This window comes from Cannabis sativa, chromosome 2 (genome assembly GCF_029168945.1).
Source record: "Cannabis sativa cultivar Pink pepper isolate KNU-18-1 chromosome 2, ASM2916894v1, whole genome shotgun sequence".
Lineage (NCBI taxonomy): Eukaryota > Viridiplantae > Streptophyta > Magnoliopsida > Rosales > Cannabaceae > Cannabis > Cannabis sativa.
In genome coordinates this window covers 18,651,733-18,723,821 of record NC_083602.1, presented here as the reverse complement: position 1 = coordinate 18,723,821, position 72,089 = coordinate 18,651,733, and the positions used below count along the sequence as shown (strand labels likewise).

At 33.4% G+C, this 72,089-nt stretch overlaps 2 protein-coding genes and 1 long non-coding RNA gene across 5 annotated transcripts; 2 read left to right on the top strand and 1 right to left on the bottom strand.

Moving 5' to 3' along the window:
* The first annotated feature begins 7,859 nt into the window (after window positions 1-7,859).
* LOC133034174 (secreted RxLR effector protein 161-like) lies at window positions 7,860-8,459 on the top strand. The gene has a single exon (XM_061109210.1). It carries the CDS (start codon window positions 7,860-7,862, stop codon window positions 8,457-8,459), a length of 600 nt encoding a protein of 199 aa, XP_060965193.1.
* A 42,429-nt stretch (window positions 8,460-50,888) lies between these two features.
* Window positions 50,889-58,574, top strand: LOC115718986 (uncharacterized). 3 transcript variants are annotated; one of them, XM_030647817.2, is made up of 19 exons: window positions 50,890-51,045; window positions 51,519-51,628; window positions 52,489-52,647; window positions 52,851-52,916; window positions 53,083-53,172; window positions 53,330-53,635; window positions 53,762-53,859; window positions 54,298-54,333; window positions 54,461-54,581; window positions 54,707-54,943; window positions 55,081-55,176; window positions 55,283-55,348; window positions 55,569-55,607; window positions 55,689-55,823; window positions 55,946-56,307; window positions 56,698-56,791; window positions 57,199-57,390; window positions 57,637-57,760; window positions 58,083-58,574. In XM_030647817.2, the coding sequence occupies exons 2-18, from the start codon at window positions 51,530-51,532 to the stop codon at window positions 57,733-57,735; spliced, it is 2,295 nt and encodes a 764-aa protein (XP_030503677.1). In that variant the 5' UTR covers window positions 50,890-51,045; window positions 51,519-51,529; the 3' UTR covers window positions 57,736-57,760; window positions 58,083-58,574. The 3 variants fall into 3 exon arrangements, with proteins under 3 accessions (XP_060966209.1, XP_030503677.1, XP_060966208.1); XM_061110225.1 differs by lacking the exon at window positions 58,083-58,574 and adding an exon at window positions 57,891-58,067; XM_061110226.1 differs by lacking the exons at window positions 57,637-57,760; window positions 58,083-58,574 and having other exon boundaries at window positions 50,889-51,045; window positions 56,717-56,791; window positions 57,199-57,338.
* A 3,511-nt stretch (window positions 58,575-62,085) lies between these two features.
* Window positions 62,086-62,900, bottom strand: LOC115718800 (uncharacterized). The gene is made up of 2 exons (XR_004012040.2): window positions 62,697-62,900; window positions 62,086-62,375 (listed from the first exon to the last, which is right to left on the bottom strand). It is a non-coding gene; the product is annotated as an uncharacterized LOC115718800 (long non-coding RNA).
* Window positions 62,901-72,089: the final 9,189 nt, after the last annotated feature.

Sequence of the window (72,089 nt, the reverse complement as noted above, 5' to 3'; positions counted from 1 at the left end):
GAGGTAGTGGTTCCGCCATGGACCAGAAGAGGAGAACATCCACTGCATCTGGTGGCTCGGGGCAGAACAAGAGGTTCCGGGGGAACCAGAGTAGAGGAAGCCGTCAGGGTGGTGCTGAGACCCGGTTTTCGTACCCAGAGTGCCTCAGTTGTAAAAGGCACCATCTGGGTGAGTGCAGAGGTCAGGGATGCTTTCAGTGTGGCATGCCCGGACACTACAAGAGGGATTGTCCCCAGCTCAGGTCAGAGGCACCTAGGGCTCCGGCGAGACCCACTCCAGCTAGGGTGTTCGCCATCACGCAGGCTGATGCAGATGCCAGCCCCTCTGTTATAACAGGTCAGCTCTCGGTTAATAACTCATTTTACTCAGTGTTGTTTGATTCTGGGGCCACACATTCTTATGTGGCAGCCAGAATCTTTAGTAAATTGGATAGACCGTGTGATAGTTATGAATCAGAATTTGGAACCCTATTACCTGGCGGAGAGTTAGTTATCTCCAAAAGGTGGATTAGGTCTATCCCGATCAGAATAGATGGTAGAGAGTTAAGTGCTGACTTGATAGAGATGAGCCTGGTAGATTTCAATATTATTTTAGGAATGGATTTCCTATCTAAATACTCAGCTAGTATTGATTGCAAGAAGAAGATGGTGATCTTCCAACTGGAAAGTGAAGAACCATTTGTGTTTGTTGGTTCGGTTCGGGGATCTCGAATCCCGGTGATTTCGGCAATGTCAGCTAGGGAGTTACTGCATGGCGGGTGTTTAGGGTTTCTGGCTGTGGTGGTGGACACCACTCGGCCAGATATCATTCGGCCAGAAGATATCAGAGTGGTTTGGGAATTTCTAGATGTTTTTCCCGAAGAACTTCCAGGGTTACCACCTCAGCGGGAGATTGATTTCGTTATAGATTTGGCACCAGGGGTGGAACTGGTTTCCAAGGCTCCGTATAGAATGGCTCCAGCTGAACTTAAGGAATTAAAGATTCAGCTTCAGGGGTTACTTGATTTAGGGTTTATTCGGCCTAATGTGTCACCCTGCGGAGCCCCGATTTTATTCGTCAAGAAGAAAGATGGAACTATGAGGATGTGTATCGATTACAGAGAATTAAACAAGCTAACAGTGAAGAATAAATATCCATTACCTAGGATCGATGATCTGTTCGATCAGCTTCAGGGGAAGACGGTCTTTTCCAAGATTGATCTCCGATCGGGTTATCATCAGTTGAAAATCCGAGAGGAGGACATTCCGAAGACGGCTTTCCGTACTCGGTATGGACATTACGAATTTTTAATTATGTCGTTTGGACTAACCAATGCTCCTACAGCATTTATGGATTTGATGAATAGAGTATTCAAGGTTTTCCTCGATATCTGTGTGATTGTATTTATCGACGACATCCTTGTGTACTCTCAATCAGAAAAGGAGCATGAGTTACATCTTCAGATGGTTTTGCAACGGCTTCGGGAACACAAGCTTTACGCCAAATTCAAGAAATGTGAGTTCTGGCTATCTCAGGTGTCCTTCTTGGGGCACATTGTTAGCAAAGATGGGATCAAGGTGGATCCCGGGAAGATAGAATCAGTTAGGGATTGGCCGAGATCAAAGACAGTGACAGAAATTAGAAGCTTCTTAGGTTTGGCCGGGTATTATCGTAGGTTCATGGAAGGGTTTTCTAAGATTTCAACACCCTTAACCGAACTTACAAAGAAGAATCAGCGGTTTGTCTGGTCAGATAAGTGCGAAGCTAGTTTCCAGGAGTTGAAATAGAGGTTGATTACAGCTCCAGTGCTAGCTTTGCCCTCGGACAACGAGAAATTCGTAGTTTATTGCGATGCATCCAAACAGGGTCTGGGGTGTGCTGATGCAAGCTGATCGGGTTATCGCTTATGCCTCCCGTCAGTTAAAGGATTATGAACAGCGATACCCGACTCATGATCTAGAGTTGGCCGCGGTGGTTTTTGCACTGAAGATCTGGCGGCATTACCTTTACGGAGAAGGGTGTGAAATCTATACCGACCATAAAAGTCTCAAGTATTTCTTTACTCAGAAGGATTTGAATATGAGACAGAGACGTTGGTTGGAATTAGTGAAAGATTACGACTGTGAGATTCTCTATCACCCTGGGAAGGCCAATGTAGTGGTCGATGCCCTGAGCAGGAAGGGTCCAGGGCAGGTAGCTAGCATGATTCAGATCTCACCTCAGTTAGCGGAGGACATGGTTAGATCCACCATTGAGTTTGTGGTAGGTCAGCTTCACAACTTAACGCTGCAATCTGATCTGTTGGAAAGAATTAAAGCCGCTCATATGACTGATCCAGAGTTAGTGAAAATCAGAGATGAGGTTTCGGCCGGTCAAGCCAGGGATTTCTCAGTGTCAGATAACGGTATGCTTCTGTATAAAGCTAGGGTTTGTGTTCCAAGTAGCGAGGAACTTAGGAACGAAATCTTTGAGGAGGCTCATTCTACCCCTTATTCTCTGCATCCCGACACCACCAAGATGTACCAGGATCTTAAACCGTACTTCTGGTGGAGCGGTATGAAGAAGAATTTGGTAGAATTCGTATCGAGATGCCTCACTTGTCAGCAAATAAAGGCTGAACATCAGAGACCAGCAGGATTGTTGCAGCCTTTAACCCTACCTGAATGGAAGTGGGAAGATATCACGATGGATTTCGTTGTTGGGTTACCTAGAACCACGGGTTTGTTCGATTTTATCTGGGTTGTGGTGAATCGATTCACGAAATCTGCTCATTTTCTGCCTGTTAGAACAACCTTTACAGTGGATCAGTTGGCAGAAATGTATGTTAGAGAGATTGTAAGACTTCACGGGGTACCGAAGTCTATAGTTTCGGATAGAGATCCGAAGTTCACCTCCAAGTTTTGGCAAAGTTTGCAACGAGCAATGGGTACAAAACTGAAATTCAGTACAACATTCCATCCCCAGACAGATGGTCAGTCTGAAAGGACAATTCAGATATTGGAGGACATGTTACGAGCCTGTGTTATGGATTTCGAAGGCTCTTGGAATAAGTATCTACCGTTGATAGAATTTTATTACAACAACAGTTATCAGAGTACGATAGGGATGGCTCCCTACGAACTGTTATACGGTAGGAAGTGTAGATCTCTCATCCACTGGGATGAGACAGGGGAGAGGAAATACCTAGGTCCGAAGTCAGTGCAGCGGACTAATGAGGCAATTGAGAAAATAAAAGCTAGAATGCTTGCCTCACAGAGTAGACAGAAAAGTTACGCAGATCCAAAACGCAGAGATGTTGAGTTCCGAGTAGGGGACCATGTGTTTTTACGAGTATCTCCAATGAAGGGGATCAAACGTTTCGGGAAAAGAGGCAAGTTGTGCCCTAGATTTACAGGACCTTTCGAGATTCTCGAGAAGATAGGTCAAGTGGAATACCGGTTAGCATTGCCTCCAGCTTTATCAGCAGTTCACAACGTATTCCATGTCTCTATGTTGAGAAAATACGTTTCAGATCCCTCTCATATACTCAGTTATGAGAGCCTTGAACTGCAGCCAGATATGTCTTACGAAGAACAACCAGTGCAGATCCTGGATAGAAAAGATAAAGTCCTTCGGAATAAGACCATAGCTTTGGTCAAAGTACTCTGGAGAAACAGCAAGGTGGAGGAAGCCACCTGGGAGCTAGAGTCAGATATGAGAGCTCAATATCCAGAGTTATTTAGGTTAGATTTCGGGGACGAAATCCTTATTAGGGGGGAATAGTTGTAAAGACCGCTTAGTTTAATTTGGAAATTAGCAGTTAATTATGTTTAACAATGAAAATTATTTATAGATATTTAAATAATTATTTATACTGTTATTTTTGAATTCTGAATGCATTTTTATGTCATATAGTGAAATTTCATAATTTTGCATTCTCGGTGCCCGGTAACATGGAACTCGGTGTTTGGCTCAGTAAAATCACAACTTAGTATGTTAGTATTAGGGGACGGTTATTTAGACATTGGGAATGTCGGGTTTTGGCCGAGAATTTAGAATTTCCCAAAAAATACCCCTTTAGTGCTCTTTATGCTATTTTGGTGTGAAGGGGCAAAATAATCATTTTGCCCCATTTATGTTTTGTCCTTTAGTGGACTTAGAAATTGGAGAATTAAATGTTATTTGATTTATTTTTGGCTGAAATAAAAGATTTAATGTTGCATGTTCTCTCATTTTTCATTCAAAGTTAAAAAGTTAGAAAAAAATTAGAATTTCAAAGCTCTTTCTCTCTCTCTCTTTTCGGCCAAGCTTGGGAGCTGCTAGGGCTGGGTTTCTTTGTTTGATTCTTGTAATTCTCAGCAAGTTCATAGTAATTCTAGTAGAGGTAATCTTTGTCTAGCTTCTCTTCTTTTAGTTTCTTTAATTTTTGATGAAAATATGATGTTTGCATGCTTGTTTGAGTTGTTCTTGCTGCTGTGTTTTTGATGTTGTTTCTGAAGTTAAAGCATGATTAATTGAGGATAATTAAGCTGCTTGTGATGCATGATAGTTAGGTTGTTTAGAGTTGTGGAATTTTTAGCTCAAAATTATAGTTTTCAAAGTGAAAGTTGAGAAATTGGTTGCTGTGATTGTTGCATGAGTTTGTGTATGTTTTCTGCAGTTTCTAAATGCATGTTTATGTAGTTTAAATCAAGTTTAGATGCTTGTAGGTGAGCTTTAGCCAAGTTTGAGTTTTAAACTCAAAGCTTGGAGCTCACATGGCATTTTTGGTATCTGAGGTTTCTGGATGGTTTTGTTGCTTTAGACTTGTTCTTTAGGGTATTGAGAACAGGTCTGGAAGTTTTGGTATGGTTTGAAATTGATTTGAGCAAAGTATGAATTTTTTGAAAGTTTTCTGTGAGGAACCGGAATTCCGGTTGTGCATCCGGAATTCCGGATGGGGTTCTAAAATTCCCAGAACCGGAATTCCGGATGGGCAACCGGTCTGCCGGTTGAGTGATTTTCAGAAACCTTAGATTTTCTCGTTTTTATATTATTTGGGGTATTGCCATGCTTTTTATCGATAGGGAAACTTTTAGTTTCTAGTTTAAGTCCCCGGGAAGTGATTTAGCGTATCACTTATAGTGTTGTGATTGTTATAGTTTAGGAGCCTGTAAATCGCCACGGAGTTCGTTTCAGTCAGGTTGACCGGCACACCTGAATTCAGAATTGAGGTAAGATTAGTATAACAGTATGCATATATATTACATGTTTAGCGTGCATGTTAGGAAGCCTGTTAGATTACATTAGATATGTATGTTGGCTTCGTACCACCCGACCATATCACATCGATTAGGCTAGAGTATGACTAGCAACTGGAGTATAACCAGTATACCGAGTATAGGCTGATAATAGGGTTGGTGGTACAGTGCTATGTGACCGTATCACATCGGTTAGGCTAGAGTATGACTAGCAGCTGGAGTATGACCAGTGAACCGAGTATAGGCTGATACTGTAACACATCGGTACAGGCTAGAGTATGACTAGTAGCTGGAGTATGACCAGTGTACCGAGTATAGGCTGTTACTTGTCAATAGTACCGTCTTATGAACGTTCGGGACTCAGTATCGTGTGGGGCACGGCAGTTAGGGTTATGGTCAGGGGTATGGGCGTCTGATCATAACCCGGGATTTATGTATATTTATGATTTATGCTTTTCTTACTGAGTCTGTCGACTCACAGTGCTATGTTTATGTGTAGGTAAGGGCAAGGCTAAGGCTGAGGAACCGTGAGAGCGAGCCGGTGAAGATTGTACATGTCGGGGCGGTTAGGCTTGGAGCGTACGATCCTCGGGACAGCAAGGCTTTTTGTAATTAGTCGCTAGGGGACAAGTATTTTGTTTAGTCAGTAAACTTTTGTTAAGTGTTTTTGTAATCGGGATCCCGAGTATTTTTGTATAGATATTTTATAAGTTTAATTAAAAAGCAAAAATTTTAATTAATCACGATTTCCATAAACCTCGTTGATTAGCAACGAGCTGCACAGTACGTTTAAAAATCACGTAATACGCCTATGCTAGTTAGGGTGTTACACTTTGGCATAAACGTTTGGGCCATATTTCTAGAGATAGAATGGAGAGATTGGTGAAAGATGGTGTACTTCAAGATCTCGATTTCTCTGAATTCATTGCCTGTGTTGATTGTATAAAAAGGAAAGTTAACTGATAAGGTTAGAAAGAGTAAGTCAGATAAGTGCACAGATGTATTGGAGCTTATTCACACTGACATTTGTGGGTCCTTTGTTCCACCTGCTATGGGCGGCTATAAATACTTCATTACCTTCATTGATGTTTTTTTCCCGATATGGTCATATTGGGCTCATTCGTGAGAAGTCTGAATCTTTAAATGCCTTAAGATTTTCAAGATGAATGTTGAGCTTCAAAAGAGAAAGAAGATTAAAGTTGTCAATTTCGATAGAGGTGAAGAGTATTATGGGCGTTATGATGAAACTGGAAGGAACCCCGAGCCGTTTGCCAGATAGTTGCAGAAACGTGGCATTGATGCAAGATATATATATTGCTAGGTACACCCCAGCAGAATGGAATTGCTGAAAGAAGAAATCACACACTTCTTGATATGGTACGTTGTATGTTAATTCATTCTAGCTTACCAGAGTTTTTTATGGGGTGAGGCATTAAGGACTGCTGCTTATATCTTGAATCAAGTGCCTAGCAAGTCGGTTCCAAAGACGCCATACAAGCTGTGGTCTGGCAAGAAATCGAGTTTGCATTACTTTCACATTTGGGGATGCAAGACTGAGGTAAGGCCTTATAACCCTATATCTAAGAAGTTGGATTTGAAGACTATCAGTGAGAGTTTTGTAAGCTAGACTATTGGTTCAAGAGGTTCTAAGTTCTATTGTCCCTCTCACACCACCAGGGTGATGGAATCAGACCGAGCTGTCTATTTTGAGGATGAATTTGGTTCAAGTCAAGGGTCAAGAGAAATTGTATTCAGGGAAGAATGTGTCTATGTCCCTGTACTTGTTACTTCCGTTTCCGCTGCTAATCCTACTAATGATCCTATGATTGAATAAGTTCCAATAGAAGCTCATGGTGAACCTTAAGATCCAGTACAAGATGAAAATCTTGATTTGGGGGACAATGAGGTTGTGGTGAGAAGATCACAAAGAGCCAGTAGGCCTGCTATTCCTGATGACTATCTTGTCTATATGCAGGAACATGAGTTTAATGTGGGAGATGATTTTGAGCCAGTCATTTACCAAGAAGCAGTGAATAGTCCTAAATCTGAATTGTGGGTGGATGCAATGAAAGAAGAATTGAGTTCTATGTCACAAAATAAAGTTTGGGAGTTGGTTGAACTACCCAAAGGTTGTAAACCCATCGGGTGCAAATGGGTGTATAAGATCAAACGTGACTCAAATGGGCAAGTAGAGAGGTGCAAGGCTCGTCTTGTGGCTAAAGGCTATAGTCAGAGAGAGGGCATTGATTTCAAAGAAACGTTTTCGCCTGTTTCCACCAAAGATTCGTTGCGAATCATTATGGCTATAGTTTCCCATTTTGATCTAGAACTCAAACAAATGGATGTAATGACTGCCTTCTTGAATGGTGACCTATCTGAGGATGTACATGACTCAACCTGTAGGTTTTGAGAAGTCTGGCGAAGAACACATGGTTTGCAAACTCATGAAGTAGATATATGAGCTTAAACAAGCATCAAGACAATGGTATCTCAAGTTTGATATGATTTTCAGTGGGAGAATATGGTGGATCAATGTAAATACATGAAGGACAATGGGAGCAGTTTCATTTTCTTGGTATTGTATGTTGATGACATCCTGATTGCATCTAATAATTCTAACCTGTTGGCTGAGACAAAACAACTCTTGTTTGACTTTTTGACATGGAAGACCTTGGCGATGCTTCTTATGTGCTTGGGATTCAAATCCTTCAAGATAGGGCCAATGGAATTCTTCTTTTGTCTCAGAAAACTTACATTGATCGGATCTTGAAAAGATTCAACATGCATTCATGTTCTTCTGGGAAGGCACCGATAGTGAAGGGTGACAAGTTCTCAAAGGCCCAATGTTCACAAAATGATAAAGAGAGAGATGAAATAAAAGTTGTTCCTTATGCGTCACTGTTTGGTAGCCTTATGTATGCTCAAGTATGCACACGCCCTGATATTGATGTTGTTGTTGGCGTGTTGGGTAGGTACTTGAGTGATCCCGGACTTAGCCATTGGAAAGCGACTAAGAAGGTCAAGCGGTATCTTCAGGGTACCAAAGATAATATGTTGACCTATTGGCGAGCTGACACTCTGGATATAGTTAGGTTCAGTGACGCTGATCATGCGAGATGCGTGGACGATAAAAGGTCCACTTCAGGCTACATTTATATGATGGTTGGAGGAGCTGTATCGTGGAAAAGTGTCAAGCAGACACTCACAGCTTCATCCACAATGGAGGCAGAGTATATGGCATGTTATGAGGCTACTTGTTAAGTAATATGGCTGCGAAATTTCATTTGAGCCCTAGATGTTGTAGACTTTATCACGAGGCCGCTGAAATTGTGTTATGATAATTCTGCAGCAGTAGATTTCTCTGAGAACACTAGAAGTACTTCTTGCTCAAAGCATATTGATATAAAGTACTATTTTGTTAAAGAGAAAGTCGTTGAGTCCCTCATTTCTATCGAGTACACGCCTACCACTAGCATGTTAGCAGACCCATTAACGAAAGGCTTACCTATATGTGTGTTTTTAGAACATGTTGCCCGAATGGGAGTGTTGGAAGCCTAGCTTGTTAAGCTCAGTGGGAGTTTATTATTTATGTATTGGACATGCTAGTATTTTGTACGGATTGCTTATGGCTTGTGTTTTGTTAAGAACATGCATTATGATAATGAAGTCACTTTTTATTGTTGTTACATATATGTTGTTGTTCAAGGAAGTGACAGGTACAAAGCGAGATGAATGCGCATAATCTCAATTTTGTTGTACCTCATGCATGTTTGGATTGATTATTGATGATTGTTTTGAATTGAATGTCTACAAGGTCAATTCATACATGATATATGTATCCTCTAGATATGATGTTATGTATGTTTTATTTGATTACCTTTATGTGAGATAATAGACATTATTATGGTGGCTTGATTGTATTGTCCAAGTGGGAGAATGTTAGAATTATTATAATGGACTAATACAATCATAGGTTTAATTCCATAATACACAATCATTAACTATGTGCCTAATGTTACTCATAACCATAATGGGATGGTTAGCAACTTAATTATGTGTTAGAGGCACATGAGAGCACCCTTAATGCTATAGTTGGCCCATTAAATTATAGTATACCATAAAAGACCTCAAAATCCATATTAGTTAATAACCCCTTAGGGTTATAAGGGTAATAACATGTGTATATATATGTGTGTGTGTTATGTGTGGTAAGAGGTTATTAGAGTTTGTATGGTAAAAGGCAAAGGGGTTAGCTCCACAAGTGCTCTCTCTAGTTTTTGCTCAAGGATTGGTGGTGATTCTCATTGAAGACATTGAAGGATAATGGCTCACATGGATGGTATGGGAGGTATGTGTTTTATTGTCTTTGATGCTCTAAATAAATGCTTGGATCTTGGATAGTTGTAAGAGCATTATTGGATTAGTAATTGATTGTAGTGATTACAATGCTCTTGCTTGATTATTTTTTAACAGTATTATGATTTTGTTTATTAACAAACTGCAGATATTTTAGTTGCTTTAAAATATTGTAACTGCTCATTCATATTAGTTTTAGATTAGAAATCAAAATTTGATGATGATGAACTTGATTACTTTACTTTGCATTGGCATGAGATATTATTTCTTTCTTATATTTTATTGTGAACTAGTTGATAGTGTCATACAAATTAAATTTATTAGCTAATTTTCTGAATAGGAAACTTCAAACTTTACGAGCAACTTAAGTATTGGTGTTGGAATAATCTAACATTGTTTATTCTTGCTTTTGAAAGGAACTCGTGCCCTCCTAAGTAGACGCTGTAACCTGAGGTAGAGCGTCTATCATCGATTAAACTCGCCCAGTCAACATCTGTATATGCTACAAGGTGTAAGGACTCAGCTGGTTTGAAGTTAGGTAAGATTGGTCAAAGGGGTTCCCATGGCAGCTGGGAGTTTGGTCCTAACATGTTGGTTTTAGATAGAAGATCAGCTGTATACTTAGCTTTAGTAAGGTAAATCCTAGTGGAGTTTTTGATGACTTCAAACCCGAGAAAGTAGTGAGCTTTGTCAATATATAATTGCAACAGTTGATACACAAGTATAAGGAAGATAACAATTGACATAATCTAATTGGTCCAACAGTTGTAATTGGCATAATCTGAACAAAGAAAAATTAAATGGAATTCTTCACAGAAATAAAATAAGTAAAAAATTCAAACAGAGAGAATCAATGAATTATCCTTTCTTTTCCTATATATATAATCTTGGGCATTTTACAATTTTGTGTACATTATTTTAATTAATTACAAAATATATGCAAAAAAACTTATTATCATTTTCTCATACATTTTTATATATAATTAAAAAAAAATTCAATTTCTTTTATAATAAATATATGGTAACAATTATTGATTATTATATATATGGTAATATTTGTTATGTTTATTTTTATGTTTACAATTATAATAAAAAAACATACCAATAATATAAAACATTTTATATATGTGTTTATTTTTGTTTCTATTAATTAAATATACTAATTTAATAAACAAAATAATAATATTCACATAAGTTTATTATATCATTCTATGTGTGTTATGTTTATTTTTTAGTAATTTTTTAGAAAATAAATAATATATATATATATATAAAAAAATTGTTTATCTTTTTCTTTGTTCATTGTGTCATGTTTATTTTTTTCTAATTAAATAATTTTTGGAGTTTATAAAGTTATGTTTATTTATTTATTTTTTGATGTAAGAATTATACTTTAATAGAAAATTCGTTCACTAATTCATTAGAAAATAATCAATATATAGAAACAATAGAAAAAGAATATACTTATTTTAGTATAATATAATTTGTCTATGTCTATTTTTATATTTACAATTATAATAAACATACTAATAATATAAGATACTTTGTATATATATGTTTATTTTGTTTTCTATTTATTAAACATACTAATTTAATAAACAAAATAATAATATTCATATTGTTTATTATATAACTCTAAGTGTCATGTTTATTTTTAGTAATTTTAAGTATTAATTTATATTTATATACATTAATGTTTATAATTTTGATATTGTATTTTATTAAAAAAAATCTTATTAAATTATAATAATTCATACTAAAATAGATAATAAACATTTATCTTTTAATAAAAAAAATTAACTTGTTTATTTTTATAAAACTGTTTAATTAATTTTACGAAATTGTTTATTTTGAGTTTTAATAAACATAGTTTATTATTTAATGATTAAAATGTATGGTTTCATGTAATAAATTTTTAAAATATATAAGTTTTTAAAATAATTTTTTTTTGCACATTTTTTGTAATTATGTTGTTTTTGTTGTACATTTATGAAAAAAGCCCTATAATCTTTATTAATTCATCTATCAATAAATACATAGAACAGAATTACCATTATTACAAATCTTTATTAGTTTTGACAATTATCACTTCTGGTTTTGATTGATTTGTAAATTATGAGATCAAATTGATTGTCTTTCACTAAATATTAAGAAAAAATTACCATTATTACAAATCTTTATTAGTTTTGACAATTATCACTTCTGGTTTGGTCCTTTTCTGTTGATTGATTTGTAAATTATGAGATCAAATTGATTGTCTTTCACTAAATATTAAGAAAAAATTACAATAACACAGTTATACTATTCACTATTACTATTTGTATATTCTTTTTACATTAATTTAAACATGACTTAGGAGCAGGAGGAGCTTCTTCTTCTGATTCTTCCAGAAAGGAAGAGGCTCTAGTCATTGTCGTCTGCCATGGATGATGGCTCTCTCTCACCACAAAAAGTAGGACATGGGCATGGCTTTTGTTCTTCTTTACCTGTTATGTTTATGTGTGTGAATGAACTTTGGATAAGAATAATGCCCTTTATATGAGAAGATCATAGGCTCTTTATTGATATGTTTGTCTATGATGAGTTTCATATCAATTTGGGGTGGCAGCAACAATTCTCAATTCTCATAACAACACCAGTAGTATGTACCACAAACACAAAGATCCAGCTTCAGGTTCATTCTCTTTTTCCTCAAAGAGAAATGAGAGTTGAGATTAGGCTACCATGTCCACCTTAAGCTTGCTTAGTTCCACATAGATTGTGAATGAATTTTGACCATTATTCAATGAGATAAAAAGGCCTCATTATCTTTTTCTAAAGGTACACCAAACAAAAAAACTCAAAGATAACATGATCATTTTGAATACACTATTATTTTAATTATTATAGATAAATAATAAATACATATTAAAATAGAGTAGAATAGAAAAGAAAAATTATCACATGGTTCATTGCTTCGCATGCTTCACTGAAATGAGTCAAGCACCGACAAATTCTATCAAAGTAAAAGAAATTGTATAAAAAAATTTATACAAAAACCAAATTATAAACTCACAAAAATGAAATTCGCAAGAAATTGGTTAATCAAGAAATTATTTTTTGTCATTACTCTTTTCACCATAGAATAAAAAATTTTACCACGTCGTTCATCTGTAAGAATGTTTCCTTGAATGTCCAATATTCAAGAGGGTTTGTCCAATGATCATCCTGAGACTGTGTAGATATGGGACTACACAATTAAAAAGGGCTTAAGAGTGACGTACTTGTGTATGAGAATCATCATTCTGTGGATTCTATGGGTGTAAGGACCTAATGAAAAGCGGGGCGTTAAAACTTTATTTTCTGGAGCTTCTTGTGATAAGACTCCCTCCTAAGTAGACGCTGTAACCTGAGGTAGAGCGTCTATCATTGATTGAACTCGTCCAATCAGCATCTGTATATGCTATATGGTGTAAGGACTCAACTGGTTTGAAGTTAGGGTAAGATTGGTCGAAGGGGTTCCCATGGCAGCTGAGAGTTTGGTCCTAACATGTTGGTTTTAGATAAAATATCAGCTGCATACTTAGCTTGAGTAAGGGAAATCCCAGTGGAGTTTCTCATGACTTCAAACCCCACGAAGTAGTAAGCTTTGTAAATATACTAAGATTTTCATTTTTTGTTAATTATTATTGTGTGATGAGTATAACACATTATTACATAACTACAACAACTTGATACACAAGTATAAAGAACTTGATACACAAGTATAAAGAAGATAACAATTGACATAATCTAATTGGTCCAACAGTTGTAATTGGCATAATCTGAACAAAAAAAAATTAAATGGAATTCTTCACAAAAATAAAATAAGTAAAAAATTCAAACAGAAAGAATCAATGAATTATCCTTTCTTTTCCTGTATATATAATCTTTATTAATTCATCTATCAATAAATACATACAACAGAATTACCATTATTACAAATCTTTATTAGTTTTGACAATTATCACTTGTGGTTTGGTCCTTTTCTGTTGATTGATTTGTAAAGTTTGAGATCAAATTGATTGTCTTTCACTAAATATTAAGAGAAAATTACAATAACACAGTTATACATGACTTAGGAGCAGGAGGAGCTTCTTCTTCTGATTCTTCAAGAAAGGAAGAGGCTCTAGTCATTGTCGTCTACCATGGATGATGGCTCCCTCTCACCACAAAAAGTAGGACATGGGCATGGCTTTTGTTCTTCTTTACCTGTTATGTTTATGTGTCTGAATGAACTTTGGATAAGAATAATGCCTCTTTATCTGAGAAGAGCATAGGCTCTTTATTGATATGTTTGTCTATGATGAGTTTCATATCGATTTGGGTTGGCAGCAACAATTCTCAATTCTCATAACAACACCAGTAGTATGTACCACAACCACAAAGATCCAACTTCAGGTTCATTCTCTTTTTCTTACAGAGAATTGAGAATTGAGATTAGGCCACCATGTCCACCTTAAGCTTGCTTAGTTCCACATGGACTCTGAATGAATTTTGGCCATCACTAAACGACATATAAAGGACCTTATTATCTTACCAAGCAAAAAGAAAAAAAAAACTTATTAAGTATTAACATCGTCATTCTGAATGATATCTCGGGTGTGCCACATTGTTCTTAAATATACAATGAAATAAAATAATAACATTAATTATTTTTTTTTTTTGAACAAGAAGGAGATTCTTTATTCAAACAAGCAAGAAAAAACACACAACAATCTCAGCACAGCAGCAGCCGAAACACTGCTGCCTACTACCAGTTGGAAATTACATCATGGATATAGCTTTCAAGCCTCCCTTTTCCCCCATTACAACCACTTAAATATCTAGTTTTTACACAAGCCTTAATTTCTTTACTCAAACTGCTAGCTGTCCTACAACTCAGGTCAAAAATACACTTGTTTCTATTAACCCAAACCATGTAAATTGTAGCTAAAATAACTGAGTTGATGATTTTTTCCTGCAATGTGTTAGCAGCCTCAGAAAACCAACCTTTGAAGTCATTTGGCCAATCAAAATGGCCACACCAATTAGTAATCTCACAGATCAGCCTACGAGTGAAGCTGCATTGACTGAACAAGTGTTGGTGCGACTCGTTTTCGCTGCAACAGACCGGGCACAAGGGGGAGGAGATCGGTAAAAACCTGCTGAGGTTGTCCCTGGTTAGCAGTTGGTTGTTCACCACTTGCCAACCTATGAACCTATGTTTGGGAAGGACCATTCTACTCCAAATATTTCTGGCATACTCAACCGGTTGAGCTTGGACATAAGAGAAATAAAAAGATTTGGTACTAAACTTACTTCTCACCGTGGCAGCTGCGAGCTTCGACTCATTGACATATGATCGAAGACGAAGGAGTTTTTTAAAATACCAACTAGCATCTTGCTTAAACTCAACTGTCCAAAAGCTCATACCTCTCAAGTAGATCGCGTCAATCCATTTAACCCAAAGATTATCTTGTTTGTTCGATATAGCCCAAATATATTTCGCCATGAGGGCTATGTTCCATTTCTTCCCTTCCCGAAATCCCAGACCACCAGAGTTTTTAGGGAGACAAACCTTCTCCCAAGAAGGGATATGCAACTTGCTTCTGTTCCCGTTGGAGCCCCAAAGAAAGTCCCTGCAACATTTGTCTATAGCCGCCGTGATTTTCTGAGGAAGCAAGAACAAACTCATCCAATAATTTCTGGTACCAAGAAGAACCGAGTGAATCAGCTGAGCCCTTCCCGCAAAGGAAAGATTTCTACTCGCCCAAGTGTGAAGGTGTCTATGAATCTTGTCTATAATCACACCACAATCATCAGATCGCCATTTGGTTGGTCTAAGCTTCACACCAAGATATTTCAACGGAAAAGAACCCTCTTCCATTTGAATAATATTCATGAGTCTCCTCTGACAAGTAATTGATATGCCCCCAAAGTACACTGAAGACTTAGAATTGTTGGCAACCAGACCTGTAGCATCGCTAAACAAGATAAAAGCCTTTTTCACAAGCTGAACTGAGTTCTCGTTACCCTTGCAAAAAATTAAGAGATCATCTGCAAAGCAAAGGTTGACAAGACCTAAGGATTTGCAAAGAGGGTGGAAACCAAACCCCTTCTTCTTAGACTCTTGGATAAGAAGTCTAGTCAAGTATTCCATAACTAGCACAAAGAGGAGGGGCGACATCGGATCACCTTGCCGCAAACCTTTTCTTCCTTTAAAAGAACCTTGAATCCTCCCATTAATTAGGAGGATATAAGAGGCACCTTGGAGGCAACTTAAGATCCAACTAATGAATTTAGAAGGGAAGCAGAGACCTTTTAAAAGATCAGCCACAAAACACCAGTCTACCGTATCGTATGCCTTGCTTAGGTCTATCTTCATAAGGCATCTAGAAGAAATGTTCTTCCTAGTATAACCTTTAAGAAGATCCTGCAAAATCAACACATTGTGAGCTAGCAGTCTCTTTTGAACAAAGGCACCCTGATTCTCATGAATTAACCAAGGGAGGACTTCTGCAAGTCTAGTGCAAATCATTTTAGAGATACATTTGTAAATTGTAGTACAGCAAGCAATCGGTCTATAGTCACTAGCTCCTTGGGGATTATCAATCTTAGGGATTAAGGAGATAGCAGTTTCATTGACTTCCGGAGGGAGCAACCCCGACTGAAAGAACCCCAACACCGCCTTAGAGACATCATCTCCAATATCATTCCAAATGTTTTTGAAGAAACCAGCACCAAACCCATCCGGTCCCGGGCTTTTGGAAGAATGAATCCCAAAAAGAGCATTTTTCACATCCTTTTTGCAAAAAGGACGAGTGAGACTCACTTGTTGCTGAATGTCAAGTTTGTTCCCAAACTCAAGACAGTCTTCATCTAGTCTCCTTGAGGCCGAACTCTGTCTCCCCATGAAGTTGCGAAAATGGCTAAGAAAATGCTCAATTACCTTGTCGTACTCATCAACTACATCCCCATCAACACTATAAGAACAAATCTTGTTTTCAGCTCTCCGCTTTTTCATAATTGAATGGAAATAACTGGTGTTTTCATCACCAAGTTTTAACCAACAAGCTTTGGAATTCTGGCGTAAATAACTGAAATATTGATCACGGGCAGTCTGAAATTGAGCAAAGGCAGCCCTTTCCTTGCTAGCAGCTGTTGAACTCTTCGGGTTTGAGGCCAAAAAATCTTGAGCTTCCATGAACTTCTCCCGGGCATCCTTGTACATCCCAGTAATACTCTCATTATTGTTCACATAGCAGTTTTTTAGAAGATGTTTGATTCTAAAGAGCTGCTGATGTAAACCTTTTAGATCTGAGACCAAGTGCGACTTCCAAGCCGTGAGAACCAACTCCTTATATCCCTCCTTAAGCATCCAGAAATTGCAAAACCGAAATGGTTTGATACCACATTTGCTAATCTTTAGAAGCTTTAGAAGACAGTAACTGTGATCTGAGATTGCACCCCATCTGAAGCTTGCTTCTGTGTTTGGGTAACAATCTAGCCAATCCTCATTGGTGAAAACTCTATCCAACTTAGAATAAACTCGACTCTTCTCATCATGGTTGTTAGACCAAGTAAAGAAGGAACCCGAAGTTTTCAGCTCATCAACCTGACCTTGTGCAAGCCAACCTTGACTATCTTGGATTTCTATATCTTTAACTCTTCTACCCCCAATTCTGTCTTTATGAGCAAACATAGCATTAAAATCTCCTAGAATGATCCAAGGGGAGTTTAAATGACCCAAGTTAGCAAGCTTATTCCATAACTCCCTTCTTTCAATCAAAGAATTGCTTCCATAGACCGCTGTAAGAAAGAATTCTTCTTTGTAACCCACCATTTTTATTTTACAATGAACAAATTGCTTATCTTCCATCAAAATATCCACCTTAACAAGTTTGTCAACCCAAACAAGCACAATTCTATACGAGATAACCTGGCTGGAGTGAAACTTCCAGTTCGGGTAGTTATTTACAAGACAACTAATTCTATCATGGTGAATTTTTGTCTCAAAAAGAGCCCCAAAACCCACATTATTTATCTTACAAAGATCAAGAACCTCACGCTGTTTATCTACATTGTTCAGCCCCCTAACATTCCAACCAAGAATATTGAGACTATCCATTAGGATGGATTGAAAGATCAGAAACCAAACCTCCCTCAACATCTACAAGAACATCATAACCATTGCTACAATCTGCTCTCGGCAATGGTTTAACAATAGATTTCGAACCCCTCTTTCTTGGAGTAACCCAAGTTTCACTACTGCTGGGGTTAGCTATCTCTTCTGCAACCTTATTTCCCTCATAACCATCAAGATTCCCCTCTGAAAGCCCCTTATCATCACCCTGAATTGCAGCCATAATCTCTGGTGGCTGCTGCTCTTTTTCTGCATTATTTTCGACTGGTTTGGCCTTGGATCCTTGCTGGTTTTTCCTCCAAACGACAGGCTTCCCTTTGTTACAATTCACCACCGTATGCCCAAGTAAATCACAAGCCGAGCATTTGGTGGGAAGCCACTCATAACATTAATTATTATGTTTTAGTTTTAAGCTTATTTTTTTTAAGGGTTGTTTTTGTATTTTTTCTATGTTTTTTTTTTTTTTTTTTTTTTGTGTGTGTGGTGAGTACTTCTAACTCAAAGACACACAATTAATAATATACGGTTAACCATAAACAGAATGTCACCCACTGCCGCTGATCAAGGCTCAAAGTTGTATATTTTAAGTCCTTAATTATGTACATAAAATTAATATTTCATAATATTTAATGTTAAATTTATTTTAATTGAAAATATTTAATTTACTTTGATTTTGTGTCATTTTTCAGATTGAGCAATGGTATAAGTAAAGATAGTTTCAAGCCCATATGAATCAGCCTGCCTCATTTCATCTATCTAGTTAAAGCTTCATCATTGACTATTTTTCAATTGTGGAAATTACGTGCAGTATGGCTTTTTTAAATGTTTTATGATAAATATGGCATAGTTTAGTTTGGACACTTTTTATGACTTTTTTAAACTTTGGGCATGTTTTATGGGTTTTTAAAGTACATACATTTGGAATGTATGTTTAAAGATCACATATTTTATTGTTTGTAGTTTCTGTAGGTTATTTTTGTCATTTTATATTTTCAAATTTTTGTATCAGTTTTTTTTACATAATCGTTTTTTTTGGGCTACAGAGGTCATCTTCTTGCACAACTTTTGTCTTTATTTCCAACTGCTGAGATGTATTACTTACTATTTTTGGGCTCAGACTGAGCAACTCAGAAGAAATGGGGAAGGATTTGTACGAGGTACATTAGTAATATCTTTGGAGGAACACCAAAGCTCATCAGCATTACCCAGACTTGTTTGACCAAATACAGCATCATCGTTGCTGCAAAATCATCACTTGTAAGAATATTTAGTCAGATGGCTACCATTATGCATAAAATATATGAGAAAAAGCAAGAAAAAAACAGATAAAAAGGAGGGTAAATAAATGCTATGAATGGAAGTGTAGCAGAAAATTTATCAACACATACACTTGGGAGGGTAAATAAATGCTATGAATGGAAGTGTAGCAGAAAACAGATGTCTTTTTTTAAGTTTTTTTTGTTTTGGTTATGATTTGTGTTGGTATTAAGTATAAACTTTTAGTAAGTACTAGAAACTGGTTTTTAATTTGTGTTTTATTTGTTGATTTAGGTAGTTTCGATTTTTAGAATTTTTTTGTGTTCATTATTTGTTTATTTTTGGGCATTTTCATTATGTGTTATTTTTATTTTAATTTTTCATTCAAGTTTCATTTGTAGACTTTATTATTAGTTTGGCCCATATTTATGATTTTCATTTTTTAGGTTGTTTTTCAAATTGGTTTTAATGTTTGTTATTTTATCATTTTGTTTTTTGCCCAAATCATGTTTATTTTCGGTTTTGTTGGTTTGATTTGTTTCGGTTTTTTGTGAAACTGGTTTTTATGTTTATTATCATGATTGATAAATTCTTTGTGTCTAATATTTTTTTTTTTTGGACTTTGATTTTTTATCAAATGGAAAGTAAATCGGAATCCAAAGTTTCCTTTGTACTTCTATCAAGGCTAAAGGTCGACCAAGAAAATCTTCACGGCAAGCTAAAGTATATTTTATGTTTTTAATAAAATTTGTTTTTAATCTTAAGTTTTATTTTGATTTCTTTTTATTGATTCTCATGAAACCTGGTTTTAATTTTTTTTATTAGGATGCTTCTATTGAAGAAGAAAACATTGTTAAAGTTCAAACGAGGAAATCTCCCCGTAAATCTAAAGTATGTTCTATGTTTTTATTGAATCAAGTTTTTGTTGTTTTATTCATTTTTTCCTTTATGAATTTCTTTTGGATGAAACTGATTTTTTCTTGTTTTGTTTAAGGGTGCTACTGTTGAAGAAGAAATTTCCATTAAAGCAGCAACAAAGAAATCTCCCCGGAAACTTAATGTATGTTTTAAATTTTTACTGAAATCGGTTTTGCATTTTTTTTTATGTTTCATTATTGTTTCCTAATTGTATTTTGTTTAAATTTTTCAAGTCTTTGTTCCACCAAAATTAGTTTTTATCTTTTATATGTTAGTTCCTGTTTTTGAGTATGTTATGTGAAACCAGTTTTTTGTATTTTGTAATTTGTTATTCTTTTTTTTTTTTTTTTGTGTGTTTGTTTATGATTTATTAATTTGTTCTATTTTGTTTTTGTTTATTTTTTCAGGATGATAAACAAGAAGTTAAAGTTGATGATCTAGATTTTGTTACTGAGAAACACCATAGTAAGAAGACTTCTAATGTCCATCAAGCGGACGATGATGATGATTTTTAAACTGAGAAGGTTGTCTCGGAAGTTGTTGCAACCATAAAAAGGAAGTCTGTTAGTGATAACGCTAGTGCGTCAAAGAAGAGTAAAACTAAGGCCGATGTGAAGGATTCTAATTCGGTATGTCTTGTTGTTTTCGTATATTTTTTGGTTGATATGTGTATTGTATTGTTTAAATAAATTTTATTTTTTAGTTGTATGAATTTTGATCTCTTTGTTTGTTTTAATAGTTTTTTTTTTTTTTCCTTTAATTGAATTGTGTTTTATATTTGTTAGGAAAAGTGTGCGAATCTAATGTTGCTGATGATGAGAAACTGGTTAATGTCATTAAAAAAGATAAAAAGAAACCAGTTTCTAAATTCCATGGCAAGAAGAAGAGTGAGACTCATGTTGATGCTGCTCCCTTGGTAATTTTTCTTATCAAAAGAAACTGGTTTCTTCCTTTATGATTTTTCTTGTTTTTAGGTTTTCTGTTTATAGTTTTATCGTTCGTAAGTTATTTTTGTTTTGTGTAATCATTTTGAGCTTCTGTATTTTCTATTGTTTATTTTTTTTATTAGCGTATTTTTAAGTAACTGGTTTCTATATTAAATTTTAATTTTAGTTATTTAGGTAATTGGATTATGTGAATTAATTTTTAATTTAATTATTTTACGTAACTGGTTTCTCTATATTAGATTTTTGCTAAGTTGTTTATTGTAACAGATTTTTGTTATTTAGCTAATAAGTTATCGTTAAAAATTATTTTATGGTATGTGTTTTTTCTTTTTTAAGTAACTGATTTTTATAATTGATATATCTTTTTATTACTTTAGGCTTTATATGTTTGTTCACTTTTTATTTAATTGTAATATGAAATTGGTTTCTGTATTAAATTATTATTTTTGTTATAATACATAACTGGTTCTAAGGTTTAGTTTTTAATTTGGTTAATCTACATAACTAGTTTCTCGGTGTCATATTTTTAATTAGCTGATAAATATTACTGATTTTTTATTGTCAAATTCAAAGGTCCAACTCCGATGACAACTCAAACGTCCAATATTGGTGACAACTTCGATGTCTAACTACGATGACTTTTTGGTAGCGATGACTTTTCCGACGATGATAGCAATTTTGTCGAATGTTCTCATTTTATTTTCTACTTTTATTGTGGCAAATATTTTGTTTTAATAGACAGTGATTGTTTTGTGTAGTGGGTTGATGGTCGAGTCTTGGAGTTTCTCGAAAACTTGTAACTGGTTTTAAATTTGGTCTTGTATTAATTTTAGTTTTGGTAGTGGCTTGGAGGTCAAGTCTTAGAGCTTTTAAGAAACATGTAAAATTTATATATGACTTTTGGTATTTCTAACTAGTTTTTTTCGTTCAAAAATTAATTTTTAATTATATAGAATTAATTAGTTAATTAATTTAATGTCTTAATAAAATTATTTTAATATTATTTGAGTTTCTATAAAAAAAAACTCAAGTGAGATAATTTTTTTCTTTATTACAGTGTTTTATTTATTTATTTATTATTTTTTGAAAGAAAAGAAAAATAAATAAATAAATAAATAAAGAGAAACACAATTTAAAGTTTTTGTATGGCATTCCTCCTTATTTTTTCCCATATTTTAAAGTTTTTTTTAGAAAAATGTCATATTTAGTATAATTAAGTTTTTATGCCATATATATCATAACTTATATTTTTTTTCCCATATTTTTGTAAATAGCCCTTTTCAATTTGCTCCAACGTCCAAACCCATTTGCTCCAACGTCCAAGCCCAACCATCTCTCAAAAGTTTTCTCTCACCAATCAAGTTAGGATTGAGATGCAAAATGACCCTAAATTTGGTAACTAAGTTAGTAAATGTCCATTTTTTAAACAAATTAAGAAAATTGCCAAATCTAATAAATTAGCTAATAAAAATTATAAAAATACATTTATCACATATTTTTTTAAAATATATATATAATAATAAAATTAAGTTACATAATTTTTTTAGTATTGCATATTATTATATTGTAACAAAAATAAATAAATATATTAGATCATTTAAATATATATAGCAGTATTAGATATATCGTAGTACAGAAAATTAATATACCGTAGTAATAAAATTATATATCACAAAGAAATTATAACAATGCTAAATTAATACTTAAAAAATATATATATCATGCTAACAAAATTATATATACCACCATTAAAACATGAATACATACCAAAAAATTAATTTATATATAATAAAATAGAAACTAAATATCATATTAAATAAATAATATATTATAGACAACGAAAATCACATACCATACAATAAAACGTATATACCTACAATAAAAAATAAAACAAAATATTATAATATTATTAAAAAAAATTATATATATCATATTAACAAAATTATATATCACATTTATGTATAGTAAAATAAAAACTAAACATGCATTATCTAAAATAAAATGATATACTATACAATAAAACTTGTATACCATATAACATAAAATATACCTTACAATAGAAATATATATAATAATAACAACAAATAAAAATAAAAATATATAGGATGCTAATAAAATTATATATCATGTCAACAAAAGTACAATAGAAAATTAAACTTAAATATTATTTAAAAAAAATTATATACCGTATAACAAAAAAATACATATACCATACACCAAAATATATATACAAAAAATAATAATAAAAAAAATATAAATTACTAATATATATCTATATATGTATGTATACTATACTAATCAAATTATATACCACAATTAAAATATATATACCATGACCATTGTATATAATAAAATAAAAACTAATCAAATATTATTTAAAATAAATAATCATACAATCAAAAAATATAAAAATAATAATTAAATATATGTAGCATGACAATAAAATTATATACATACATCAAAATATTTTTATTATGCTAATAAAATTATACACCACTATTATACATATCATAATAAAAAATAAATATCTTCTAAGAATAATAATATACCATACAACAAAATAGAAATATACCAAACAACAAAATCTATATACCAACAACCCAAAACAACTCATAAAAAATTAAAAAAATTGACATAACTTTAAAATAAAAAAGATTTTAACAAAACTAATATAGATATACCATAATATTTAAATAGCTTCTAATTCTTAAAAAAAAAAAAAAATTAATAATTTTGAAATAAGAACATTTACTAACATAATTTTATGATTTAGAGTCATTTGCTATATTTTTTTTGAAATAAAGACATAAACTAATATTATACTTATGATTTGGGACTATTTACTATCATTTCTCATCAAGTTAATGTCAACTATTCTCATCTAAGTGCCAAGACTTAATCAAACTACACTCAGAGTCAATACCTGGCCCATATGTCTAATACACACAACCCACTTTCCTAACAGTTTTGGCGCACATCTTTCCAAGTTGGCCACGTGTCTATGTACCCCATTTTGCTCAGCTTTTTGGGCTATTTTCCCACTATGCTTAACACGAATTGAACTAGTTGAAGCCAAATTGGATCTATATAAATATGAGTGATTTGTAGTGCAAAGTATCAGATTTTAGAGTAGAGAAAATACATTTTGTTATTTTATTTTTCTTTCATATTACTATTTTATTTATATTTATTTTAGTGACAAAAATAAGTATATTAGAATAATAATATTGGTGAGGTTAGAGTGTAGCCACTGTAACTCTTATTTCTATTATTCCATCATCTACCGCATTTGGCCATTGTGAGTTTATTCTTTGATTGTACTTGAAGATTGGATTTAAATGATCTTTGAGACAAACAAACAAACATTTGGAAGAACCAAAATTTGGATGAAAAAGAGAACTGGTTAGAAGCCACTTGTAATGGACCGATCATTGACTTGAAGAAGAGCGGTGATGGAAGAAAAGGTAATTTCACAGGGATAATTACTGCAATTGATGCTATGATTTTTGTCTTCAACTAGGTTTTGCTTACTGTTTTATTTGTCTGTATGGTTTTCAAAATGATTTCATGGTGATTATTCCATTTAATGTGGATATGCTTTTTCGAGTGCTTTCTCAATAATTCGCATAGATTTCTTCTCCCGCATTACTTCACACTATTGATTAAGTTTTCTATTTTCTTTATGTCGTGTTGATTTTTATTTAGTTTAGGATTTAATAAATCTTTTCCTATTTTTTTAGTATTGATGTAAATGTTGTTAATTCCATCAACTGTTCATATTGATTCAGTTCTTTTTAGAATCATGATCAATAATTTTATTTATAATTTTAACCTTGTGAATTCTAAGAAGTTTATTTTCAATGTTATTTATAATGGACTGGTAGTTGAGAGTCTTTAAGCCATTACAAGCTATAGATCAAGGCCAAAGCTTCCATGATTTCTGGTTTGAAACAACCTTGAAAAGGCATAGCCATGGCAGCTATGATATCACCCGTGTCATTACGAAGGATTGCACCAAAACCAGATGTATTTTCCACTGTGTTTACTGCTGCATCAGTGTTTAACTTCAGCCTTCCAGATGGAGGATTCATCCACGACACCTCCTGTTGTTGAGACCTTGCAGTGGCAGTTGCCGAAGAGCCTGCAGAGGCTGATTGGTGTCGAGCAGACTGAAACTCCTCTAAATAATCCAAAGCAAAAAACAAAGCCATTTCAGGAGGCTTAGTTTTAGAACCATGTCTTTCTTTGTTCCTTTCATTCCAGATGCTCCAAAGGATGCAAGAAAACTGCTCAATTTGTTTAGAGGACCAAAACTGGGACATATTTTGCATAAAATCCATAAGAGACATATTATGTGTTAAGAAATTATTTATTGAAAAAGATGAGAGTTGCCAGATTTTTCGTGGCCTCTTGCAGCGAAATAGAGCATGAATGGTTGATTCATTGCCCTTGTGACATAAGGAGCATGTAGCTGAATCACTAATATGTCTGTGGTGAAGAATTTCAGCAATTGGTAGGCAGTCATGCATAGCACGCCACAAAAAAAAATTATTTTTGATGGGAGAGACAAGGACCAGAAGGTTTTCCACCATTGAAGAGAACAGTTTGTACTAGCAGTAGGCTGTTGTTCCTCAAGTCTGGTGCAAGTGTATAACCAGTTTTGACCGAGTACATTCCATTTGTTTCAAAGTTCCATATTAGTTGGTCATTTTGGTCACACAGAGTAAGTGGAATACTCTGTATCTTTGCAACATCGGATTCCAGATAACATTGTTGGAGAAGGGAGTGATTCCATTGTCTTTGACTGGTGATGAAATCTGAAACCTTCATAAATAAATTCTGATTTTTGAAGATCAAAGGCTTGAAAGAGGTAACACCAGGGAGCCATGGATCCGAAGCACAAGAGATTTGGTTTCCATTACCCACTTTCCAACGCAGTCTTTTGTTAAGAAGTTCTTTACCCCAAACAATACTTCTCCATGTGAGTGATGGATAAGATCCGATCTCGGCTTCAAGAAAAGAATTATATTTGAAATACCGAGCTTTAAGGATCTTGTGCAGAAGTGATGAAGGATTATCAAAAATTAACCAAGCTTGTTTGGCGAGTAAGGCTTGGTTGTAGTGAACAAAGCTTTTAAAACCCATACCTCCTTCAACTTTGGCTTTACAAAGAGCATTTCAAGTTTTCCAATTAATCCCAGATGAAGAGGAGTTGGATCCCCAACAAAATTTATTCATCATGACCTCAATTTGGTGAATTAGATACTTGGATAAGTGAAAACAACTCATTGCGTATGTAGGTATAGCTTGTGCCACAGCTTTGAGTAAAACTTCTTTACCTCCAACAGAAAATAGTTGTTCTTGCCATGCCGAAAGGTGATTCCAAAGCTTTTCTTTAATTTCCCCAAATAGAAATTTTTTGTCTCTTCCCGAGTAGGAAGGAAGGCCGAGATAACGCTTATGACAAGGCTTGATAGGCATTTGAAAAATTTGTTGAACCTTGTACTGTATAGCCGAAGTAGTGTTAGGAGAGAAACAAAGGACCGATTTATCTGCATTCAATCGTTGTCCTGAAGCACGACAATAGTAATCCAAGGAGCGCTTAATATCATTTATGGATTTTTTGTTAGCCCGGCTTAGTACAAGGCTATCATCCGCAAAGAAGAGGTGGGAGACTGATGGGGCACCACGAGCTACTTGCAGTCCTTGTAAGTTACCACCAGATTCTTCATGTTGAAAGAGTCTTAAAAGTCCCTCCGCACATAAAATGAATAGGTATGGTGATAGTGGATCACCTTGACGAAAGAAACACTATTGAGGCATCTCTGAATAAGATCAACAACTAGAGAGGCAAACCCCAATGCAATCATCATACTGCGAAGAAAATACCACTCCACTCTGTCAAAAGCTTTACTCATGTCAAGCTTCATAGCTGCATAACCTTCTTTTCCTCTTTTTAAATGCTTGAGAGAGTGCAATAATTCAAAAGCTACTAGCACATTGTCAGTGATCTGGCGAGGTTGCAAAAAAGCACTTTGAGAATCCGAAATCACCAGTGAAAGAAAAGGCTTCAAGCGAATCACAATTGATTTTGAGACTAATTTGTAAAGCACGTTGCAAAGACTTATGGGACGTAGTTGAGAGACACTGCTTGGATTCTTAACTTTGGGGATCAAGGTGATTGAAGTCTTGTTAAACATGGACGGGTCCGCCCCATTATTAAGAATATCAAGAACTGTTTTAGTTACCAAATTTCCCACTATATGCCAATAGTTTGTGTAGAACATCACAGACATTCCATCAAGTCCGGGACTGCTATCTTGTCCCATTGATTTCAGAGCAGAAAAACATCATCAGAAGTATATGGTGTTGGAAATTATTTTACTAGGATCTTAGATCTACTCACAAGTATGTTGTTTTAACACCCTAAATATGAACTTTCTAAAACGATAAAATAAACACATATAAAGTTAAGAAAACCTTACATTGATGCAGCGGAATTAATGTCTCCTTCCACTCAGATCTCTAACCCTTGTATCCTTTCTGTCGCAGAGTATTATCAAGATCTGAGCCCAAATGTCCTTCTCTTTGTGTGTGATCCTTCACAGTCTTCCAATCTATGATTGAGTTACCACTTGCTGTGTGTGGGCACTTACTCTATCACTAAGGTTCGAAATTTAGAAGAAGAAAAGAGAAAGAGAGAGATTTCGGCCAAGGAAGAGAAAAGGGAAGGCTCAGTTTTTCTGTAAAATTGTTTTTCTGAAAAGTAGTGTGTTTTGACTGAGCAATCACTTTCTATTTATAGGCAACTACTAGGTTTAGGTTAGGAATTATTTGGCATTAAAATAATGAAAATATCAATTTGAAAAACTTAAATAAGTGGCCGGCCAAGGTGTAGATAATGGGCCTACTTGATTTTACAGTTTTAACAAATTTTATTTCTATTTTCTCAAAAACGCCAATTTTCAAATTCTAACCATTTAAATGCCAAAACTAATTATTTAATAACTAAAATAGATTATTAAATAATATTGTCATTTAATTTAATTATTAACTAGACATATAAAGTCCATTAATAAATAAATAAACCTAGAATCTCTTTTCTTTACAATTTCGCCCCTACTTAGTGAAAATTCACAAATTAGACATAGTCTAACTTTAGAATTATAATTGACTAATCACGAATCAATTATTGAGTCTTACAAGCAGTATGTTCTCAACTAGAATGGGGACCATGGATCTATATGCTGAGCTTCCAATAAGTGAACCGAATTTACTAAGTAAATTCCTACTTATTAATTCTTCGTTGAATCCACTCTTAGAACTTAGAATTGCACTCTCGGACTTATATAGAGCATATTATATGTTCCACGATATAGATATGCTATCTCATTTAACCATTGTTATAATCTTATTGTGATCAAAGATCCTCTATATAGATGATTTACATCGAGATGGGATAATTTTACCGTTCTCACCCCTCAATGTATTTTGCCCCTTAAAACACTTAGCTACCTGTAAATGGTGTTTAGTGATCTAAGAATTAGTCACTTAAACAAGAGCTCATCCATTTACTTCTATTTGTTAAGCTCGAAGGGAATCATCACTTGACTTCTATACACCAGTAGAAGCTATAGATTCCATATTTATGTTCAGCACTCCCACTCAATCATACTATCATGTTCCCAAAATATACGTATCACCCTGACCCAAAAGTAGGCTTAACTAATAAATCAAAGAACATGAATAGCACTCCTGAGTTGAGCATAAGCATATCAGGATTTAGATTCTTTTAATCTTAAAATCAACTATTGATATTGACTTGGAAAGATATAACGGTAAGTTTATAATATCTTAACTAAGTTGCAATATCGGTCCAGTCCAATGTATACTCCATACATTCGAAACTAGTATACTTTACTAATGTCCTGGAAAGAACATAACACTTACTCCAAGTGTAAGTATACATCATCGCTGATTATCACATTAGTGTAAATCTAAAACACTGATGAAACAGGGACTTAGTCTTTTGATTCATATGATCACAATCACATTCCACTGTGTTGACGATACTGTAATTGTGAATAAACATATGATCTGGATTTAACTGATTTTGTGTGTAAATGTAATAAACATATTAAACCATTAGCATGTAAAATTCATGCAAACATTAATCACTTCAAATTTCTTATGTTGATAACTAATCAGATTGTAAAGGGTTTTATTTAGGGCACAAAACCCAACAAACTCCCACTTGCACTAATATAAAACAAAGTATGCAAATAGGTCAATCTGATGTCTTGATCTTCAGATCAAGTGTAGTATATTTGAATCCACCCAAACTTCTGGAAACTAGTTCATAAATACATTTATGAAACATCATTTACTATATGCTTTACTCATCAAGGGATACTGAAATCCTTACTGTTTAAAAGTACATCTGAATAAACAGAAGACATATCTCTCATATTTTTAAAATATGTAATTGAGATGATACAGTGTAGACTTTTTTTTTCAGTAATATAACTTTCTGGTATTTTCGAATTTACAAAGTTATAATTGTTCTCTGGTAGAGCTTGAATTATTATAGAATAACTCCTCCACCCCAAAAGTAAGCACCATCTCAAGAATTTCGAATGAGTTGGTGAGATACAAGGATAACTGATACACAGTTCCTTAATATCTAACATATAGATCACTTTCATAAATCTTTCTTGAATATCTTCTAATGTTCCTTATTTGATTACATCTCAGATAGCTCCCACTCAATAGCAGATGTCTGGTTAAATAATACTTTTAACCTCTTTATTGTTTGGAGAGTTATCTAGTTGTGACTTTTGTATTAGTCTGAAACTTTAAGTTAAGACTAAGTCATCAACATAGCAGACTAGTATTTGAAGTGAAAAATACATGCTAGAGATTAAGTAATCAAAATTAAGATACCATAAAATTTTATGAGGATTAAGAATTCATAGTTCAAGTCATTCGAATGGACTGAACTAAAGTTCTTTATCTTATTCTCATAATTCTGATAAGTTATACCTATCCATGTGAATGGTTAAATTTGCTTTTCAGTAGTGTTCTTAAGCTCCTATCACAAGTGTCAAGTGTCAATCCCATGTAACCACATTTTCTCGAATCTAAATCTTGATTTAGATTTTTGCACTGCCGAGTGAAACCGAGGAGTAATTTTGGCCTTTAGAGCTCTATGGTCGGATTGGTAAATATCCAAATGATGTAGAGTCATGGCAGCAAAACTCTCATACCAGCAAGAGTTTACAAAAGCATAATCTAATCTTTCTTTGATATTTATGCCATTGACATTGTTGTTGTGCCAAGTATACCTCTCTCCTTCAAACTAAATTTCTTGTAGTCCACAGTAATCTATTGCATTTCTGAAGTCATCAATTTGTTTTTCATTCTTTAAGGGACCACCAAGCTTATCAGATTGTGAAATGATTTTGTTCAAATCTCCCATAACAAGCTAAGGTAAAAGTGGAGCAGTATCTCTAAGATTTTTCAACAATTCCCAAGTTAGAGATCTTTGAGACACAACCGGGGATCCATAGAAATCAGAAAAATGACAAGTTGGACCATCATCAAGAGTCATGTAGCAGTCAATAAAGTTTATTCCATAGGAAAAGCAAACCCCCACTAAGACCTATCGTAGGAACTTCTATACCATTAAGAAATTTAAAAGCATTACGATACTTAGTAATAGCACCAGCACTAAGCTTAGACTCTATAATAAATAAAACAACAGGACTATTTTGAGTAATGAGCAAACATAGTTGACGGAATGACTTCGGGTTTCTCAAGCCACGAGCATTCCAACTAACAATATTCATGGGGATTGGCGAGGCTGACCGGTAGCCTTCGCCAAAGAAACGCCGCTGTCATCCACTGCCAGTGAGAGTTGGGACAACTCAGAGGAAGCATCTGATTGTTGGTGATGAATCTGATTAGTAGAGTCATTAAATGGAGTAGATCGAGTGCGACATCGTTTGAGGACATTCCGAACATTACCTCCTGGACTCACCAATTGTCGCTTAGTAAATAGAGAAGACACTCTATTCTCATTGAGTGAGTTGCAATCGACAGTCAAATTTGTTGGGATTTGGTTCACATCAGTCTTTGAAGCAGCAGCCGAAGAGACTATACTTGAGGATACATTTGAGGAAAGAGGTAAATTGGATGGGAGGGGGGAAGTAGCATGAAGGTAAGCAGGTGGGACTGTTATGGACAAAGCAATGGATTTAGTCAGAATTTTGGTATATGGTTGGTTAATATTGTCTTGGCATGCCACGGAACCATTGCGGGGACTGCTAGCATTTGGTAAGAGTGTAGAAGCAGTTTTTGAAACTGAAGTTTGACCAATATCAGCAGTTGTTGAAGGAGGATTCAGTTTAAAATTGCTAGAATTAACATAAGTGGATTCAGGAGGAGTAGAGACAATTGACTTCCCATTAGATTGAAGTATGGACTTGTCTTGGGCATCTATTAGGAGAGAATCCCGATCCAGAGCGAATTGATGGGCATTGGTTTGGTTATTGGATCCCACAATACCTTTTCCTTTCTCACGATTAGTAACAGAACTTGGGAGAGTAAGAAACTGTTTAGGATGAGGAATAATAGGAGCAATAGTGTTCCTAGCCAACCGTGTGATAAAAGGCCAAGGCCCCTCTTTTGAAAAATCCTGCTTGTACCTATTATATCTCGCATTTGGTAAAGCCGATCCTGCCATCCATGGACCATATGGGAGATCTGTGTCTTTTCCTTCATCAACTTTCTCCAAAAATTGAGGGCACTTATCAAATACATGTCCAATCACACCACAGTCATAGCAGAAATCCGGGAGCCTTTCATAACGATAGTCAAGCCATAATTCATCCTCCATCCATGGGAAAGTAACAGTTTGTCCTCTGAGTAATGGCTGTGAGAGATCAATAGCCACTCGAATCCTTAAAAAAGGACCCCATCCTTCATTTAGAGAATCCTCGTGAACTTCGATGAAGGTACCAATGAGATTTCCAATTACACGAGCAAGAGATTCAGATTTACTAAGAAATGGCAATCTACAAACTTGAATCCAAAAGGGAGTAATGGTGTAAGAATCCACTGGGGCATTCTGCAGAACACTTGGAGAACAAAGTATCATATGCTGGTTATGGAGATGCCAAGGTTCTTTGGATAAAACTCTCTTTAGATCACCTTCACAGCCAAAAGTGATCATATATGATTCAAATTCATAGTTAGAATTGGTGACAGCAAACCTTCCTTGCCAGTTTTTGTTGATGAAATCATGCAATTGCTTGGGATTGTATCCTCTTCGGGAAAAGATTTTGCAGATAAGTTGGTGGATGGTCGGACGTGAAGGAGGAGCAGTGATGGAAGATAGATTGACCACTTCTTTTTCTCTAACAGAGAAAGCCTTGGAGATATCAGGATGGAAGGAATCCATGAAGGAGAAACAAAGCAGCAACAGACCAGTAAACCACGATTAATAGAACCACTTACAGATAGTCACCAGAAGAGAGAAATAAGGGTGGAGAGAGTAAGTTAACGGCCAAATAAGGGGAGGCGGGAGTAGTTTTCAGAGAAGAAATTTGAAAAAGAAATTGACATTAACAGTTAAAAGTAAAAAACGGTACCAACTGCCACAGAGAAACAAAAGGGCAGACAACGCTCTCATATTGGACTTCACTTCAAGTTATTTATTATTTCAATATTAAAATTAAACTATTGAATTTATTTCATATTTAGTTATTTTTTAATATTTTTTAATTATTTTTTTTTGAATATGTAGATATTTTTTTTATTATTAATTAAAATTATCTTGATAAAAAATGTGTATTGATAAATAGTTTTTCTTTCAATCATACAGATATTTCTCAATCATTTAAAAAAATCTATCATGTAGTTTTTTTGAAACAATTTTTTTCCTATCATTAAATTTTTTCATGTAAAGTAGTTAAATTAGATTATTACAATATAATTTAAGATTTAATTTTAAGTTCTCGGTTATTTATGTTATAAAGTTATTGATGTTTTTTAAATTATAATAGTTATTTTAACGATTAAAATTAGTGCTCGTAGATCTACTACAGACACTAATTGCATTTGACAAGATAAGTTATTTCCCATTTCTTTATAATTTTTCTATTAGAAATATTTTCTTTATAGTGACTATTGTTAGTATTTTTTATAATTTTTTTCTATTAATACTTATTTTGTTTATTTGTAGTAAAAATAAAATATAAATTTGTAATAATATTTAATTACTCATTATTTTAATTTTCATCCCACTAATATATTGTTTGTTTATGTGCAGTTAAAATATTATTGGTCCTTCAAGCTTTTAGAGAAATGATAGTGAGTTTTTATAACAAATTGCATGTCGCTGATGATGATAATGGATTGCAGTCTGTTACAAAGATTTTACAACTATGATTGCTTTTACTATTAGAGTTCCCGCTCAAATGATTTTAAGATCATTATTAGAAGTTTTTACAAGTTTGTTATTCAGATTTCCAAGAGTGTCCCTAGTCTGTATTGCTCATGGATTAGTTGTGCATGCTCTTCGGATGAATACATAATTTGTTGGGCTAGATATGAATATCCTTATTTTTTGTTGGGTGTATAGTATTATTTTGATTATCTTGGCAAGAATAATATTTATTTGATGAACATAAGATGTTTAGTATTCATAACTAGCCTGTATGACGTTATTATATTTTTAATAAAGTTATTCATTGCAAAAATACACAATAGGCAAATAGTGGTAATTTTGCAAACATTTTATGCGTCCACAAAAAGTTGGTAAAATTGAAAAATAAGCATCCAACAAGAACTCGGTCCAACCCTAAAGTAAGACAATAAAAACTCTAACACTTTAGTAAAACAACTCAGAAATGTTCGACTTAATCTCAAACCTTCTTTATTTTCTCCGAGAGACACCCTAGGGTTTCCAGCACAAACACGATCTCATAGATCGAACACACACACACACACACGAAACATAAATCACAACACACAACACCAAGACACAAACGCACACTTAGTAACATAGAGAGATGAGAGTTAGGGTTAAAGAAAACAAACAGAAATAGAGATTTGATCTCGAAGTTCACCCTAGAACGATGGGCTACGTCTTCGTCAAGCTTGCCTCAGAGTAACTTAATTCTTCACTATGAACAGCATGTATTACAAGTGTTTTCTTCAGATTTCAAACCACAAATTCCTTAGTTGATAAGTTTTTTTCCTCTCTATTTTTTTTTCTTGATCTCTTTCTAACTCTCTTTCTTTTTCTTTCTTTGGACGTGGTTACAAATGAGATCGAGGAGCTTCTCTCTCTACACTCTCACTCTAAAAAACAACCCACAAAAGGAATGAAGGCCACATGTATCAATCTTCTTTTGGATTTGGGAATATATAGTTTGTAGAAATAGATAGGGCAGTTGGAATTTGTTGAGTTGTAACATGTTAGGCCTTTTTATTGCTGCAATCTATTTCTGGTAGTTTGTTGTAACTGAAAGTAGTTTGAGTCTTGTATTGAGTATCTGAACTGTTATAGGCCTTTGGGCAAACTTGTAATTTTAACTGTTGTAATTAAACTTGAGCTTATAAAGAGATACATAAAATGTGGATGTCTTGTAACTTTGTTGTTTATTTTGAATTAATATAATTTGGAATGTATATTTTGTTGCTTTCAATACTAGAAAAGGGATATTTTGTCCCACTTTTTATACTTGAAAAAAAAAAGGTAGGATAAAAAGTATGTTGATAGTTTTTACTCCACTTTTGTATAAGGCATAAGGGCCATGTTTGATTTAGCACTAAAAAAGGAAAAATTACACACAAAAAAAGTTAAAGATTGTTTTTTATTGACTAGCCAAACACACTCCTAATGGGTCTTCTATCACACTTTGGAGCAAGGGTCTTGTTTGGATGATCACCGGAAAAATCAAATTTTCACCCTTTATTGTTTTGCTGGAGCCAAACAGGGTAAAGGGGAAACCCTTTTCTCCCAGTTTTTAACAAAAAACCGGGATAAAAGGGTTTCTCTAATCTTTTTTACTTGTTTAGGGTTTTATTTTAGGTCTAATATATTTTTCTCACAAATGTACTCTTTCTTCCCCTCGCTCCTTCTCCTTCCTCTCCACTTCTATCTTTGTCCAGCTGCCCAATGATTTTTTTCTCGCAACGAACGACCAACGGAGTTTAGATTTGACCTCCACACCATTCGAAGCATTTAGGTATCGTTCCATCACGTTCTTTATTTTTATTTTTTTGGAAAAACCAATTTTGTTCTTCGTTTATTCTAGATCTCTATCATTCTCTCTTTTCTTTGGTAGACCGAGGTTGAAGGTCCGTGGCAGTTCGTTTATCATGGTGCTTCTTAGTTTGTGGCGTTGACGGCATTTGTGGTGATTGTCGATGGTGGTTTTTGGTTGTTGAGTATTTGTGGTTTTTATTGTAGTGATTATTCTAGGTTTTATTATACTGATTTGCATTTGCTACAAAAAAAAAAATTGTAAAGTAACGGATTTTTATATCTGAAAAACATATGCATGAATATTGTAAAACAGTGGATTGATAATAAAATTTTAGGTCTGATTATTTTTCGTTATATTTTTTTTTATTTTATGTTTTGACATTTAATCCCATTTTTACATAAAAACAAGGATAAAAAGATATTTTTTATCCTGGTTTTTATAAGACTTTTTGTTTCACTGGCATATACCCCAATTTTATTTTAGCAAAAAAGGGGATAAAATACCCTTAAAAATTGGGATAAAAGTCTATTTTTGTAGTAGGGTTTTGTGCTGACATTTTGTTGTATTGTAGTTTTTTTTTCCAGATACAATTTGTGATAAATTTTTAGTTGTTGTTGGAAATTATTTTACCAGGATCTTAGATCTACTCACAAGTATGTTGTTTAACACCCTAAATATGAACTTTCTAAAACGATGAAATAAACACATATAAAGTTTAGGAAACCTTACATTGGGTGCAGCGGAATAATATGACTCCTTCCGTTCAGATATCTAGCCCTTGATTACTTTCTGTAGCAGAGCATTATCAATATCTGAACCTGGATCTCTTTCTCTGAATCTTTGATGCTGAAACCTCCTTCTTGCTGAAAGTCTTTCTTCACGATCTTCCTCACTATGATTGAGGTATCACTTGCTGTGTGTGGGCACTACTCATACACTAAGGATTTCGAAATCTCAATGAGGAAGAGAGAGAGAGTGGGTTCGGCCAAAGATAGGGAGAGAGAAGGCTCAGTTTTTTCTGAATGAAAAAGTAGAAAATTTAAGTGTAATTTTTCTGAAGCCTTCACTATCTATTTATAGCATTCCACTAGGGTTAGGTTTGAATTATTTGGCATTAAAATAATGAAAATATCAGAGGGAAAACCCTACAAAAGTGGTCGGCCATGCAAGGTGGATTTGGGCCTCACTTTTTGCAATTTTGCAGTTTTATCTTTTCTGCATCTGATTTTCTCAAAAACGCCAATTTTCTAATTCAACCATTTAAATGCCAATTCTAACTATTTAATAACTATAAATAATTATTAAATAATATTGTCATTTATCATATTTATTAATTGAACCATACAAAGTATCATAATTAACAAATATGCCCCTAAAACTCTTTCTTTACAATTTCGCCCTTACTTAGTGAAAAATTCACAAATAGACATAGTCTAATTTGAGAATTATAATTGATTAATCAAAACCAATTACATGAGTCTTACAAGCAATATTATCTCAACTAGTGCGGGGACCATGGGTCTATATAACCGAGCTTCCAATAAGTAGATCAAGAATTTAGCACTAAAATTCACTAACTTATTAATTCTTCGTTGAATCCACGCATAGAACTTAGAATTGCACTCTCAGTATATAGAATGCTCTATATGTTCCACCATATAGACACATCATTAGTTATCCATTGTTATAATCCTAATGTGATCAATGATCCTCTATATGAATGATCTACACTGTAAAGGGATTAAATTACCGTTACACCCTACAATGTATTTATTCCTTAAAACACTTGACCCCGTATAAATGATATTTCAGCTTATGTCAAATGAGTACTCCACCATTTATGTTCGTTTGGTCAAGCTCGAAGGAGATCATCCTTTGCTTACTATTCGCCAGATAGAAGCTATAGATTCCATGTTTATGATAGCGCTCCCACTCAATTGCACTACCGTGTTCCCAAAATGTACGTATCACCCTGACCTAAAAGTAGGCTTAACTAACAAATCAAAGAACACGAATAGCCTTTCAAGATTGAGCCTAATCATAACAGGATTAAGAACATTTGATCTAGGATCAACTAGGCGATATTGACTTGAATAGATATTACGGTAAGTTTAATAAATCTAAGTCAAAGTTCAATATCGGTCCCTTCCGATGCATACTCCATGCATCCAACCTGAGCTTTACTTTAACCAATGCTCTGGAAAGAACATAGCACTTCTCCAAATGCAAGTAAACTCTGTTGTAGATTATCATATCAGTAAAACCCTATGTCTGATAAATCTAGGAAACTTTATTCACATAGTCATGTTTACTTTCCAATGTGTTGACGGCACAATAAACAGGATCAAGTATGTGAAAAGGGTTTCAGATGAATTCATACATTATGTACATATAATCATGAAATAAATCATGTGAACCATGCAACATTAAATGTTATTTCTGATCTATATTAATAAGTAAATCTGATTATATTGAAATGAGTTTTATTTAGGGCATAAAACCCAACAAACTCCCACTTGCACTAATATAAAACAAAAAGTATGTTTCAAATAATCTCAACACCTTGATATACAAATCAAGTGTAGTAGTAGTAAACTCCTCGTAATAGGATCTGAAAGGTTGAATTAACCACAACCTTTTCTCCACCATTACTCTTCCTTAATCACAAAATCATTGATAATGTGAAATTCCTCTCTATATGTCTACTCTCTTGGGATACTGGATTCTATACTTTTGGCAACTACTTTTGGTTAATCAGGAAATTAACACTAGTAGTTTAGGCAATTTGGAATGGTGCCAAAAATGTATAGAACTTTCCATAGACTGAATAAGTACCTTTCCTGCAACTTTAACATTCAGTCTCTCTCTGGTAGACCTAGAGACTTCAGATAGGTTTTTACACTTCTCCAAAATCATTATTCCACCCCCAGAGTAACCACCATCTTATCAGAAAGATTTTCTAGCACAAAGGCAAATTTCAAAATCTAATATGGTGTAGTCTAAGAGTTTTAAACACACCCTTATAGACTAACATATAGTTCCTCTTCTTAATCTTAAGATTTACTTGATTGTTTTCCAATGTTCCTCTCTTGGATTAATCTGATACCTACTCATTACTCCCACTCAACAGCAGGTGTCTGGTCTAAGGCATACTAAAGCATGTCTAAGACCTCTCACTGTTGATTTAAGAAATTCTTTCATGGCTTTATCTTTTCTGGAATAGTTGAGACTTTTCCTTAGATAAATAAAATCTTTGCCTAAGAAGTTGTGAAGCTTCTATAGATTGCCATTTGAAAGAAAATGCTTCAGCATCTTAATAAAGTAAGTTGCTTGCATTAGAGTAAGTAATTACCAGGTATACCACAAGTCATAGGTTTAGATAAACTCAAACCTATAATACTAGGAACAGGAAGTTTTGTTAAGTCCATTGAATGGACTTATAAACGAAAATTTCCTTTTATGTCCTTGTAATAGAAAACTTTAGGTTATTCCGTGTGAATGGATTAAACCATAGTTCTGTTGGCTTTCTTCTTAGTTTCTTATCTTGACAATCCATTACTTGTTTAAACTCACAATGGATTTTAATCACTATGTCTCCCAAGTCATAAGAAGGTGAGTTCCTAGAAACTCTCCCACTACGACAAGGTACCATGAATTATGTCTAAGAAAACTAAATGGTATTGACCTCTTCGGTTGTGACAAGACAACAGAGGCAGTGGGATCATCATATGTTATATAAGATGATAGAACACTTTGGGAATCAAGAAAAATATCTCCTTTATTTGCTACTTGTTTTCAGACTTAGTCATTATCTTAGAAAAGTAGTATTTGTTTGAACAAATACTTTCTTATCTATTGACAATGGGATGGTCCACCCCTAATCACTTAGAATAGCTAACAAACCATGGTTAACATAAAAGATTTTCTTAAGATTTTGATTAGGTCATCCATGAATCTAGTAATGATTTACATTAAGTACCCAACCATTACATCATTCTGAAATTATATTACCATAGAAGGAATTAGGCAACGACTAGTAACTAATCATCAACATGCAACTCGAAATTTCTGGGGAGGTAAGTTTGGATATAATTCAAAAATCAAATTAATGATCTTTGAACTGCATATCTACTAACTATTTCTCCACCCCTATCAATTCGCAAGATCTTTAACCACTTACCTTAATGGTTTTAACCATTGCTAGAAATTAATGAAAATTTTCAAACATTTCAAATTTCTTTGCTAAAAGGTATAATCTAGAGTTATCGTTTGAAGAATACAACGAAAAACTCATATCCACCCCTGAATGTACATCCATCTGCGAATGAGATGAACTACTTTCAGTGGATATAGGCATATTAACTCTTTGCAGAGATTGATCTTGTCAAATCCACTATGAACAAGATACAAATGCCATAGATTAAGAAAAATGTGGTTGTGTCGTTTTGATGACTTAGGTATAGTTACATCAAAGAGTTCTTAGAATACTGCAAGTGGATCCTGGTCACAGAATACCTAACTCATATTCCATACAGTTTTAATCCATTAATAGAATATGGATATTAAACACTTGAGAAAGTGTAACTGTATTGTATTCTGGAATTAGAAATATAAGAAAATTTCTATTTGGAATCTAAAATTAAAGTCAAAGACTTAAATTTATACCAAATATGATGAGTAATTCTATCTTGGACCACCACTACTAATACAAACTCTAAGTCAGATTTGCCCATACAAGTAGGAGATTTCTAAGATTGAGGATTTATATCAATTGGGAATAGAATTTCGGGATTATAATCATATTCGTCATTTAATTTCTTAAGAGAAAATATAGAATGACATGAAAAGATTTATAGACCATTCATCCAATGATATGTTTTGAAGCTAATTCGAAATGAATAAGCTAAGAGGAATTAAGATAATTTCGTTGATTAAATAAGAATCCAACGATGCTTCGATTAGCGAAAGTCAAAGTAATCTTATTTATATATTCTTCTTGTTTCATATTGTAAAAATACTAGTCTAAGGTGTCATCTATTGATGAATAGCTAGATGTCGCATATACAATATTTATCTTTCGAGATCTAACACTATTATATATGTCTAATGGTGAAAATCCACTAGGGATTTATCTCATTAGATAAACAAGCCAAGTTAGACCAACAATGAAGATTCGAAATTAAACTACAACTTAATAACAGAAAATAACATGGTTCAATATAAATTCATACACAATTCAGAAATTATAAACATATAGCAAGTAGGAATGACTAGTGAAAATACTAAAACATACAATCCTTAATAATTTCCAAGGTTTTTCAACAAACTGATACAGTGTCCCATTTAGGCGAGAGTCAAAGCATCATCCATTGAATAGAGTTGTCAGCTCATCTAAAATGATAACCATTCTAGCAACCTTTTATTCGATCAAGATTGGAATTCAGCGTTGTCCCGTTTAGGCGAGAGTCAAGGCAATTCTATCTTATGAGCTTCCACCATTGTTTCATAATTTGCAAGTCAAGTATGGTCGCCACCATTAGGGTGATCCATACCATACAAAACACTTACAAACTACTTATCATGTGAGGTTAAACGGTACGAAATTGCTAATGAACGTTCCTCCATTAGGGAGGATTACTCACTAAAACAAACGCGGTGTAAAACCCACAACAGAGATCGAATGTCTTTTAATTAAAAGCTCATTATTTAAAAAGAGATGTATTTTCTTTGATTCTCTTTATTTATTCTATTTATTTTAAATATATATTTATTTAATTAAAATTTCCAATTTAGAATGAAAAAATTCTAAATATAAATTTTAATTTAATATTTATAAATTTTACTTAGATGGATATGAAAATAACATGAATTATTTCCATCTTAGTAATAATTTCCAATAAATATTTAGAAAAATATTCAATTTAAGTTGTTACAAAATTAATTTACAACTCAAATTTTATTTTCTATAAATATATATATTGCATTTCGAAAAATTAAAGTATTTAAGAATACAATTTTCGAAAAATGCATGTTAAAATAAAAAATTAATCCTGGAAAAATTATTATAATTTAATGTTGACCCAAAATTAATTAATAAAATTAATTTACAATAAAAAATATAATTTTCCTATTTAATTAAATATATAAGAAAAATTTTAAATATTTAAGTATGATGATGAAAATCAACTTAAATATTAATTTTCGATTTAATTAAATACACTAGAAAAATACTTCAAGCAAAAATATCATCTATCTAGATTTTTCTTTGACTAATTAATTCAATTTCTAATAATATACTTTAATTCAATTTATTTTAAATTAATCAATAAATGAAAGAATCATTGATTTAAGTTGATCCAAGAATTAATTAAAATAAATAATTAATTTACAACTTAATCTATTTTTCAAGATAAATTCAAAATCATCTTGCATTATGAAATGCAATTTCGAAAATTGATTAATAAAATAAAGAAAAAATATATTTTGAAAATTATTTAAATTTAGTTGAAAAAATAAATTTCAACTAAAAATAATTTTCTATTTAATTAAGTGTCATGAAAAAGAAATATTTAAGTATGATGATGAAAATCAACTTAGATATTTAATTTTCAAATTAATTAAATGTATTAAATTCAAGAAATAAATAATTAAGTGTAGAGAAGGCTTAATTATTAATCTCTAGTTTAATACTAGGAAAATTTACTTAAAATAAATTGTACCAAAATTAATTATATAAATAATTAATTTCACAATGTATAATATTTTACTTTAAAATATTAGAAATAATAAGTAGTCTAGAAATAATTATCTAGAAAATATCTTATTTGACTAAGTATCTTTTCCACAAAATTTGAAAAAATATCTAATTTAAGTTGTATTAGAAAAAATCTAGAACTTAAATATTTTCAAATTTAAATTTAATTAAATATCAAAAATTAAGTTGTAACCACTTAATTTGAAAATATTCCATTTTAAGTTAATATTCGAAAAGATATCAACTTAAAAAAATATCTAAAATATTCCATTTTAAGTTAATATTCGAAAAGATATTAACTTAAAAAAAAATATCTAAAGAATCTTAATAACCAATGCCTAAAATTCCTCAACTTAATTTTGAAATTTGAAATTCAAAAGATATTCAGATTTAAGTTGGTTAGTTGTAGATAACTAAATATCAACTTAAATAAGAATATTTAATGAAAAATTTATATTAAGCTCCAGAAAGAACCTAGATGGTTATAATTCTATATTTAATTAAATACAAGAAAATACATATAGTTTAGCTTAGAATAAAAAATTCTTTAAACTATAATTTTCTTAAATTAATTTCAAAATAAATGAAATTAATTATGTTGCTAATCAATTTTATTAGGTTAAACTAGTTTAATTAACCTAGTACAGTTATTCAAATCAGGCAAATGGGCCTTCACAATTGGGGTGGTTCATGTGAGGGGGTGCTGGGTTCAGTATGTCGTACCCACTACTATGGCTCCCAACTCTCACACAAGGCCCAAAAGAGAGGAATTTAACCTTAATAAGGACAACTGTTATTAATTGAATTGGCCCAAGAACTAAATGGGCCTAAATAAATTCTATCAAGAACTATGATAATTTATTTTGGCAACAGCAACCTATATGCATCTATAATAAAATTAAACACATAAGCTCACACAGGCACACTTTGGATGGGTCCTATCATGTTGCTAGGTCATACACAGATGAAAGAAGATTGTAAATATACTTGTTACAAATTATTAACTTGACCAAGGGAGCCATCAGATCATTAGATCTGGCAAAAAGTAACCATGGCTATTTGCAATCAAGTAATAATAGGTTTTGAAAACTTACACACAAGCTAAAACACATACTCCTGCAACAAGGTTAGATGGATAGTTGGATGTAGGATTTATTTAATTTTAAATTAAATAATTAATTTCGAAATAATTAATTAAATAAATAAAATATTTATTTTCGAAAAATTAAAATAAAATAAAAAAAATTCGAAAATTTAAAAAAAAATTAAATTTAAAATTAAACCTACAATTTTGAAAAATTAGGTTTCAACCAACCTAAATATCATTTCAAAAAATTTGCTAACTACTTTTAAAATTTAATTGTTATTTTATAAATAAAAATTAAATAAAAAATTAAAAAAGATAAATGAATATCTTTTTCAAATTTTAAATGTAATTTAAATAAATAAAATAACAAAATTTAAAAATTAGCAGAATATCTTATATCTATTTAAAATTACATGATTATAGTTATCTTATTTTAAATTTAAATAAGGTCAAATTATTTAAAAAAAAAGATTTAATTTAAATATTTAAAATCTGACCTTAAATTTAAAATTAAAATAAGATATAATCAAATTTTAAAATAAGATAGATAATTAAGCAACAAAGATAGATACTAATTATTTTAAATTCAAATTACACTAATATCTTGAATTAAATTTAAAAAATATTAAATTAATTCAAAATGATAATTAGAATTGAATTAGGAATAGTAATAGTATAAATACAGAACTACACAAAAAATCGGAAGTTAATTCCATGAAAAAGCATGAAAAAACGAAGAAAAACGAAAAAAATTGTGAGCTGTACAGACAGTTTTCGCGATCGCAAGAAAATTTCAACACAGCTCCGTTTTTTTCGAATCTTCAAAAAATCATAACTAATTCAAATTAAATCGAAATTGAGTTCTGTAAAAAAGTAACTTGCTTAATTTTTTCCATACTATCCAATAAAAATAATTCCAGAAACAGAATCGCAATTATTTTTCACGAAAATTTACAAACATCAATCAATCATCAAATAACACTCAATACAACATGATACCATCCAAAAATAAACAAACAATCGTTTTAAAGTCCAAATTTCTTGCAAGTAAATCAATTACCATGGCTCTGAGGCCAGTTGTTGGAAATTATTTTACCAGGATCTTAGATCTACTCACAAGTATGTTGTTTAACACCCTAAATATGAACTCTCTAAAACGATGAAATAAACACATATAAAGTTTAGGAAACCTTACATTGGGTGCAGCGGAATAATATGACTCCTTCCGTTCAGATATCTAGCCCTTGATTCCTTTCTGTAGCATTATCAATATCTGAACCTGGATCTCTTTCTCTAAATCTTTGATGCTGAAACCTCCTTCTTGCTGAAAGTCTTTCTTCACGATCTTCCTCACTATGATTGAGGTATCACTTGCTGTGTGTGGGCACTACTCATACACTAAGGATTTCGAAATCTCAATGAGGAAGAGAGAGAGAGTGGGTTCGGCCAAAGATAGGGAGAGAGAAGACTCAGTTTTTTCTGAATGAAAAAGTAGAAAATTTAAGTGTAATTTTTCTGAAGCCTTCAATATCTATTTATAGCATTCCACTAGGGTTAGGTTTGAATTATTTGGCATTAAAATAATGAAAATATCAGAGGGAAAACCCTACAAAAGTGGCCGGCCATGCAAGGTGGATTTGGGCCTCACTTTTTGCAATTTTGCAGTTTTATCTTTTCTGCATCTGATTTTCTCAAAAACGCCAATTTTCTAATTCAACCATTTAAATGCCAATTCTAACTATTTAATAACTATAAATAATTATTAAATAATATTGTCATTTAACATATTTATTAATTGAACCATACAAAGTATCATAATTAACAAATATGCCCCTAAAACTCTTTCTTTACAATTTCGCCCTTACTTAGTGAAAAATTCACAAATAGACATAGTCTAATTTGAGAATTTTAATTGATTAATCAAAACCAATTACATGAGTCTTACAAGCAATATTATCTCAACTAGTGCGGGGACCATGGGTCTATATAACCGAGCTTCCAATAAGTAGATCAAGAATTTAGCACTAAAATTCACTAACTTATTAATTCTTCGTTGAATCCACGCATAGAACTTAGAATTGCACTCTCAGTATATAGAATGCTCTATATGTTCCACCATATAGACACATCATTAGTTATCCATTGTTATAATCCTAATGTGATCAATGATCCTTTATATGAATGATCTACACTGTAAAGGGATTAAATTACCGTTACACCCTACAATGTATTTATTCCTTAAAACACTTGACCGCGTATAAATGATATTTCAGCTTATGTCAAATGAGTACTCCACCATTTATGTTCGTTTGGTCAAGCTCGAAGGAGATCATCCTTTGCTTACTATTCGCCAGATAGAAGCTATAGATTCCATGTTTATGATAGCGCTCCCACTCAATTGCACTACCGTGTTCCCAAAATGTACGTATCACCCTGACCTAAAAGTAGGCTTAACTAACAAATCAAAGAACACGAATAGCCTTTCAAGATTGAGCCTAATCATAACAGGATTAAGAACATTTGATCTAGGATCAACTAGGCGATATTGACTTGAATAGATATTACGGTAAGTTTAATAAATCTAAGTCAAAGTTCAATATCGGTCCCTTCCGATGCATACTCCATGCATCCAACCTGAGCTTTACTTCAACCAATGCTCTGGAAAGAACATAACACTTCTCCAAATGCAAGTAAACTCTGTTGTAGATTATCATATCAGTAAAACCCTATGTCTGATAAATCTAGGAAACTTTATTCATGTAGTCATGTTTACTTTCCAATGTGTTGACGGCACAATAAACAGGATCAAGTATGTGAAAAGGGTTTCAGATGAATTCATACATTATGTACATATAATCATGAAATAAATCATGTGAACCATGCAACATTAAATGTTATTTCTGATCTATATTAATAAGTAAATCTGATTATATTGAAATGAGTTTTATTTAGGGCATAAAACCCAACAGTTTTTGTGTGTGTCTATATTTTTGTGTTTTTCTTATATAGTTTTTTGAATGGATACAATTTGAGATTGATGTTTTGTAATTTTTGTGTTGCTATTTTTGTACTCTTTTTCTTTTTAGTAAATTATATTTTCATAAAGATAGTAATTTTTTTTCAAGTCGTAAAATATTTATACAAAAAGAGTAATATGCGGCATAAATATATCAAACAAGGAGGAGGCAGCTGCTTTATAATTTCATTTGTTGATTTTGGTTTTGGTATTCCAAATATGGGCACCTCTGAAGAGTACGCTGCATTTCAGGAGAAAGTTAAACAGACAGTTTATATTGACAACCTCTCACCACGGGTTACTGAACCTGTGATGAAAAATGCTCTGGATCAGTTCGGCAATGTAAATAGTGTACAGTTCATTCCGAACTACATTGTGTTTGGGAATATCCCAAAGTGTGCGTTAGTGGAAATGGAGAGCAAAAAACAAGCTGATGCTATTATCTCTGTTATAACAGAGCTCCCTTTCATGATAACAGGTTGTCATTTGCAACTGTTAACTAGTGTTTTGGGATAAACACTTATTAGTTTATTATTCTTATGACTTAGGGCTTGGGATCATTGATCATACTCCAAGTAGGTCGGCCAACATACCTGAATCGGAACTTGAGGTAAGAAAAATATATTGCACTGCATAGTACGTTGTATGTAATACAATTAGTCTTTTTATGAATTGATTAAGATTGAGATATAGTTAATATTGTTATATAATGAAATAATTGATTGGTGAAGCAATGATACTATGAATGCGATATACAAGCTCACCTGATTAGGTGATGCGGTACTCCTGGAGACGTACCGGGTATAGATACGGACGTTAGTGACATATGATAAGTACCGGGCGTAGGTACGAGTTCATCTAATTAGGCGATTATTCTTGGCAACGTGTAGATACAGTGTCAGTGATATGAAAATTTCCAGGTTATGGCATAGAATGAAATCGTTGTAGGGTTTCCTCCTGGCGACGTGTAGATACGGGCATCAGTGACATATGATAAGTACTAGGCGTATGTACGAGTTCGTCTGATTAGGCGATTACTCCTGGCGGCGTGTAGATACGGTGTCAGTGATATGAAAATTTTCAGGTTATGGCATAGAATGAAACTGTTGTAGGGTTTCCTCCTAGCGACGTGTAGATACAGGCGTCAGTGACATATAATAAGTACCGGGCGTAGGTACGGGCTTGTCTGATTAGGCGATGCGATATATTGGTGCCAAGTTGTGGCACGGACTCACCTGATTAGGTGATGTAATTATATGATATATGGGTGCAAGTTTTTGGTACGAGCTCACCTGATTATGTGATGCAGTTATGCGATATATGGATGCCAGGCTAGGGGTGAGCATAAAATCCAAAAAATCGAAAAAATCGTTCAAATCGACCAACCGAACACCGTTGGAACCGAAATCGAAAACCGAAAAAACCGCTAACGGTTAAAATCGCCATTGAACGGTCGGTTTTTTTTGGGTAATAAACCGACCGAAAAAACCGAAACCGATCGTTATACATATATATTAATTTATTAAGTTTTTTTTTGTACGTATTATAGTTATTAATAATATATAAAAATAATATATTACTTTTTTATTAATATTAAAGTTAAAAGAATAAGATAATTAGTTTTTAAACAATTAATTTATATGTTTGTAGTTGTAAAATGTAAAATAATGTATTTATAGAATAAATTGGATTTTTTTTTTTTTTTAAAAAGTTCGGTTTGGGCGGTTTAAACCGACCAAACCGAGGTTCAAAACGGTCGGTTTTAAGATAGGTTCTGGATTGGTCAGTCGGTTTTCGGATTGCACCAATCTAAACCGAAAACCGAATTTTGGATTTTTATATAGAAAAAAATTGACCAAACCGACCGATGCTCAGCCCTATGCCAGGCTATGGGACGGGCTTGCCTGATTAGGCAATGCAATACAGGATTATCAAATTAAAGCATCGACTTGCCTGATTAGGCAACGTGATGTTATGAAGATGGTTACTTTATGAGGTAATATATATAATTTATATGATCAAATGAATATGAATTCTATTATTAATATAATAATTTTGTATTACCAAATATCTGTATACTGATTTTTATTCGTGGCAGGTGCCAGTAATCAATACATAAGTAAATAGCTAGTGGTTAAATTCAGTAAAGAGAAACACGCAAAACCTAAGAACCAAAATAAGAGAGAAATTTTATATGTCAAGTAATATAAATATTTTGTATTTAGCTAAGATGACACATATTACACTTCCCTTGTTCTTTTAGGATTTAGCTAAGATAAAAGTTCTTACTATTTTGTGTGATGAAATTACTAATTAAATTACAATAACTGTTTTGAAGTAAATCAAATAACAGTAATCAAATCAACCTACATTAGAACTAACTTGACTACGATTTATTCATAGCACAACAACAAAACTACCATAATTTTTGTCAATTTTGAAACACTTATTAATTTGGTAATGTTATGTTCAATCCTAAACCTTGAAATTCTTCAAAACCAAAATATAAAAATAAAAAAATCCAAACCAAATATTGTCAATCAAGTACAACAATCACTCCCAAAAATAAATAATAAATAGAAAACACATCACATTTAAAGTAATAATCTAATAAAAAAAAAATTATAACCATAGTATTTTTAGCAAACTCAAGCCATAACAACCATGACCAGTTCATTGTTTTTCTTTCTTTCTTTTATATTTTTGTTAAAAATGTTTCAAAGCAAGGGTATTAAATTCAAAAGTAAAACACTTGGATAATAAAAAAAACACAAAACGGCTAAACACATGGATCGAATGAAGCTTTTGAGACATATTTTCAAGCAAAATTGATATTTATAAACATTCATTCCTAGTACTCTGTATATGAAAATGGAGAACAGTAAATGTACCTTCGACTTATAGTAATTTGTAAATGCAAACTTGATGACGAAGAAGATTTAAGGCCTGTAAAAAAGAATAAAACTACTCAGTAAACAAAGAATGGAATAGAAAAAAAAATTAGTAGGAATGCACATCATTTTTTCTTTACCAAACTTTTATTCTTTTTTAACCATGGTAGATAAATTTTCTCATACCCAGAGTAAAGAACGAATAACATGCAAAAGAAGAAGAATTTTTGAATAACCATAGACACTTACTTGTACAAACCCACGATGACGGTAGAAGACAGAGCCGTAGACACAAAAGACGAAATACACAAGATATTCTTCAACTACTTGAGTTTCCTCCCTCAAATTTGAAAATGATTTTATGCCCTAAAGAAGAAAAAATGTCTCTTACCCTAACACTACAAAAGAACCACCACGATCTGAAACTAAGACAAAAAATGAGAAGGAAAGAGAAATGATGATTGAATAAAGAAACTGATAGTACATCAATCACTTTTCATCTTTGAAAATATTAATATTTTAATACGAAACCAAACGGTTACTAAGTTTTTTAAGCCTAAATACTCCTATGTTAACTCCAGCCTTCATTCAGATCATGTAACTTCTCAATTCAACGGTTACAGTACAATAACAGATTGTATACCCTCAAATACCATCACGGGATAAAATTGTGTATTTTTTTTTTTATAAGTGGATAAAATTGTGTATAATTGTTTATGTTATAGACTATTTATAAATATCTTGAAAATTTAGGTGGCGTTTGGTTGAAAGGAATGAAAATATAGGAATAGGAATGGGAATAGGAATAGGAATGGAATAAAATTTAAAATGTATAAAAAAAATTATTAAATTTTTTCTCATGCATTGGAATGTTCTTTCCTTCCATTTCAAAATGGAATAGTCATTCCACCAAAATGGTGGAAAGACCATTCCAATGGAATGACATTCCAATACTATTATATGCAACCAAACAAAAGAATGGAATGAAAATTGTTTCCTTTCCATTCCATTCCATTTCATTACCTCCAACCAAACGTGACCTTAGTGCTCGTCTGGATGTCTTGAAATGTATTGATGTGATTTGTATTTCTTATGCAGAACTTCATGATGTTATCTTGCCTTCTTCACCCCCTCATTTAGAGGGTATCTGGAAGCCTCCTCCTCAAGATTGGATAAAACTAAACTGTGATGTAAGAGTAGGCCTGGATAGTATGTGCATTGCGGTGGTAGCTAGAAATCATCAAGGTTCTGTGGTTCGGATTCACACGGCTCAGTTGGACTTTGTGGACCCTCTGTGTGGAGAAGCTGCTGCTTGTTGTTCGGCTGTGGATTTGGCTCTTCTGCTTGGTTTCAAATATGTTTTGGTTGAGAGTGATTCCAGAATAGTTATCAACGCTATCAATGGGACGGAGTCTCACTGGGCGATTGAGAACTATGTCTCTTTTTGTGTTAAATCCTCTCCCTCTTTTTCTTGCTGTAATTTTATTTATGCTAGTAGAACTTGTAATTTTACTGCCCATAATGTGGCTAATTGGGCTTTCATTAACAAGTTGTACGGTAATATTCCGATTAATTCGGTCCCTGTGAACCTATTATGTAATGACCAACAGGTCTAGTTTATTTTAATGATATGAACACGCTTATTTTCAAAAAAAAAAAAAACGTGACCTTAGTGTATCAAACAAAAATTAAAATATTTTATTAAATTTATCCGTAATCCTATATAGATAAAATGCCAATTTTTTTTTTTTCTTTTCTAGAAATAAAATATTACTACTTACCGAGGACGCATAAAAAAAATAAAAAATATAAGGGAAGCTTTCTACACTTAGCGAGGGTAGTTTGGTGATTGAACAATACACCAGATTGGGAGGCTCTCCTCGGCCAGCTCAGAAGCGTGGGACCCACATCCCACGTAGGTGCGTAGACCGGGTGGATTAATACAAGCAAAATCCCCGTTCCGCTTAGTCTATCTGTTGGTGAATAGACGGTAATACCCCTCTCGATGAAAACGCAGCATAAAACGGAGTCAAAGCTCTCGACACAATAAATCGAAAACCCACAACAGAAATTTTCACTCTCTCATTTCTGTCCTCTCTCTAAAATAGCAGCTTCGCAGTAGAAGAAGAAGAAGAAGAACAAGAACAAGAAGACACCAGCAGTAAAAGAGTTCGAGTTCTTTTTACATTACTGATTGATAAGGTTAGGGTTTGTTCTGGTTTCCTTTATCACTCCTCAGCTTTATCTCCTTCCTTAGATTTTTAATGTTACGTAATTGTTTGTTTGCTTGATCGTTTACTTTGGGGGGTTGAATTTTAGGGAATTAGTAGTTATATATGCTTGTGTATCGTTTATTTGATGAAACCTTACATTCGATGATCCGATTGGTTGATTGTTCGAAGATCCAATGGTTTTTCTCTTTAATTTATTGGTGTTAACGTCTTAACGAGGGTTTCGGACATTTGAAATATTTGCTGGGTTATGTGTTTATCTTTTTCGGTTTCTTGGTTTATTTTTTAAGTTTTAATCGTTGCACTTGATGCTTACTTGTGTTGTTGTTGTTATTTTTATTGTTATTGTTACTATGTTCTTGATTATAAAATTCAGTTTAAGTAGGTCAATGGAATCTATGGGAATGTGGATTTCATTATCTGGACTTTAATTGATTTTTGTAGTGGCTTCTGCAATGCACCGTGTGGGTAGCGCGGGAAACACAACCAATTCCACTCGGCCTCGCAAAGAGAAGAGATTAACATATGTGTTAAGTGATGCTGATGATACAAAGGTGAATCCCTATTGTAACTTTATCTTATTTGTTTCAGTCTTATGGGATGGTGTTTGTATGGTTATAATCTCTCCTTAGACTTAGAGGATATGGCACTGTAATGGAATTTAATTTGCCCATTATAAGGGAGCGTTGTATAGATATGTAATAGCCCCACAAATACATATTGTGAAAATTTCCCTGTATATTACTTTTTGCTGATTGTAATGGCAAGGTGGGCGATTTCTATTTTGATGGGAAGTTCAAAAATTTAAAACCGTTGCTTCTCATTAACTTAATATCCTTAGCCCCCTGTGGCCAAGGAAAGACAGATAACTATTGTGGTATATTCAGTCAGTTAGATATATCTACTTCTGTTTTGGATACCTTTCTCTTTTCCTTTGATCATGTAACTGTCATTAGTCTTTACTATGTTTATTTACTGATGTCCACTCAATTTTTTTATTTTTTATTTTTTTGAATAAGTACTTTAATGAGGAGATATGCTGTCTATTGGGAATATAGAGTTTTATTACTAATTAATCTGATATATTTGGATATGAATAACATTGTGTTTTTTACCATGCCCAGTTATGTTACATACTTTTCATATATGTATTTTTACCTCTGTCACGCTCTGGTATTTATTGATCTGGACTAATTTGCTAAATAACAATCTGGACTCATACAAGGGGGACCTTTTGGGGTTTTTTTTTTCTCCTATGGCAGTAGCCTGTTTTGAAAATTTAAATATCCGCATGTGCTTCTCGCTTCTTTTTTAAAGAGGAAAACATTGCTATTTTTTTTTGGCCATAACAGATTGAGAACTTTGATTTGTTTGATATTCATGGTTCCATATTTGGGTTTTCCTCTATCTGCAGCATTGTGCAGGCATAAATAGTTTGGCATTGTTGAAGACTACAGTATTTGATGGGTGTGATTACCTTTTCACTGGGAGCCGTGATGGAACACTGAAAAGATGGGCACTGGGTGAAGATGCTGCCACTTGCTCTGCTACATTTGAGTCTCATGTGGATTGGGTACCTTCTCTTGCTTCTACCTAGCTAGCTAACAGTGATTTCCTTAGCTGTCCATGTTAATAATCAGAAAATATTTATTAGCTAATGTTAAGATCTTTTCCTTAAAAATGAAATAGGATTAGGTTTGCACATCTGCCTAAGCCTCCCCTCTTCTTTGCTTAGATGTATGTTCCAATACTTACAGAAAGCTTTTTCTTGTGCAGGTCAATGATTGTGTACTTGCAGGAGACAATACACTTGTTTCTTGTTCTTCAGATACCACCCTTAAGGTTCATAATTTTGATTTTGCTAATTTTTGTAATACTGCAATTTCACTATATATTGTTGATGAATGTTATGTAGTATTTTTTGGTGTTTATTATTATTATTATTATTATTATTATTATTATTATTATTTATTGTATTTTTATGTATCTGTTGTTCTTACTGCTCCAGACCTGGAATGGCTTGTCTGATGGAACTTGTACCAGGACTCTGCGTCAGCACTCTGACTACATTACTTGTCTTGCTTCAGCAGGAAAAAATGTAATTTCTTTTGTTGAAATTTCCTCCATATATAGGTTCTTGTCAGGCAGAGGGATCCTGTCATATAAGTGTCCTTTGTTGTTTGATAGCATGATATCTAGAATCTGTACTTTATAAATGCCATTTTCTGATCCTTGTATAGTGTCATGCATTTTAGAGCAATGCTGTTGCCTCTGGGGGACTTGGAGGGGAGGTGTTCATATGGGATATCGAAGCTGCACTTTCTCCAGTTTCCAGGTCAGGCGAAGCAATGGAAGATGATTCTTCAAATGGTATTAATGGTTCTGGGCACCCACTACCAATTACAAGTCTACGTACTATCAACTCAAGCAACAATATATCTGTCCATTCTACACAATCACATGGATATGTTCCAACAGCAGCCAAAGGCCATAAGGAGTCAGTTTATGCATTGGCAATGAATGATAGTGGATCACTTCTTGTCTCTGGTGGCACAGAGAAGGTATGTTATGAGCAAAATTGCACTCTACTACCACTGGGAATTTGGTTTGTGACTAATTTATTTTAATTATGTGTATGAATATTCTTAAAATGCATTTAACTTTATCTAGTACCTCTACTGGCCCAGGTTGTACGTGTTTGGGACCCAAGAAGTGGTTCAAAGACTATGAAACTTAGAGGACATACAGATAACATCAGGGCTTTGATTCTGGATTCTTCTGGCAGGTTTGTTGTTTTGCTTGTTGCGTTAACTTAAATGGTTTTCTGTAAACAATTGAATACTGTGTCCTGAACATTATATTCCTTTTTGGTCAATAATCTCTCAGAGCATTAGTTTTACTCATTATATTAAGTTTACTTGTGTGTGTTTTGTTTTTCAAATCTCTAAAGAACTTTCTTATCCTAAGAGATGTGCTATACTGAATTAGTGTAATGAACTTGCACATTACATTTATAAATCACACTGTATATTAAACTCGCACCAATTTCTCTTTTAACTGAATTGCGTGTTTTTTCTTGATCTATGATTTCCTGCTTTCACAGCAACATTCACATTGCCAACAACTCTGGCACATGATTGTATTGCATGTGTATATTGCCTTTTTGTTCATCTACAATAAAAATAAATTTGTTGATGTTTTATTTATTTAAATTTTGTTTCAGATATTGCTTGTCAGGATCCTCTGATTCAATGATCAGGTATGTCTTCCCAGCTTCCTAGTAATCCCTAGTGTTTCCATCATAAGCTTGTATGAATCTGTTTGGGTTATATGAAAAACAATTGGGTAATTATGTATTTTGATTACCATTCTTTTTTCTCCTGCAGACTATGGGATCTTGGTCAACAGCGATGTGTGCATTCCTATGCTGTGCACACAGATTCTGTTTGGGCTCTTGCTAGTACCCCAACGTTTAGTCATGTATATAGTGGTGGCAGAGACTTTTCTGTGAGTACATGTATCCTTCCTTGTTGTATAACCCAGCTTTTAGTGCTCCGGCTTATCTTTATCAGTCATTGATTTTTCTTTAATGCTGCTCATGTTTTTGATGCTCATTCTCTTTATATCCTCAGTTATACTTGACTGACTTGTCAACGAGAGAGAGTCTTCTACTTTGCACTGGGGAGCAGCCTATTTTGCAATTGGCTTTGCATGATGATAGCATATGGGTTGCTAGCACAGATTCTTCAGTTACTCGGTGGCCTGCTGAAGGACATAACCCTCAAAAAGTTTTCCAGAAAGGTGGCTCATTTTTAGCTGGAAACTTGTCTTTCTCAAGGGCAAGGGTGTCATTAGAAGGATCTAGCCCTGTAAGTACCTAGGAAATCATGTTATAAAAGATTGCATTTACTGGATCTCTTGTTGTTGCCGATGTGGTTTTGGTCTATGAGATAGGTTCTCTGGTTCTTTTGCCATTTAAATACTTAATTTTCATCAACGCTTACAGGTTCCAGTTTATAAAGAACCACTTCTTACAATTCCTGGAACTCCTGCAGTTGTGCATCATGAGATTTTGAATAATAGAAGACATGTCTTGACAAAGGTAATCGAAATAAATTGTGATGATAAAGAACTGTTAAATCTAGTTAGAATGGTTCTGTTTTTTATTGTTATTATCTGTAGATGATATGCTTGTATGATTTTGATAGGATACTGCTGGATCAGTAAAGCTCTGGGAGATTACTAAAGGAACTGTAATTGAGGATTATGGAAAGGTAAGACATGCTCTTTATTTCTCTCTCTCTCTCTCTCTATATATATATATATATATCTATATATATACGTACATGTGGACATGTTTATTAAGTTAAATTTCTCATGAAATGATAAAATGGCTAAGGTTTTGAGGAACAAGGCTATGGGAAGTGCATTTCTTCTCTTTTTCATTCTTAATATGTAAATATGATAACTAACAATTTCTGTCAAAATTCACAGGTTCCTTTTGAAAAGAAAAAAGAAGAACTTTTTGAAATGGTATATTCTAGTCCCCCTTAGCTTGTTTAAGTTTGGTTATCTTGCTTAAGTTTGTTTATGTTGGCGAGTTGTGTACTTCAGGTAAGCATTCCTGCGTGGTTCACCGTGGATACAAGACTTGGAAGTTTGTCTATCCATTTGGATACCCCACAGTGTTTTTCTGCTGAGATGTATTCAGCAGATCTGAATATTGTGGGAAAGCCTGAGGATGATAAGGTAAACACGCTCTCCTAGAATATTCAACCTCTTATTTGTCTCATTTATATGAATATTGTGTGTGTGTGTGTGTGTATTTGTCTGTTAATATGTGTTGATGGTGGTTGGTTTATTCTTTGAAGGTTAACCTTGCACGAGAAACTCTTAAAGGACTCTTGGCTCATTGGTTAACAAAAAGAAGACAAAGGTTTGGAAACCAAGCTTCTTCTACCAATGGGGAGTTGCCTGGGAGGGAAATCACTACAAGAAGTCATGCCCATCCAAGAATTGATGGAGATTCTACTGCTGAAAATGATTCTGTGGTCTATCCTCCTTTTGAATTTTCAATGATATCCCCTCCCTCCATTATTACTGAGGGTTCTCAGGGAGGTCCCTGGAGAAAGAAGATTACTGATTTAGATGGAACTGAAGATGACAAGGAATTGCCGTGGTGGTGTTTGGACTGTGTCTTGAATAATCGCTTACCTCCTAGAGAAAATACCAAGTAACTTTGTTGACTTGATTTGAATTCCATTTTATTTTATTTTGTTGACTTGAGATGAATTCCATTTTACCTCCTAGAAAAATACCAAGTAACTTTGTTGACTTTTAATTCCATTTTATTTTTATCTGGCTGAACTGCATTAAAACACATATCCCCACTTTCAAATTCTCTCTCTCTCTCTCTCTCTCTCTCTCTCTCTCTCTCTCACACACACACACACACACACACACACACACACACACAAGATAAAATAAAAGATGAATTGCTTTAGATAGTACAACTTTTTGCCTGGATTTTTTTTCCTTCCAAAAAATGTCAGGTTGAAGCTGTGTGGTTCTATTTTTTTGCAAAACAGTTAATAATCTGTAGATTTAATTGGAATATTCACAGGTGTAGTTTTTATCTTCAGCCTTGCGAAGGTTCAACTGTTCAGATCCTCACACAAGGAAAACTGAGTGCACCTCGGATTTTGAGAATTCATAAAGTAAGTTATTTTTCATGGTAGATATAGCTTACAAAAGGCAAATGTTCTTTGAATGTTGTAAGATGATAATTTATGTTTAGACAGATGGGTTTGATAATTATTGAAGGCGTTGTGGTGGGTATCAATAAGAAATATTTTCTTGCTCTCTAAATTTAACTCTTGTAGCCACATTTAGTATTTTACTGTTAAGATTATTGGTCATTAAAACTATTTAAAGATTTATTCTGAAGTTGGCACATGCTCTGTTAAATGTTGAAGAAAACCTGCATACTCTTTTGCTTTTCTGTATGCTGATGTTTGTGATGTGCATCTTTCTCATGGTTTATCTTGAAAGTTGAGTGACTGAGTTTGATGGTTTTCTTTTTCTTTTAAAATAATAACTAGCTTTGATGTTTTTCACTACATAGGTAATAAATTATGTTATTGAGAAGATGGTTCTTGACAAGCCATTGGATAGTTTAAATTCGGATGCAACATTTCCTCCTGGTCTTGCTGGAGGGCCATTGCAACCTGCAACAGTTGGTGATGGATCTTTTCGTTCTGGAATGAAACCCTGGCAAAAGCTTAAGCCCTCTATAGAGATTCTCTGCAACAATCAGGCAAGTGCATATGCATTTTACATTCATTCTTGTTGGCAAAAATTGATGTTGTATTTATAAATTTGACATTTCTTGTACCAATTAGAACCCTTTAAACTAATTGGTAACAACAATAAGAAGCACAATAATGGTGTTGGATTCTCATCTTGGACATGCCTAGAAGCTTTTGTTACATTATAGCTACTGGCTTTACATATTCATCTTTGGAATGGTTGTATGACTTACTCCCTCTCTTGTCTCTCCCAGGTTTTGTCGCCAGATATGAGCTTAGCTACAGTGCGTGCTTATATATGGAAGAAATCTGATGATCTGGTTTTAAATTATAAGGTATTACAAGGAAGGTGATTCTGCATGGCCATGGAGTTGACCGGTGAGTTATTTTTCTCTCTTTCCCCTCACATTTTCTTATGGGCTTGGGTACTATTTTTTTTTAAATACAATGCCAGCAGCTAGAAAGAAGACATGCATAAATAGGTGAGATGATCTGTTTGGTTTTGTAGAGTCAAGATTTGTCTTCTTTTTAGTTATCTCTTTGGAAATTAGGAAGAAGTTCTATGATTACTTGTCCAAAAAAAAAAGGTACAAAAACTTTAGTTCTCTTAATATGTTTATAAAATCTTACCAATGTCACAGTGATTGCAAACCAATTTTATCTATTTCATTCCTCAGATCATTATGACTGATATTTGCAGGTGATAATGCTGTAAAGTTCAGGGAAATATTGAATTTTTTTTCTTCTTCTGAGGACGATGTCTCTGGAGGCTGCTAATCCAAAATAGATGGGATCCAAGTAAATTTTAAACAAAGTACAAATCTAGTTCATCTTTCCTTCAATATGTGCTGAGAAAAGCTCCTCTATAGCATTTTCCTATTTGGTGGACAATGGAAAGTGCGTATTGCCAATTGGTGGATATTCTGCATTGTGGAAAGAATATAAAGGTTTTTTCTTGTTTTACTTGTGGATGAAGATTGACAGAAAAGGGCTTTGGAAATTCCCCTAGGGCCAAATTAGAAGTATGATGATGAAAAAAGAAAAAGAAAAGCACTGTAGGGGTTTATGTTTGTGGGTTGGGTTTACAATACATGCATAGCTATAGGGTTCTCTTCTCTATTGTGAAGGTGAGATTTATTTATATTTAATTAATATATTTTTAGAAATAAGACAAAGATCCCATTTCTCTAAAGTTGGTTAGATTTCATTCTCCCTTTAAATTCCTACCTTTCTCTACAAAATTGTCTTCAGGTCAAACTTATTCGTGCCTAATCGTACATAACAATTCTTTTTTGCTTAACATCCATATTTTAACAAAATTCTATTGACACGGTTGATAAATTAAAGCTGATTTTGTCTCTTTTGTCAATGGTAATTGCATTGGGTCTTGAATAACCTTAAAACATTTTGAGCGTTTTGTAAATTATAATTTATTATTACAAATGTCACATGTTAATGGCTTTTTTATGTTATTACGGATGGTAAATGTTAATAGGCTGTTTTTTTATATCTCTTCAAAAGTTACTAAAGAGCATCTCACGATACATAGGAATAATAAAAAGGGAATGTTCTTTTTTTTTTGAAACCAATAAAGTTTTTTTTTTTTAAAAAAAAAAATAGAAATCAATGATAAAGTTAAATCATAGAATAAAATATGAAATAAATATAAAGATATTTTTGATAATGACTATTTTTCTTAATTCTTTAAAACAAAATTAAAAAAATAGTGGTTTTTATTGCAATACCTAGTATAACACAATCATGAATCATGTAAATGTAGTACTAGTAATTGGGTAGACAATTCTCTTTGCTGACACCGCAGTCCATAGGGCCCACCACATGCTCTAATTAAATGAGAGCAGTTAACCGACTTTCTCAGTTTATCCCCTTAAATCTAGTGTATAAAAAAGAAAGAAATTACAATCAAATTCTTGAATAACTTTTTCCGTTTGAAATAGGGTTTTTACATGTGGTATATTGAATTTTAGCATTTTATTACTTTTATAATGCCACACGGTAGAAAGAGTAATCATACTGTGTAGTTTTATACTGTCTTTTTCATACAGTATGAAACTTCAATTTTCCTTTATAACCACACGTGTTTTGCTGCATTTTTTTTTATTAATTAATTTTTGAAAAAAACTACTGACCTGATGTTGATGGTCAATTCATGGCAATTTCCTTTTTTTTTTTTTTTAAATAATAACAAATTAAAAAATTTTATAGAGTAATTTGCGGCATAAATATCTAAGTTCATCTTTCAGTTGCAGTTTAATACCTAAGTTAAAATTTTGACGGTAAAAATACCTTTTGTTACATTTTCAAAAGTTCTGTAGGTACCCTGCCGTTTTTTGACACGCTGAATGCCAGATGACAAGACACATCATTTAAAAGGGTAAATACCATTTTGGACCCTGTGTTTTGCAAAAGTTACAGATTGGACCCTGTGTTTTGTTAAATGACAAAATAGACCCTGTATTTTCTAAAATAGTAAAAATAGGACCCTGAGCTTAATTTTTTATAACTTTTTTTTTAATACAACCAACTTGAAGACAATGCTTAATACGAACAGATACAAAAAATGTAAATAGTTTTGTCATATAGCACTTTTAGATCGGATTATAATTAAACTTTATTTTGACAAAAAATCAATTCAGGGTCCTATTTGTACTATTTTTGAAAATACAGGGTCCATTTTGTCATTTAACAAAACACAGGGTCCAATTGGTAACTTTTGTAAAACAGAGGGTCCAAAATGGTATTTACCCCATTTAAAATAATGCCACATCATTTTATGAAGTGTCCACGTGTAGTATATTTTAGTCTAAAATAATTTTTTTTTTTAACTAACAAATATATTTGAAAATGAAAAATGAATACAATCATTATAAATCTATACCCTAAAATCTGAATTGTAAAATAATTGAAACAAAAACAAACATTAAATTAAAGAAATTTTTACATTAAAAATACAAAATATTAATTTTATTACCAAAAAACCACTACACGGTTACCCAAACATTTATATCATTTTCTTTTACTTTTTTACATTTGTACCACATGCACACACAATAAATGCTTTCTTGATTGACACGGTACATCAATCTTTCTATATATCATTTCTCTCTTTTTTTTTTCTTTTCTTTTTTCCTTTTATTTTTCATTTCTTTTCAGTTTTTTTTTTAAAATATTAACCTCCATAGCTAAACACTTCCCCCTCCACGATCCCAACTCGATTTCCCTCTTCTTTTTGTTCTTTAATTTTTTTTCAACTCCCATTACCGAATCCCATAACTGTAATGATTAAGATGATGCTCAGGAAAAAATTCATCAAGATGATGCTCAAAAAATGATTAAGATGGAGCTGGTCTTCGATCTCAGGTTTGTTTTCGGTTTCTTTTTCGTTTCCCCCCTTTTTGAAATTTTTTTCGTATTTGACATTATTGTGTTTTGTGTTTATCGATTTTACTATTTTAGGTTTTTCATTTTAACATTTCTTTTAGTTTTGTTTAGTTTTTTAGGGCTTCTATTTTTTAGTTTAATTTATTTGTTCTTTTTATGAGTTTTTCATTTTCGTTTGTTTAGTCTTAATTTCTGTTTTTTTTTGTTTTTGTTTTTTTTTTTTCTGTTTTTGTTTTTTCAGATGTTTTATTGTTTTTCATTTCAGTTTCTTCATTTAATTATTTCTCATTTTGTAATAGTTTTTTCATAGTTTTTTAATAGTGTAAACACCTTCTGTATGTATTTTTTTAAATATGTTTTTTGTCTAGTTGTTTCTTGTCCATTTTTATATCATCAATGGGTAACAATGAGATTTATCATGGATGTTGATGTTCAAAGAGTTTTTCCTGTATTTTAGTTTGTATACAGTTGTTTAGTAGTTTTATTATAGTTTTGCTACTTGCATATGCTATTTCATTATAAAACTAATATGCAACTATTTCATTATAACTACTATTTTTTGGTCCTCGTCAAATTAAATTCATGCATAATATATAAACTATAATAAAACGATAATGCAACTATAAGGCAACCAAAACAAAAAATAAACAGACTTATACGTAACTGGTTGTACCTTAATTCGAATTTACTCTTCTTATTGTGTTTCTAAAAAAATATATTTATATTGGAAACCAGTAATCAATCAAAATGCAACTGTATATAACGTACATGTATTATTCATGAGGTTTTTTTAAAAATTTTCACATCATACATTGTTTTGGATTTGGTGGGAGCTTCAGATCTGTTTGTTACAGATCTACATTTCATGAATATAGATTTCGATATTAGGGGGAGTTATTTTGATCGAATAAAACAGAAAACAAATGTGTAATTTCAGTTTCTTCACAGTTTTTCTGATTTTTTTTCGTCATTTTCTGTTTAGATCATTGCAGGTCTTCTTTTCCAGTTTATTTCGCCAGAATTAATAGTTGTATTTTTATCGTTTTGGTTTCATTTTGGTTGTTTTGCAGTTTTGAAACGATCGCGGTATTTTCACCTTCATGGTTCGCTCTGTACAGCTGAAAACTTAGTGCATGTGGTATTTTTGTAAATATTTATATGTGGACTGTATAAATGTTTAATGCGCCGGCCCAAAGTATTTTTGTAATTTTTTTTTCCTTTTTTGTATTTTTCTATTTTTTTCCCTAAATTAAATCTAAAATCTAACTAAATAATATTAAACGTGAAAACAAGAACCCAGAAAAAAAAAAACATAAACTTTCTTTTATTAAATCTAATAATAATTCAAAGGAAAACAAAATGAACATATCATTACTTTTGAAAACAAAAACTCAGAAACAAGATTGAGAAAACACACTGGAGACTAGAGAGGGACGAACTCTCTAGGGAGAAGACAAGAGATTCAATCTTCTCCAAAGAAGACGATCGTTTGAGGTTCTCTATCTCCGATCTCAGCCATCGATTAATTGCATCTTCTATATGACGTCTTCGAGCGAGGAGCAAGCTTGGATTCCAGCTGAGATTTTTTAGACTGTAACACGGTTCAAAAAGCAAAGATGAATTTTTTCTTCAAGAAAAAATGGAGAAGATCCCTTAATTACAGTAAGAAAATTCTGAATGCAAAAAGTTAATGGAAATATTTTGAGTTTTGTCTGAAATGTGAGTGAGGGTTTTGATTTTTTTTTTTGGAGGGGCTTGTTGTTATTTTGCACAATCCTATTCAAAAGATTACAAAATCAAAATCCAAACCTAAAAATCAAATTAAGAGCTAGAGAAGCAATATTTTTTTACCTAGAATAAAAATCCATATATCTATTAATAGGAAAGAAAAATTAATAACAAAGATACAAACCCATATATCCATATATCTAAATCTCAGCTTGCTCCTCGATTGATGGCCATGGTCGGAGAAGATGGAACATCGAACAATACCCGTGGTCGATGAAGATGGAACCTGTATTGGCGTTCGTGGTCGATCGATGGGTTCTCGTGGTCGGAGAAAAAGGCTACTTTACTTTCTCCCTGTTTTAGATTTTAGGGATTTATTTTATAAATAATTTAATTTTATTCTTTCAGTTTTAATTATTTGTTAAATGTTATTAGAAAAAAATATTTGCTAACTTTTTTTTATTTTTTTTATTTAATTGACGTGGCTAGCTAATTATTATTGAGGATGTGGTTATTTATTATTAATGATGTGGCATTATTTTAAATAAGGTATTTTGCCATCTGGCATCCAGCGTGTTAGAAAACGGCAGGGTACTTACAGAACTTCTAAAAACGTAACAGAAGGTATTTTTACCGCCAAAATTTTAACTTAGGTATTAAACTGCAACCGAAAGATAAACTTAGGTATTTGTGCCGCAAATTACTCAATTTTATATTATTATTTTGTAACTGCCATTGATGTACTTTTCTTCTTCATTCTTTTTTCTTTTTTTTGTTTAGTTTTTCAAATTTCAATCTGTGTGAGTCGTGTGGTTGGTTTTGTGCAGTTTTCTTAGTAGTGGGTGTTGATCAGTTTATATTTTTTGTTTTAAACCCATTTTCCTTTTAATTTTTTTTCTTCCAACCGTTTTCCATTTTCTCCTATAAATTTTCATTTTAGTTTTCTTTTCCATGGCCGTCACTCGTTCTAAGTCCTCCCATGTAGTTAAAAAGCCCCAAAACACTCGTAAATCTAAGTTACCCCAATCTACAATGTGGAAGCAAAAAATTAAAGACCATCCTCCAAGTCCTTCCCTGCTCCTGCCAAACGTAAGTTAGATATTTATTCTCCTTCTAAGAGGGTTTCTAAACGTCATCGAGCTATTGAGGAGGAGTTTGATTCTGATTTTGAACTTGACGATGAGTTCATTCAACTATCTAAAGTTGCCAAGGTCAGTCGTTTGTTTTTGTGGTTTTTTAGGGTTTTTGTGTCTTTTGTGTTTTGATTTTTTTTATGTTGTTGTGTTTTGATTTTTTCATTTGTAATGTAATTGTGTTCTTTAAATTTATATTTTGTATATTTTGTTGTTTTGAGTTGATTTATACGTTCTATAATAGTTGCATTGTTCTCCTGTTTTTTTCTTTTTGTTTTTCTGTAGGGGAAGGAGAAATCCCTTATTCTTAATATTCCTTCTGATTCTAGGTTTGAAGAGCCTTCTACTGATATTGTTGTTGAGGTTTGTAGGCTTTTTTTTTTGTTTGTTTGTTTTTGTGTTATTTTTGAGTTGTTTTGAGTAGATATGCAAGTTTTTTTACCCAGGACTGGACATGTAAATATAGGCGTTCACAACATTATCATTCTAAAGTAATAATTTCTGGTTATTATTCATTCATTAACGATATTAAAACTATTCTAACCCTAACCCAGTTGAATTTTTTTTTTCCCAAATTGTAGTTGGTCACTTCCTTCGAATTCCAGAGTACATTATTCATTTCTAACTATTGCATGGTCTGTTGTTGAGGGAAGTTCAACAACCTAATGAGATGGATTTTCGGTATCCGTCGCTGGAAAGTTTCTTAAATTTAGTGTAGAGGAATTTACCTTAGTGCTTGGGCTAGATTGCCACATTGAATCTAATATTTTTCAGTTCAAACAGGATAAGAATACGCTAGTTGAACATTGTTTAAAAGGTAATAAAAAAATTACCAGGAATTCTATTCAAGTTACCTTCACTGCTAACAACTTTAGGGATAATGATGATCTTGCAGTTAAGTTGGTTATTTTGTATTTTGTTTAGTGTTACTTGCTCATAGGTCCTCCTAGAAAGGTTGTCTCTATTAAGGAACTTGATATTGTGGATAGTGACCGTTATAATGAGTATGGGTGGGGACAGGAGTGTTTGAGATATTGAATCTCTTAAAGGTAAGATTGATGTCGTTATTAGGACTGTTATGAAGAAGGATAAGGATGGCGAGTTTTATAAGTTGTTAGGTTTTCCTTATGCAATGAAAGTTTAGTTTTTTGAGCGTTATCCATATGTTATTGGGAAAATTACTTTGTATTCAAACATTGGCATCCCTAGGCTTCTTAGCTGGCCTAAACTGGAGAAACTTAAAGTTTCTCAGCTAAAAATGGACAATGTGAACAACATCATCTTCAATCGGCCTTTAAAGCAAGTATATGTGTGTTATTTTTCTTTCGTTTTTTAGTTGTTTCAATGTTTTCTTTTTTTTTTCATTTTTTTTTTTTTATGAATTGTGTGTTTATTCAATTTATTCATTTTTTTTTGGCTTTTTTATGTTTCAATTACAACTTGAAAGCATTTTTCAACTTCTGTCAAGAGAACCAGTTTGAATTTGGTTGATTATTTTTTTGGCGACACTACTCCTTCCTTTATTAAGGATAAATGTAAAGGTAATCGAGAATTCGGTTCTAAATCTATGCCCAATGCTACTCTGGAAGGTGATCAAGTTGGTCCATCAATGTAAAGACCGCTTAATTTCAATATGAAAATTAGTAGATGATTAGGGTTTAATTCAGAAACTAGATTTTTAATTATGATTTATGAATTGATAGTGATTTATTTAAATTCTAGGTGTGTTATTTACGTTATATAAGAAATTTTATATTTTTCATATCTTATGCCCAACAATATTGGAACGTGGCATTTCGTTGATAGAATCACAATTTTTTTTATGGTTTAGTATTTTAGTTATAGCGGGGCAAGTTAGTTAGACATTTAGAATGTCGGGATTAGACGAGATTATGGTTTTGGACCATTTTACCCTATAGTTATGAGTGAGGGGGCATTTTAGTCATTTTGATCTTGGGATTAAGTGACCTCTTCTTGAGCTGCCAGCTGGCCAATATTGAGTTAATTAAATTAATTTTGTATTGGTTTTACTTAGATAATTTAGTGTAGAAGATGACAAAATAAGAAAATAACCTTCTTCCTTTCTTTTTTCTATTTTCAGCCCTAGAAGATTCATCAAGAAACCAAAGCTTTCTCCTTCAATCTTTATAACTTTCAGCTGGAATTCAAGTGAGTTTGGAAGCTGGGAACCGAGGTAAAACTTAGAACTCTTCTTCCTTTGTTTTTCATAGTTAAAGTTAGGTTCAAGCATGAAAATTTTGAGTTAGTTGCTATTTAGGGTTGATTTGTTTTGCTGATATTTTATGAGGTTAAGTTGAGTTGATTTAGGCTTAATTTGGTTAGATTTAAAGGTTGTGTGTGGTGTTGACCACGTTTGAGTTTATGAACTCAAACTTGGTTCAACAACGGTGATTTGTGAATTTCTATGATTTTTGAGGTTTTAGTACCTGGAAATGATTCATTATGGCTTGTATAGGTGTTCTGGAAGTCTTTATGCAGTTTGGGGTCGAATTGAATTGTTTAGGAGGATTTTTTAGTTTCCTGCACTGAACCAGTTGACCAGTTCAGTGGGACCTATAAGAACCGAAATTTCGGTTGATCCCCAGGCAGACCCCACAGAATTGGCCTTTCGGTTGGGGAACCGGTCTACCAGTTGGGGCATTTTAGGGAACCTTAGTTTTTCCTATTTTTGCAATATTTAGAGTATTGTCATGCTATCCATAGATAGGAAAACTTTCGGTTTCGATTTTAAGTCCCCAAAAAGTGATCTAGCGTGTCACTCATCAATTTACGAATATTGTGATCAGGGCCGGCCCAAGCATTGGGCAGCCTGGGCCATTGCACAAGGCCCCTATTTTTTTAAGGCCCAATTTTTATTTTATTTTTTTTAAAGAAAAGGCCTATTGTTTCCTATTATATACACATAAATTGAAAATTTATGAATAAATCTTAAAAAAAAAGGCTAGTAATAAAATTGTAGTTTTAATATACACGTTTTTTTTTTTTTTTAAAAAAAAAAAGTCCAATTTTAAAATTTTGCACGAGACCCCCAAAATGCTTGGGTCGGCCCTGATTGTGATTTAGGGGCCTGTAAATTATCGAGCAGCTGTTCCACTCAGGTTGACCAGCACACTTAAATTTAGAAACGAGGTAAGATTAGTATAATGATATGTGTATGTGTTTACATATTTAGTATACATATTTTTTAAGCCTGTTATATTACATTAGAATAGCGGTATCAATATATTTAGAATTATATTGAATATTGATGTATGTATGTTTGGCTTAAGTGCTATTTGACACTGTCACATCAATACGACTAGAATATGACTAGAGTACCGAGTATAGGATGATATGATGATCAATAGTACTGTCGTTTGAACGTTCTTGACTCAGTACTGCCTAGGGTGCGAGGAGTATCGCCTAGGGTGCAGGGAGTTGATTACAGTTGGGGGTACGGGTGCCTAATTGTAATCTGATTATATTTACAATTATTATTATCTTTTCTTTTTGAGTCTGTTGACTCACAGTTATTATTTACATGTGTACGTAAGGGCAAAGCTATGGCTAAGCAGCTGTGAGAGCAGGCGGATGAAAATTGTACATGTTTGGACAGTTAGACCTGGAGCGTACTATCTTTCAAATAATAGGCTGTATTTTAAATGGTTTCTAGCCAATAACTTTTGTATTATATATTTTGTATTACTTTTGCAAATAATTTATATACGGGATCTTAATTATGTAAAAAAAATATTTATTTGCATTTAAAGAGTAATTAAATAAAAGTTATAATAAATCATGATTTTCAATGAACCTATTGATTAGCAACGAATTGTACAGTTAATATAAAATCACAATAACACGCCTCAGCTAGTAGGGTGTTACAATTTGGTATCAGAGCCGCTAGATCGTCATGACATGTACAATCATCATCAAAGATAAGTTCGAATTATGGTTCAGTAAGCCTTTATTTCTTTAGTAGTTTATTTTATAAGTACGTTATAAGAAAAGCCAGATAGGAAGCATGTTAGTAGCCAGATAGCTGAATAGGCGCATGTTTTAGTTTCGAAAATAAGCGGTAATTAGTAAATTATTCTTGACCGCAATCTGACCAGCCGAGTTCTTAGTTTTATAGGCTGTTCTATTAGAATGAACGCCAGGATATTTCGGTCGAATCCAATGTCGGTCAGGGTGTTTAGTTTCCCCTGAATGTTCGTGGCCGAGGCAGAGGCCCAAGAGGCAAGGCATGCGGTCGGGGAGATGTTAACCCAATGCAGGCTGCCTAGGATTCCCAGAATAGGTTTGCATCTATGCAAGCTAGAATCAATGAACAAGAGGAAGAGGTCAAGCGTCTGAGGCACGCGAGGTCAGTTGTTGTTAAAAACTGGATGGAACCACTGTACGGAGGGTTCTGCAAGCAGGCATCTCTTGTCTCTCTGGGAGGCCCGGACGTTATGAAAGCTTAACAGTGGCTGACTGTTATTATATAGATTCTGAATTTTAAAGGAGTCACCGACAATGACAGAGTGGCTTGTGCCACATTCTAATTTCAGGAGGATGCCCTAGTTTGGTAGGATATGGTGGCCCTGACTTGGGATGTCACTACCATTACCTGGGAATGGTTCCAAGAATTTTTCAATGCAGATTATTACAACGAGGCAGTTTGTAGTGCGAAGAAGAAAGAAAAGAATTTACCCAGCTGACTCAGAAAGAGAATATGAATGTTACCGAGTACACAACTCAATTCGATAGATTGCCTAGGTTGGCTTTGGGAATTGTGCCAACCGATTTTAGTAAGAAAGAAAGTATCTTGATGGATTGAATTCCAAAATTAAACACGACCTGATGATCACAACCGATGATAACATCACCTATGCTGATATGGTGGGAAAAGCACTACGAGTTAAGGATATAGAGTGCATCTAAGAGTCCCGAGGGACATAGGTTATTGGTGGAGCCACCACTCTTCCTACCTCTGGTTATGGAAGGAGTGGTAGTGACTCGACCGCTACCCAGAAAAGAAAGGCAGCATTTGCACCCAGTGGCCCAAATCAGAACAAGAGGTTTCGAGGGAACCAGGGTCGAGGTAACCAACAGGGTGATTATGAAACTCGATACACTTACCTGGAATGTCCCAATTGTAAGGAGCATCATCTGGGTGAGTGTAAAGGGTGAGGATGTTTTCAGTGTGGTTTGCCTGGTCACTATAAGAGGGATTGCCCACAACTCAAGAAAGAAGAACAGAAGACAGCAGCAAAGCCCGTTTCAGCAAGGGTCTTTACTCTTACTCAGGCTGATGTAGAAGCCATCCCCTTAGTTGTTTCAGGTCAACTCTCAGTTAACAAATCTTATCTCTCTGTGTTATTTGATTATGGGGCCACTCATTCATATGTGGCGGCCAAATTTTTTGATAAATTGGGTAGGTCGTATGATAGTTATGATAAGGGGTTTGGAACCCTACTGCCTGGCAGATAATTAGTTATCTCTAAAAAGTAGATTAGGTCTATGTCGATCAGAATTGAGGATAGAGAGTTGAGAGTTGATTTAATGGAATTGGGCTTAGCGGATTTTGATATCATACTTGGAATGGATTTCTTGTCCAAGTATTCAGCTAGTATTGATTGTAAGCAGAAGATGGTGATCTTCCAACTTGAGGGTGAGGAACCATTTGTATTTGTGGGATCAGTTCAGGGATCCTAAATTCCAGTTATCTCAGTATTGGAAGCTAGAGAATCGTTACAAGATGGATGTCTAGGGTTTTTGGTAGTGGTATTGGTACCACACGGCTTGAGTCAATTTGACCAAAGGATGTTAGAGTGGTTTAGGAATTTTAGATGTATTTCCTGATGAACTTCTGGGTTTAGCACCGCAGCGAGAAATAGATTTTGTTATCGATTTAGCATCTGGAGTAGAACCGATTTCTAAAGCACTTTTCAAAATTGCTATCCGATAGAGCTTAAAGAATTAAAGATTCAGCTTCAGGGGTTGCTTGACTTAGGGTTTTCATGACCAAGTATGTCACCTTTGGGAGCTCCCATGTTATTTGTTAAGAAGAAAGACAAATCCCTGCGCATGTGCATTATCGGGAACTAAAAAAATTGACTATCAAGAATAAGTATCCTTTACCTACGATCGATGACCTGTTTGATCAACTTCAGGGAGAAATAGTCTTCTCCAAAATTGATCTCTGATCGAGCTATCATCAGTTGAGAATTCGAGAGGGGGAAATTCCAAAGACTGCTTTCTGCACTAGGTATGGGCACTATGAATTTCTGGTTATGTCTTTTGGACTGACCAATGCTTTAGCAGCTTTTATGAATCTGATGAATATGGTATTTAAGGATTTCCTCGATATTTGTGTTATAGTATTTATTGGCGACATCCTTGTGTACTCTTAATCAGAAGCGGAGCGTGAGCAACACCTTTAGATGGTTCTACAACGACTACAAGACCATAAACTGTATGCCAAGTTTAAAAGTATAAATTTTGGCTATCTCAGGTGTCTTTTCTTGAACACATTGTCAGTAATGATGGAATCAAGGTGGATCCAGAGAAGATTGAGTCCGGCAGGGATTGGCTGAGACTGAAGATAGTTACGAAAATTAGAAGTTTTTTGGGTTTGGCTGGTTAATATCGTCGGTTTGTTGAGGGAGTTTCTAAGATCTCAACACCTTTAACCGAACTCACTAAAAAGAATCAGCGATTTTCGTGGACAGATAAGTGTGAAGCAAGCTTTCAGGATTTAAACCAGAGATTGATCACAACTCCGGTATTAGCCCTACCATCTGATAAAGAGAAGTTCATGGTGTACTACAATGCATCCAAATAGGGTTTGGGGTGTGTTTTGATGCAAGCCGATCGGGTCATTTCTTATGCCTTCCGTCAATTAAAAGAATATGAACAGCAATACCCAACTCATGATCTAGAACTTGCCACGATAGTTTTTGCTTTGAAGATTTGGCGGCATTATCTCTATAGAGAATAGTGTGAGATTTACACCGATCACAAGAGCCTCAAATATTTTTTTACTCATAAAGATTTGAATATGAGGCAAAGATGTTGGTTGGAGTTGGTTAAGGATTATGACTGTGAAATCCTTTACCATCCCGGGAAGGCCAATGTGATGGCAGATGCCCTTAGTAGAAAGGGTCCAGGTCAAGTAACTAGTATGATTAAGATTTCACCCCAGCTAGCAAATGATAGGGTCAGATTAGGTATTGAGTTTGTTGTAGGAAAACTTAATAATTTGACATTACAATCTAATCTGCTAAACAGAATTACAACAACTTAGTTAACTGATTCGGAATTTGTAAAGATCTGAGAAGAGGTTTTGGCTGGTCAAGCTAAAGATTTTACAATGTCAAGTAATTGGATGTTGTTGTATAGAACTAGAGTTTGTGTTCCAAGCAGCGTGGAACTTAGAAATGAGATTCTCGAGGAAGCTCATACCACTCCTTAACTTCTCCCAATTTTTTTTGCCTACGACCAATTTTAACTCAGGGTCAGTTTTGAGTTTCCCGATCGATAAATGGCATGGCAAAGTCCTAAATATCGAGGAAAATGAGAAAAACAATGAAACATGAAATCTGCCTAAAAAAAGGCATGTCCTTTCTATAAAAACAACAAGCTATTTTTCTAGGTCTTTCCCAGTAAGAACAGTAGGCAATTTCTATAGAAATGTTCTGCTGTTTTTTTACTGCAGAAGAACAAAGAACCTCCAAATCAACACAAACTACCCCAAACTTTCCAAAACTCTTCAGAATATCTGTAATCATCCATATGAATCATTTTCAAGTGGTAAAATCAAGTATTACACAAAATACACAATCCGTCATTAATAGACCAAGTTTGAGTTCATTGAGTTTTTAAACTCAAACTTTTCCAACACAAGATAAACTCTTCAAATCCACAAGACCCCAACGTAAAACAACTTGACTAAATAGCATAAAGAAATCAAGAACAAATCCTAATTCTAACAGCAACAAATTCTACAATTTCATGCTCGAACCCTTCAAAACTAAGAAAAATCAAAGAGAAAGGTATTGGAGTCCTTACCTTAGGTTTTCACTAGATGAAATCTTGCTAGAAACTTCAAGATTGATGAAAATCAGTTGGGTTTCCCCTTGGTTTTTGGCTGAACCGAAGCTAGAGAGAGAGAGAGGCAATAATTGGATTTTCTATTTTTTATCTTTTCTTTGGTTAAGTCCTAATTTCCAAACTAAAGATAATTCTAAATAATCTTATTTCTTTTAGTGGCCAGCTGCTAACAAGAGAGAAAACCACCTAAACTTCAAAACCAAAATGACTAAAATACTCTCATTTGAGTGCTTAAATTGTAAAATGGCTTAGGGGTCAAATGGTCCAACACCATAACCCCGCCTAAACCCGATGTTCTAAATATCAACTTATAAATACCCTGCTAAACAAAAAGGTTCTAAAATAAT

Excerpts from the sequence above, each read along its gene's own strand:
- LOC115718986 (XM_030647817.2), top strand. The coding sequence starts at position 51,530 with ATGCACCGTGTGGGTAGCGCGGGAAACACAACCAATTCCACTCGGCCT. Across the intron at positions 52,917-53,082 it reads CTTCAGATACCACCCTTAAG|ACCTGGAATGGCTTGTCTGA; the intron begins GTTCATAATTTT and ends TTACTGCTCCAG. Across the intron at positions 54,334-54,460 it reads TCCTCTGATTCAATGATCAG|ACTATGGGATCTTGGTCAAC; the intron begins GTATGTCTTCCC and ends TTTCTCCTGCAG.
- LOC133034174 (XM_061109210.1), top strand. The coding sequence starts at position 7,860 with ATGGAAGACCTTGGCGATGCTTCTTATGTGCTTGGGATTCAAATCCTT.